Consider the following 72089-nt stretch of genomic DNA (forward strand, 5'->3'; position numbering starts at 1 on the left):
TCAAAACAAAGCATATCGAGATCAATTATCATTTTGTAAGGGAACAAGTGACATCCAAGAGGCTCTTGATTCATTTTGTTCCTAGTGGTCAAGTTGCAGACAAGCTCTTGACCCATTCGCTAAGGCAAGCAAAATTTCACATGTCCATCAGTCACATCCAAAGGTTCATATTAAATTAAAATAATAAAAAATATATATCTTCTAAACCTTACTCCAATCTGATAAAATTCCGACAATCAGCACTTAATATTCCTTGTCTATAGCCAGGGTGTTACTGGTGCCCAAGACAGGCATTCCTATTGCCAATTCTTCAAGAACTCCTTGGCTTCAAGGGGTTGGTTTAGTTGTGTTACAGATGGATTTTACTCCATCAAACAAGATTTTTAAATATTCTTCTTCTATCTTGAATTCACTTAAATTTCAGTTATTCTCTACTTCCCGTTAAAAAAATCGATGCAGAGACACCCCATGTAATTGGGATGACTTAGAGCTTTTTGTTTTTGCTGGATGAAATCCATCCTGCAAATATTTCCCTTTTCTCATCCGTATCCATTAAACAACATCAAAACGGTTTCTGTTTTCCAGATAAGTATTACTTGAATTCAAAAACGAGTTAAGATAAAGCAGGACTTCTGGTCATGTAGTGTGGTGAAGAATCTCAAAAAACTATAGTAAGGTGGACGTAACCAGTAATGCCTAAGTCCACAATGATCCAATCTGCTACATGACATACTGGTGTGCAGGGACTCTCTAAACCTGCTCAACTTCAACTCTTCTCCATCATGTACGGTCCTGTTACTATCTATATCCTTCATGTCAACAATTCAAACTGTATGAAGTACACGGAAGAACCCAAATCAAAAAATTTCAATTGCTTTCATTTTCATCTCATATTCTATCAATGATTGATAGGAGGACAACATAATTTACATTTTACCATGGCAGATTTACAGAAAAGAAAAAACAGATGAATAAATCCCTTGGGTATGACTCTTGATCTATTCGTCTTACTCGAAAAAATGACGAACCAGGAGACCCAGAATATATGAAGGAAATCTAGAGCATTGACTTCTCCCAAAAAATCTCTCACTCAGTACCAAGCATGTTTCTTTCCCACAGAAATAAACCTGAATTCTTCAAATCTTTATAGGATAAATTCAGCGTGTCTAATGACCTCACTCCAAGGGCATTTGAACAAATCACAATAAGAGCTTGACAGGCATGATGCTCCTCCAATTTCTGTAAGTCGGTTAATTCTGATGAGAGGTCCTTCCATGGCTGGTAAAATGTCCTGTACAAGATAATGGATACATAGTACAACTACTGGTTAGCAAGAGAAGTTGAATTATTCAAAAGGGTTCAATTCTCTTCTACAATAAAGTACAAAAAGACTCAATAGTACTGCTGGTGGAATAAAAATCATGGGCTAGATGTATTTCTGCAGCATCAAAGCAGATCTCTTAAATTCAATTAAATAATCCAAAATAAAGCTATGCCTCTGACATTATCAAATAATTTGTATCAACTTGAAAAAAATGTATAACACCTCACTGTTAAGTCAAAAAAAAGGTTTATTTTGCTTCCCACATTTTTTTCTGGAAAGAAAAGGGGGGGGGGGGGTTCAACAGGTCTCTTTTGGGATGGTGGTTTGTGTGAAGTGATATTTCAACAGTAAATAATAAATTTAATAGAGAATAGCTAGGAAATCATATGCTTACCATCTCCATGAAGGTTTAGCTTCAGCAGGGCAACGAATCTGGGAACATAGGGATGCCAAAAGCTCTGTTTCTGTCCCAAACAGAAAATGTAACAGTCAATGTTAATTGGAATGCAACCCTTTTCAGTTGTTTACATTTTCTAAGTTGGGCAACTCAGGTACAGAAAGAAACAACAATTAGAGAGAGAGTGAGAGAGACAAATAAACCAGGATTCTGCCGCAGAAAATGACATAACAAAGTGCCAGGAAAGGAAGAAAAGCTTAAAGAACGTCAGATAAATTCCCAACCTCAGGATGATACTCAATGCTATCCTACTGTTTCTCATAAACAAGAAATGCTAAATCATATAGCATATCTCCATTAGTTGAAACCCCACTTAACATATTTATAGGCACAAAACTGTATGTACTTGGAAATGCACGCAGAGAGTCAACCTTCTAAACAGGAGTTATGTGTTTTTGTGCACAGAAACAAAATACCCCACATGAAAAGGAAAAGAAAGAAAAAAATCCAACAAAAGGATGGCAATGAAGAGGCTTTTTATCAGCTCATGCTTCACAGAATACTGGGTTAGTAGATTGAAGAATATCTTAAAGAAAAATAATCTACTGTATGGGAAAAGGCTTTCCAAGAAAGTAATTATTTAATAGAATATCCGAGCAAATGTTTGTCAATGGGAAAATTAAGACTCATTCCTGTCAAATTTATTATGTTATAAACTATTACCTATTAATGGTAATCGTCAAATGCTTGCTTACCAAAAAAAAAATAGTTAAGTGAAACTACACATAAAAATTACCAATTGAAAGACTAAATGATATACCTGTAGAAGTAGAGGCATCAGAAAGGAGCAAGAGACAAAGTGCTGAGATGACTGAAGGAAGGATTCCGCAGTTCGATCCAAGTAATTGCAGGAGGTACAAAATCATAGCAGCCAATGCCTTGTCATCACTACTGCGGCTTTCTCTAGGTTCGCATTTTCCAATCTTGATGTGGTCCAAAAGGGCTTGTAGGGTGTCTACATTTGTTATTTGTGAAGAAATAGTTTTTGCAACACAAGACTTGGTTGAAACTCTTTCTAGAATTACTGAAGCTGTAATCCACCGCAAAAACTTTGACATTAGGGTGTCTTCACATTGTTCATTCACTGAGAAAATCAGGATTTTGGGCTCAGATTCTTTAAGCAAAGATGTCTGCATGGAGGATGACCATTGAGTAGCACAAATCGCCCAAGTAACAAGCTTTAAGAACTTTTCCCTATCCTGTGAGATTACATTAAAATATCAAATCTCATGAAGACACAATAAGCAAACGAGATTGTTAAATGGCAAAATTGTCCATGAAACACACATCAAGAATTAGCACCTGTTAATCAGCCTTTGAGTCCTAATTGGATAATCCACCTTTTTTTCCCCCTTTTCCTATTTAATTTCTACTTGCAAACATTGTTTATAGGTAAAGTTTTTGCAGATTAGAGACTCCACAGTTCAGCAGCAAAGCTCTCAATCTCAAATTGTGGCTCTCCTCTTCTTCTCTCATCTACACTCTGAATTCACATGGTATCAGAGCTGAAGGGCGCATAACTCTTTGCCCCTCAATTTCAATTCAAACATCGGATTGATTCACACACTATGCTCTGAGAAATATATACCATCTGAAAAGACAAAAAAGCGGAATCTTTGTCTAAAGAAATGCTTTGAGAAACAGCAGATGAATAGAACCTGATTTCAATCTATTCCACCTCTAATCAAGTCTTCGACACCTGGATATGTAGACAGCTTGAAGATCCTTTCAACTGTAATTAAGGGGCAGCAGCAACTTACGCTGCACTTTTCTGGAGAATTTGCTGTGATGAATTAGGAATTTAAACAACTATTTTTGAGGATTTAGGCAACAACTTTGGGTTTTATCGTGAAAAGGTTAGTACCATTTTTTGTTTTCTGAATTTTTTTGGTCTGGCACGAAGAATCTGCCATGGTTATTGCTGTGATTCTTCCTCTCTATTTTTGGAGTTTTCCCCTTGCTGTTTAAAGAAGTCTTTGACCAGAAGGTCTGGTGTTTTCATCTGTGGATTTTCTGCGTCAAGCCTGCATCTTGATCTGAAATTATTCAAACCTATTTGTGATTCTGTTATTGGAGTCTGAGAAGATTATCTCTATTTTCTTGATGTCAGACTAAAGAAAGTTGAAGTTATTTGCTTTCCTTGTACAAGTGGTTTGTCTATTACGGTTGGAAGATTATTTTTCTGCTTTGAGGGCTGAATCTTTTTTTCTTTTTTTTTTTAAAATAAAGATGTGAGGGAACTTTTCATTGTAATCCTTGTACAAGTGGTTTGTCTATTACGGTTGGAAGATTATTTTTCTGCTTTGAGGGCTGAATATTTTTTTCTTTTTTTTTTAAATAAAGATGTGAGGGAACTTTTCATTGTATCCAGGGTTTTCAGGTTTTTTTTTTGTTGGTCTTCTCATTGTTAATCTAGGGGAGAAAATGAATCTGTACCTAATAAGAGCACCATGATTGAAATCATCTCCTCATCCTCACATTGGTTGACTGAAAAGAAGCTGAAGGTTTATCTAACTTTCACCACTCGAAGGCTGTAGTAAAGGTTGTTCTCACTGGACGAGGACAGCTAGATCACTTGACTAAACTAGCCCCTAAAGGTGATTAAAATTGGGTGATTACTGATGCTACTCAGACAGATGTTTAATTCTATGGCAGACCGTATTGTTGATCATGTGACTCACTTGTAGACTTCAAAGGATTTATAGGAATTACCTAACTGTGTTATATTCTAGTAAAAAAAACTCTATCCTGAATTTTTGAGTCATCCCAAGAATTTTATTGGCTTGATAGGAAGGGTAGAATTTCACTCAATGTTTTGCAAACTTCAAAAGAATGTATGAAGAATAAACTCTATTCTTCCTATTTCCTATTATGTAAAAATAATGCAACAACAAAGAGAACAACTAGCTTGGTGAGTTTTATGGGAGCTCTCCAAAAGGAGTTTGATACCATTCGAGCATAAGCTTTGGCAGTGATCATGTTGCTGCGCTAGAGATACCTTCTCCAGAGTCCTTCATGTTGCAAAAGAAAGCACTAGCAATATATAGATAGTTAAGCTCTTGCCACTGTTTCACGTGGTACTTCAAGAGGAGAGAACAGAATTGTGGGACTCACTCTGGAAGGAATTCTGACATTCAAAACTCTTCTGGCAATTTAGGGTAGACCAAAACCTGCCATCACTGTGGATGTGTTGGACACATTCAATGTTTTTGTCGAAAGCTTCACCGAAACCACCACACATTGCTAACGTTGCCACCACTACAGAACTCACTCCTACAACCTCTAAATTACAACCTGGAGGTGAGACTATAAATATGATCGATGAAGACAATATTCCCTTTACCAGTTCTAGGCTACTTAATCGCAACCATCCATCGCCACCCTTGTTCAAAAAGGCAATGCTATTGCCTGCCTTTGTCCACATTTCACACTTGATCATTCAGGAGCATCTGATCATATGATCAAGGACACAGTTTCTTCCTTTCATTCAACTTCTTCCACTGTTACACTACCTAATGGTTCCCAAACCAATGTTAAAGTAATGGGACATTATACAACTTACTGATTCCTCAACCTTATCTCCTTTACATACCTAACTTCCCTTTCAATTTATCGTATGTTCATGAACTCACTTCCATCGATAACTATTGTCTTTTTCCCCTGGTTTTTGTTTTTTTCAAGATCTTACGACAAAGAAGACGCTTGATAAAGCTCGTGAGCCAGAGGGCTACATTTGTTCGAGGACACATCACTTGTTGCTTACTGTAGAATCTGCATTCTGCATCAAATCCATTACCGGCTGGGACATCCCTCTTTAGAAGCTTAAAATTATCACAGAGTTGCTTTCATTCTAATTCTAGTTTAAACTATGAGTTTTGTCAATTTGGGAAGCTTCGCCATGTGAGCTATATGGCTCATGTTAATAAATGGTTTGACCAACCTTTCTCTTTAGTTCAATCTGATGTGTGGGCCTGTGGGGGCCTTAACCATCTACCTTTATTTTTGGATTTTGATTATTTGTAACTTTTGTGGATGACTTTTCCAAAGTTACTTGGTTTATTTAATTAAAAAATGGTCAGTTTATAAATTACATTCTATGACTTTGTTGCTGAAATTCGTAATCAGTTTGGTATTTCTATTCATACTTTCCTTAGTGATAATGCTAAGGAAATACCCTATTCATAAGTTTATGGTTTCTAATGAAATCCTTCATACTTTCCTTAGTGATAATGCTAAGGAAATTTTTTACCCTATTCATAAGTTTATGGTTTCTAATGAAATCCTTCATACTTTCCTTAGTGATAATGCAAAGGAAATTTTTTACCCTATTCATAAGTTTATGGTCTCTAATGAAATCCTTGACCAATCTTCTTGTGCTAGCACTCCTCAACAGAATGGGGTTGCTGAAAGCATGAATTAGACATTTAATGGAGGTCAACCGTTCTCTCTTATTCGAGATGAAGGTGTCCATACCCTTGTGGGTTGATGCCGTTTTAACTGCTTGTTACCTTATCAACCAAATGCCTTCTTCTATTTTACAGGGTGACATTCCATATTCTTTTTATTTCCTTCATTGCTCCTGTTTGCTGTACCTCCCCATGAATTTTCCAGTGCTTGTTTCATTCATGATTATAGTCCTAGGAAGTCCAAGTTAGAACATCGTGCTTTTAAATGTCTGTTTGTTGGACACTCTCATACTCAAAAAGGGTTATCATTGTTATTCCTCTGATTACAAAAATATTTTATTACTGTTGATGTCTCTTTCTATAAACTGACTCCTTATTCTACTAAAACTATTAGTTTAACCAAGCTTACAGGATGACTTGTTACCTTATCAACCAAATCCCTTCTTCTCCAAGTATAGCCAAAACCCATCCCTACCCCTACCCTCTTTCTTCTTCCTCCCTCATCCGTAGCTTTCCCCATTCCCCAAAACTTTAAAAATCATAATCTTAGTTTCCATATGACACTCTTTTCTATTTTCTAGAATTCTACAACTTTTTCTAAGAACAAAAATTCAAGGTCAGATCTACATCAATCTAAACATTAGATCTGTCCCAAACTTTAGAAGTCTCATCCCCCAATCCTAGTGAACTTCCATATTAGTTTCAGCCCAAACGAACCAACCAAATCCTAGTCTAAACCCTAAATTCCCAAACACCCCAGAAATCCTAACCATACTTTCAACCATAAATTTAAAACCCTTAATCCAGAATCTAATTCCTTCTAGGATTGCCTTCCCCAACCCCTACTTGATACTCACCCTAACCCTAACCTAGTCAACCCCTAGAAAACCCTAATTTCCTAAAGCGTAGACTTTGGAATTCAGTTCTGAATTAAAAATACCACAAGGTTACTGACTTGGCACTCTAAACCCTAGCCAAACCTAATCCTACCCCATCCTCAACCCTAGAACCCTCCCTCCACCCTATTGTATAATCGTAGGGTATTCTAAACCCTAGTAGACTGCTGATTCACTTGAAAAGGATCCTGATGGTGGAATTAAACCTAGGGTTATTCTACACCCTAGTAGACTGCTGATTCAAAGGATCCTGATGGTGGACTTAAACCTAGGGTTTGAATCGATTTATTGAACTAGATCCTGGTTCACATCAAACTGACAGGTTGAAAACATACTAACAAGGAAATTTTCAAACAAAGGACCTAGGTAAACTCAAGAATTTCCTAGGTTTTGAAGTTGCTCAGTCAAAGAAAGGCATCGTTTTATCTCAACAGAAAGATGTGATTGATCTACTGTCTGAAACCGGCATGCTAGGGGTCAAAATCCTTAGATACTCCCATGGAGACCAATTTGAAGTTAATGCCAGATGTTGGGACCACCCTTTGACAATCCTAAGAAATATAAATTACTTGTGGGTAAGTTGAATTATCTGACAGTGACTTAACCTAACATTGTCTTTCCAACCAATGTTGTGAGTCAATTTCTAACTGCTCCACAGGCATCTCATTAGGACGTTGCTATCCACATCTTAAGATATCTTAAGAAGCTATTAGGCATGGAATTCTCTAAACTATTCAAGGTTATAGATGAGTTGAGGGTTTTTCTAATGCTAATTGAATGGGTCTCCCGTTGATAGAAGATCAACCACAGGCTATTGCACAAATGTTGGGGGAAATCTTGTGTCATGGAAAAGTAAGAAACAAATAGTGGTGACAAGGTAAAGTGTAGAATTAGAATATCAAGACATGGCACATGTTACTTGTGAGTTGATGTAGGTAAAATAGTTACTCCAGGAACTTGGGATTGTTAATGTTTAGCCTACGAAGTTGTGGTTGGATAACCGTGCTACCATTCACATAGCATCCAACCTGGTCTTTCATGAACGTAACAAGCATATTGAGGTAGACTATCATTTTGTTTGTGAGAAACAACAACATTATGACAAGGTGTGCTATCTCCCAGTCACATCCATATTGGGGAACAACTGGCAGATTTATTTAATAAAGCTTTGGGAGGTGCAAGTGTTGATTGTAAGAAGCTGGGCATAGACAAAATACATGCTCCAGCTTGCGGGGGAGTTTTAGAGGGAAAACTTATCCATAAAATACCCATCCAGAATTAGCACCAGATGCTAGTTCTTGATGGAGCTAAATCAGCCTTTTAAATTCCTAATTGGATTATGATTTGTTTCTTTCCCTATTTTATTACTACTTGTGAACATTGCTTATAAATAAAATCTTCATGGTTAGAGACTTTAGAGTTCAGACTTTAGCAATGAAGTTCTCGACCTTAAATCATGGCCCTCCTTCTCTTCTTCTCTCATTTACACTCTGAAATTCACAAAAATGACAATGGTATGGTTTGAAGAGCAAAAACATTGGCTAGTCATCAATTCAACTCATCCTTCTCACTTGTAGAGAGTTTATCCAAGTAAAGATGTCTAAACACTCATCACAAATTCAAAGGGTTGCACAGGTATCATAAAACATTTGGTCTATATCCTAAACCCTTAAACTGATACACAATGCGAAATTTTGGCATAACATGTCTTTTAGCCACCCAGCAAAACTACCGAAACTGCAAAATTCTGCCGAAATTTTGGAATGTTTCGGTGGAATTTCGTCCCCCAGAGTATTTGGGGTCATTTTGGGCTACCTTTTTGTGTCTAGCCTAATTTGAGGCCAATAAAACATACTAAGAAGTGTTATTTTTACCTATAACCTAACCTAAAGTGGTGTTCTAGAACATGAATTTAAACTAATGTAAATATGGTAATTATGCAAGACCACTAAAACTTTCATCAAAATGCAACAAAACATACAAGTAGAATCCAATATAACAAGTACGTGTCGGGTTGGATCCATCCCCTAGGTCATGGAGGAGTGCTTTGAATATTGGACATAACCATGCCATAACATAGTATGGATAAAGTTATCCACATAGTCTGTAATTGGCATAACTAGTTGTGCTAGTCCTAATGGATATCCAAAGATGGAAAACACAAATAACGCACCTGATCCATATCCATAACCACCTCTATGCCCATATGCAGACATGCTACTACAATCAGTAGATGAACCACCATATGCTCCAGCATATCCATATCCATAACCATAGACATAAGCCCTAATGATAAAAAAACCCTATGAATTTTCAAAATTTCACCATAATTTTCGGGATTTCAGTGAAATTTCCAACCCAAATCTGAGACTTTTCGTCTACGACCCATGTTTCACTTCGCTACTTAGCAACCTAGTTTGCAGAAATGTAGTACCTTGCTGATACATTAACCTTCTCTCCTCCATATGCATGGATTGCTTTCAATGTATAGCATAATATTGAAGTCTGACACATAAGATTTTAAAATGGTGACAGTTCCAATAACAAAGTATCTTGACTGTTGAATAGTAGATACAGTTTGCAATCAAACTTGCAATCCAAAATTTTCACACGTTTAGAGTAGCCCCACACACCTAGCACTATAATTTCAATATCAACATTCACACGTTACAATACAACCTACCATATGTGCATTCGTACTTAGTTTTGTACACATTCCTTTAGAAATCGTCCAAGGACTATAAACGTGTGTAACACAATCATGCTGGGAGCTACAAAGTGAACGGCAACAACTGAGATTTTTCATGTAAACCTTTATATTGCAAGAAAAGCAAGATCACATTGTGGTCCCGATTTGCACCCCTGGTGCAGTATAGGCTGGATTGCTGGACACTATTGTCTACCTGAGGCAAAATTGCTACTCTACATATTGTTTTTGTACTAGAATAAGAGAAGGCAAACATACAAGTAAATTATGCACCATGAATAAGATACAAATGGGAGAAAGTACATGTAACACAAAGTCAAAGGGACCAAATTCACAAGTCCAACAATACAATATCATGTGGTGATACATAAGTTGAACCCCATCAGGCTATCCTAGTGACTAATGCCATTAATTATGACAAGGAGAACTGAGCCCACTCATGGACCAATGGGTTGAAGTCAATTTTACTCCAAATGAAGCCACATAACAGTGTTGGAAGAAAGGCTTGAAGTCCTCCACAGATGACACATCTAAATATTAGAGGTAAAATATCCCAGGCAATTAACTGAAATGACCAAAACTGTGTTGAATCACTGATTCTTGTGGCATTAGTCTGCAGTTTTAGCTAGATTTTGCCAAGTTTTTGAACTATGTTCTACAGTCAGAATGAAGGTTTTGCTGTTTTCCATTTTTTTTCCTTTTTCTAAATATTAAAAGATTGATAACTCTTCTGTTGGGAGGAAGGAAAGATGAGAACCAATGAGGTTGAACCCAAGACCACTTGGTAGGGAGGGCTTTTATGCCCCCACAATTCTACCAACTGCATTTGGCAGTTGATCTCAAGGTTTTGCTAATGTTATGTTGCTGAAAGTTCTAATAACTCGAGATGAAACTAACGTTATGTTGCTAGAAGTCTGAAATTATTCAAGATAAAAGCAAGACTTTCTCTATACCATGTTCTATTCCAAAAAGTATAGTTATTAATTTAAATTTAAGAAAGCCCGAGTGATTAATGGTGGCATAACTGATGCACTCATTATTTATTACGAGGTCTGCAACATGCCAACAACTTTGCCATAGTTGGTGTAACATGTTTTTTGGTTCAAAAAATTATAAAAGATCCAACTTGAGAATGTGGCAGCCACAAACTCACACCCACCCACAAACGCACACACTCAGAGTAAGATTGATACCTTCTGGAACGTAATGATTGGTGGTGTGCTCATAAGTATGGCCTGGAGACCGATCTCAGCTGTGAGGCCAGATTCCATGTCACTGAAGCCATCAGTGATTGCTAGAATTAGTTGAAATAAGCCCTCAAATGATAAAGTAACATGTGGTTGGTAGATTTTTCTTTTTTGAGAAGCCCTGAAGGTTGATACCAGTATCTGTAAAATTAAATTAACCAAAGCAACATTTTGCTTAATCCACTTTATGCCAGCTGCTAGGAGTTTCAGAAGCTTAAATGATAATTCAGCTAGTTGCTCTAGGCCATACTTTTGCAGCCACTCGGTCACATTTCTGAAAGAAACAATGCCCACAGTTACCTGAATTCAAAGCAGCACATAAACAGAAATTAGTGGAAAGAAAAGTTTTAATTAATTCACCTAATTGTCCATGTGATGTACTTCAATCGTAATTCAAGTACCTCAGAATATAGGGTTTTGTTTGGAAGCCTGGGGTACTAAGTTACCATTTCCCAAGTTATTCTTTTCTCTTTCTTTCTTTCCTCTTCTTTTTTTTTTTTTTCAAGAAGAATGCTTACTTCCTAAGTGCATAGACTCTGGGCACTTCAATTCAAAAAAGAAACTTTTAAAAAATTTAAAAATCTTAATAATTTAATTTGCGCAGTTTTAGCAATAGCTATGCTGGGAGCTTTTCCTCTTTTCATGGCTTTTCAAAGCTGCAATCCACATCATGAGTGTAATCATATTTCAAAATTAAAAGGAAAAAACATCAAATTTTATAACTGCCAACAATTTTAGCGATGTTATGGTAGCAGCTTCTCCTTTTTGCACAGTTTTTTCTCTATTCCTTTAATGGTCAATTTTTCATGTATAGCTCTCAGCAAAACCGGAGAGAAAGTGAGCGCTCACCACTCTCTCCTCAAGCAGATATAAGGTTTCAGGCCTCAAACCCTGCCTCTTGGAGGTGGCCTTCTCTAGATGCTCATAGCAAAGTGTGATGGCATGGTAAGCATTCTCTCTGCTACACTCTGATCCATAAGGGTTCTCATGTGTGTTTTCATATTCATGCCTGCCCCACAGATGTATTATAAATGATACCTTGGGACGGATGTAAAGCTAAGCAAATTGCCTCTGCTCCAAGAACAGAGGATTGTGTAGGTTGTAAGAGATGTGAATCCGCCTATCCAACAGATTTCTTGAGTGTTTGGGTTTATTTATGGCATGAGACAACTCGCAGTATGGGTCTAGCTTATTGATATGTTCTAGAAAACTCTATCTAATTGAATCCATTTGATTTCTCTTTACCGACAAAACCCATACTCGAAATATTCTATTTTTTATTATTTCTATTTCAAGTACGGGTTTTTCTGGTCAAAGCATATCTTGTTTATACCACAAATTATTTTCCTTGGTAAACAATAATTGTAGTTTTTCCAATATCAGCAGGTTCTTTAATTTTCTTTCTTCCTCATAGAGGAAACAAGGTGATTCACTGGTATACTTTATGTATATGTTTATTAAAACTCCTTCTAATGACCTATGCATTCTGTTATCATTTCAAATTCGACAATCCATTAATCCAACTCGAGGAGGATTTCACTGGATTCTCCTTGAAGCCCTTCAATCATCCTAGCAACAGCGTATTTTAGAGGTTTCAGTTTGGTCTGCAAATAGTTAAGGCTTCAGTCCCAGCCGCAAGGATTTTCAGATGTGATGTCCTTGGACAAAATTCGGGAACTCTTCTGCAGGTCAATACCAACCCACCAGCTTCCTTTATCCTGAAGTCCCCAGCGATCTCACCCACCTCCCTCACTCCTTTGTTTAAATCCCAAATGATTTGCAGCTAGAACCACTTCCGGATCTGCTGCCTCTCACCTGTCCCCTTGGTTAAACCCAACATTTCCTCCTTTCAGTCTAGCATCACTCCCATCCACCAACAGAAATGTAGAAGCTGTTAACTTTGTGAGGTCTGTAAAACATTCTGCACACATTATGTGATGTGAACCGAGATCTAGGGTTTAATTGATTGATGCAAGCCCTAGATTTAGGTCCACCATCAGGATCCTCTTCAACTGAATTGGCAGTCTACTAGGCTTTAAAATACCCTACTGATTTGGAATTAGGGCTGCAAAGGTTGTGAATAGGGTAGGGTTAGGTTCGACCAGGGAGACACTAGGGTCAGAGTGCCCAGTCAATAACGTTGTTGTAACTTGTAATTTAAATTTCATAACTGAATTTTAGTTCTAGGGTTTTCAAATTTTAAGGTATGATAGGAATTAGGTTTTCTAAGGGGTGGTTAGGGCCAAAGTTATAGTCGACTGTCGAGTAGGGGTAGGGGAAGGGGAAGGTATTCCTAGAAGGAATTAGGTTTTGGATGGAGGGTTTGGAAGTTATGGTTGAAACTATGGTCAGGGTTTCTAGTGTTTCGGGAATTTAGGGCAGCAAAGGAGTTAGGTTTCAAACTAGGGTTTGGTTGACCTGATTGGGCTGAAACTGAGATGGAAGGTCACTGGGGATAGGGGTTCCCTAAAGTTTGGGACAGATCTAACGGTTAGACTGCCGTAGATCTGACCGTGAAATTCGGCTCTCTATAAAAGTCCAAAAATTCCAGAAAAATAGAAAAGAGGGTGATATGGGAAAAAGGAACTAGGGTTATGGTTTTAGGTTGGGGTGTGGGAAGGGGATTGCGGATGGGAGAAGAAGAAGAGGGAAGGCTACGGCTGAGGTAGGGCTGTCATACTTGTGGTAGAAGATGGAAGCTTGAAGACCAGAAATTCTGCAGAAAACTTTCTCAATAGCAGCCGCAAGTTCCCTCCACAGGAACACACGACTCCAAACTCTTAGCTCTTTCAATTCTCAATGTTTATTCATAAACATAATCTCTGAATATTACATTGTAGGGAGGCTTACTTATAGCCTTCAGAAGGAAGTCATGCTACAACTCTTAACTTGGAAAACAAATCAAACTGAAACTCCTATTTGACTAAGGACTGTTTATATCTCACTCTAGAAGAATCCAAATTGAAATCTAAGAATAGAGATGGAGTCCTACAAGAAGTAAAACAAAACTTGAGGACTCCTTTACAACTTAGGAATCCTGACGTAACAAGGACTCTTCAATAACTAAGTCCTAAGTGGACCCAACTGATAAATAGAAAAATGAACAAAATACACCTTTGCTGGCTGAAATCGCCCAGGTTGCAGGGCACTTGTAACCTCCCTGGGCCCTCATTGGGTGGTCCTGGATCTGATTCACAACATTATGTTTCCTCAAAGTAAAATTTTCATTTCAACCAAAATAAATCATTTCCTAATTTTTCTTACTTGACCTCACTTCATTTCCTAATTGTTGTTTCGCCAAGTAGTGAAACATAATGTGCTTCTACCATGAATCTCGCAAGAAGTCTGATTTATTGCAAGATACGGGGCGATATTTTGCACATATAAGCTGAAAACTGAATGAAATTTTGCCCATTTTGGCCGAAAGTTTGATTTTGGCTTTTAGGCCTTCATTCTCTTAATCTTGCTCGATTTTTCCAATTTTTCAATCTTCAACATCTAGGGTTAGTTCTTGTGTGATTCTTGCCAGAAACGCGTGCATCATGTCAATCAAGCGGCATTTCACTCAAATCTTGGAACTCAAAGAAAAATAAAAGAAAATTGGATGGGCGATTCATTCAATGCTTGTCTCCCACATATTGAAGCTATTTACTTAGAGAAACTTCAATCCAAGAACTTCACATCTCATATCTATTTGATATTCATAGGCTTAGGTATTATGTGGGAGTCGCCGCTTGCATGCAGGTTTATAGGCTTGTTCATGAATTCACCTTTATATATAGGCCTCAACAGGACTGTTGGAAAGTGTTGTTCCAGGAAAGAGTGCAGCAGACAAGTAGCAGTTCACGAAGTGAACCAGTTCAGGAGGGATTTGATTTTAGACTGAACTATGTGATGAAGGAGGAACCAACTCAACCTAGTTCAGTAGGAATGAATTTTCATCTCAGAGGTAACCACGCTTCTCCAAACTCGATTTTAACAAAACGCATAATTGAATGTTGTTAAGAAAAGTGGCGAGAAAGAATGTACATAGCTTAGGCCTTGTATCTAGCATGGCCTCAAACAAAACTGATGGGAGGGCAAGAATCCATGCAGCCGACCCCATTTAGTTGGGAAAAGGCTCATTGTTGTTGTTATTGTTGTTGCATGATAGAATGTTGTTGGATGGATGTGGATTCAGTATACATTGAACATCTAAATACCGTGAGCCGCTCTAAGAACACAGTCTCTAAATTTCATTGCACAAAGTGTTTTATTTATTTATTATCCAACGTCAAAAAATCTATTTTCCTACACTAAAAATGCAAAAGATACATATGATATATGCCTTATGTGGGTATGAATTTAATATATGTCGAACTCCATGGGCTAATCTACCGTCTCACATAGTCGAAATATTTTTCCACTTAATAAATATTTATTTTATTTTTCAAAAATTATTAAACTATTAATAAAAATATAAATCATTATCAAAAAAATAGAGAAAAGGTTTTTTTTTTTTTTAAAGTGTTGTCTATATGGTTTCATTGCTGGTTTTGGTGGGAGCAGCCAATCTCCTTACCCAAAAAAATTTAGAAATTCCTTTTATATTTAAAAAAATACATGGGCAAGGGAAAATTACTAAACAAGTACATGATTGTTTCTTTGTCTAGAGAAAATTACTTTTTTGTTGTTTAGTAACTTATACAATCATTTAGTAAGCAACAGTACTCATGTCTGGGAGTGGGAGTTATAGGTGAGGTGGATCACAAGGGCACATGGTTCACAAGCATAGTAGAGGCAGAGGGAGGGTGTAGACCAGCCATAGATGCAGGGGAGGGTGAACAGTAGGGACATGCACAAGGTGGGGCACAAGCACAAAGAGTAGGACCCCGCATGGTAGCAACCGTAGAGGTGGAAAGAAATAAAACCACGATACACTACAATTTAATTTCTGAGGTTTATGTAGGCAGCGTCAACAAGTTTAAACCACATATCACTGGGAGTCCAAAGTGTGTGATCACATGCATGGAGGCTTCAGCGGAGGTAGTGAAGGCAGTGAGGGCATTAGAGAAAGGAAAAGGGCAGAAGAAAGCAAAAAAGAAGAAAGTTGGCAAAGCACTCGATGGGGTGGTGAGGAGGTCTTCGGCATCTACAGTTGATTCACATACTGAGGAGGATGGTGACCCCATTGATGTGCACATAGAGGAGAGGGAGATGAGGCATGTGATGGCAAAGAGCAAGCGTACTAGCAGAAGCAGGAGAGGGCCAAAGCTATAGCTATAGGAGATGGTCCCTCTAGGGTTGCAGAGGTTGGAGCATCTGAATCTGGGGTCGAAGCATCTAGGTGGTGGTATGTTTGGCACGTTCAATTGACCACAAAGTCAAGGGCTGCTCCACCATTAGTAGATGATTATCCACAGCGTTAGGACCCGATACTTGAGCAGGATCCGAATGTTTTCAAGAAGAGGGGGGGCGAAGAACACAAAGATCACAGGTGCATGGAAGAACATGAAGGGGAAGGTCAAAGAAGCAGTGGAAGGTCTTGGATACGCTAGCCCCACCCCTGAGGAGGTTATGACCACCTACCTGACACAACAAAAGGAGGAGTTAGAGGCACATTCGTGATAGGACTGTCCTCTTGAGATCTACATGTTAGATAAGTAAATTTTATACAATTATTCACTTTAAAAATTATTACACTAAGTACTAAATTAAGGTGTTTGTCATATTTAGGACCACCAACAGGCGCACTGCATAGAGCACCATATCATCAAATGATTTCTAGAAATAGGTGGGTTTAGTATTGCAAGCCATGGAGGCCATTATAAAGGTCTTATATATGGCGGACTCCTCAATGAAGGGGCCCACTATGCCCCCCCTATATGCAGCCATTTAGCTTATTAAGATTGTCATACAGAAAGCAAACTCAAGAGGTTGCAGGGTTTTCCCTGACATCATCGATAGATGATGGACCGCACATCTTATGCATCCACTATATAAGGCTGGTAAATAAACATCATGGGTTGTTGCCTTGTTGGTAATTCATTCACTTTTATGTTAACGAAAATCTTAACTCTAAATGTGAGTTTGTGATTGTGCAACCTATTTATCTCAAACCCAAATATCAGTACAACAACCATTTGGGGTTAGACACGGACATGCTTGGGGCAGTGATGCAGATGGTTGCGAAGTTGGAGCCAAACTCAATGCTTCAATCCTTCTGTAACAAAGTTCTGTAACAATGAGGTGAGAGTAGGGAATTAGGAGTTAGGACTTGCATTTGATTTTGTAAAGTACTTAGCTAACCATCATTACACATGATTGTAGATAAAGAGTTTTAAGGACGCATTTGGGTCCTTTGGTTCAGATGTTGATGTGAAGGGATGGGCTAACTCTGATCCAGGTTAGATGCATAATTATTATTACATTTTATATATTAATAAATTATTTGTTAAGTATTAACTTAGTGTTTTTGTCATAATGTAGCTGAATGGTGGGTTCTCTATGGTTTAAATGCATCGAACCTCAAGAGAGTGGCAATCAGGGTCCTCTCCCAGACTTGCTCCGCCTCTAGGTGCGTAAGGAACTGGACTACATTCAACTTGATCCACCTAAAAGAGGAGGAAAAGATTGGGAAGCCAGCGCCTTAATGATCTGGTATTCGTCCACTACAACTTTAGGTTGAAGATGCAACACATCAAGGACCAGGCAAAGGGTAACGAGCAGCAAAAGACCATCGACCTCGCCAATATCTTCAAGGTGGAATCAGATGATGATGATCCCCTCATTGATTGGGTGAGGGACAACCAAACTGGGGTGAGGTGGTGTTGACCAGCTTGGAGGGATACCTGATCCAAAGATTGTCGTCATGTGGGGGTTGATGTCAATGCATTCACAGGACTGTCGATGGGCAGGCACATGCCCAAGAGGCAGCTGGTATTGTAGATGAGGATTGGATGATGGCCCCTGTCAGCAGGACAATGAGTTGGTGCCCTCAACACTCGATCTGGAGGATCCAGATGACACCATCACCCTTAGTCAGACTCATGATGGTGATGGTGATGATGATGGGGATGCCAATGAAACTGCAAGTGATGGGGATTATGATGGTGATGATGATGACGATGGTCATGGTGGTGGAGGACTTCGACAATGTATGCCAGTTCCATTACCAGACACAATGTTGGCCCGCCAAAGATACACCAAGGAGAGTCACTTCACCCATGCCACACAAGATGCAAATCATGGTGGGGAAGCATCTCGTGGTCATCCTGTGACGTATACCAAAGGGGAAGGAGAAGCAACATCAACATAGCTCTAAGGATGATACCTCATCATACGGGTCTTCCTATAGATGTGTGCAAATTGGCAAGCTCGATAGGATCCATAAGTTCGGACGAGTCCAAAGGCTCCACATCTACTCATGGGGCTTACAGTTAAGGACCTTATGGTGTCCCTCCCAGTTATGGACATTATGGCAAGAGTATCCCTTCCGGTGGCAATTACAGTGATTATGATTTATGGGTCAGGCTCGGGAGCAAAGTCAGTTGCAGAGTCCATCATCGGAGGGTCCACCACTGCTACCACCAGTAGAGCCATCTCCTATTCTATATCCGCATTGCACATTCCCTCTATGAGGATCTCTTAGGTATATGGATGACGTGGCCTACAAAGCTACAGTTTCCGACAACATCAACAACGATCAGCAGAATGTGTTATGGGATGTCTACGTACATTTGTTGGATGAGAGGATCACAGTGACAAACTTGTACCCGAGTCAAAGGATGGATCCACTGAGTTACTCATCTTGGTATTGAGATGATAGAGCCACCATAGCACGTCAAGCTGCAACATTGCTTAATTTATTCTTATTTTTTATTCAACATGACTACTTGTGTAGTTGTATACTTGTATATTGAATTTTACTTCTTGTCTTTTTTCTTGCAATTTAATGAAGATCTTTGTGTTCTCTTGTATCATTCGCATATTTACATTGGTTAAAATTTGTGTACCAAACTTCCAGTTTCATCCCACATACAACTAGACATATGTCGTTCAAGAAAACCACTTTAGGTTAGGTTTTCAGCAAAAATAAGACTCCCAGTGTAATTCTTGGCTTCAAATTACGCTAGACACCAATAACCAAGCCATAATGACCCCAAATACCCCGGGGAGCAAACTTGGGGTCAAAATCTAGCCGAAGCATTCTAAAAATTTCGGTATCTGAGTCACCGAAGCTGACGAAATTTTGCACCTTATTTTTAACTAATACAAATATTCTATTGGATCCCCTAGGACTAGGCAAGAGGCTACAACATTAATATTAAGAACTTACGGTTTCTTTTTTTCTTTCTTTCCACTTTCTTAAATCACTCCACTAAAATGTAAGCACATTGTTTATGAGCTTGAAAACAACAAAATAAAGGAGTAATGGAAATATGCCTGTGTAATTGTGAATACCTCCAGAACCACTGTCAACTGCGTCACAAGATGATTTTCCAGATCCCCATGTAACATCTCAATACTGAATGAGATAATAGATGATAACCACGAAATTAGACCACAATATTCAACTAGATAACAGGCTAGCACTTGTGATTTAATAGACTTCTTCACTATCTGCAACGAAAACAACCAGTGTCTTTAATTCAATGAGAACAAGCTTAAGGTACATAACATTACAGCAATTCTGGAAATTAAAAGAACTAAGTCATACATTCAACCATAAAGGAGTATAAGTCATACATTCAACCATAAAGGAGTATACTGAGTATGATGCAATTCTTCTTAATACTAAAAATATGCCTATAAGACATGAAAATAGTTGAACCGACACCATCTCAGTTCAGATCCAGATCCACAAAAGTCAATTCAATATCTACTCTCATCAAAAAAAACTCAATATGATACCATTAAACATCTTTTCCACTTAAACAACAAGGGCAGACCTACATTGCATCTGACCACATGCACTTTTTGGACATACGTGCATCTCCATACTACCAGACAAGTTGTATTTTCTTAATCTAAAAGATCAAGAAAAAGAATGTGCAAATCAAAGTGGCATTAATAGAAAGGTACATAGCCATACCCAAGTGATTGCCTAGCCTATAAGAAAGGAAATAATAAGATGGGTTCAGCTGCCCTTTTTCAGTATTGCCCTGTCAGAACCTACAGGTTTTCATGTACTCGTTACTTAAGACTACTATTATGGGTCAGCTATAGTGGAAAACAAATCCTACATGAAAAAGGGCTTCTTCGAAACAAAAATCACATATCTAATGGTTAAATTGTAACAGTAATCTTACAGTTCAAGTCTGGTACCTTTTTTCTGTCAAGTATCAATTCACAAGTGCTCATGGTATGGGTTCAAGAAGCAACCATAAAGCAGCTCTTTGACATTGACCAAAGCAATGGATAATTTTTTCAGCCCCAGTCAATTACTTCACGGACTTTCTATTGCAATCCTTGTATTTTTTTTTTTTTCAAGGGCTGTTGAAATGGTGTCGCATTTGTTAATAGAGTCAGGTAGAACTGTTAGATGACCTAAACATTATAAATACTAGAAAAGGCACAGTTTAACAGAAAAAAGTAATGAGATTCCAGTGCTTCTCAAAACTGTCACCACTGGGGACATTTGGTGTCAGAAAATGACGGCTTCTGAAAAACAAGCATGAATGACCTAACATGATTTGCATAGGCTTCTGATGTAATTCTAAGAATAAAGGGTAGAATTGTCTCTAGAATATTATTTGCAATAATCCCACATCAGGAACTTCTTTCATTCTTTACTTTCCTATTATTATAAATAAAGGTTGACTGTCTCTCCAACACAAATCAGGAGTTTTCAGACCATTCAACATAGCATCAGAGCCCAAATTCTTCAGAATCTGATGTCCCATGGATCCACTGAATTTCGCAAAAAGCCTAGAATTTCTTAGCAAACCAGCCACCACCACCTTCTTCTGCCAGCCTCCACCAACTTCTTCCAGGCCCTAAGGACCTCAGCTAGCCACCCCAAAATCCCTAGAACCCCCGCCAGTCTCTGCCAGCCCTACAACACCCTGTCGCGAGGTTCCTAGGGCATTGCCTCCCTCTTGTGACCCCTACTAGGGGCCTTGCTACCCTGCCGGCACCCTTTAAATCCTTCTGCCACCTCATTTGAACCTTTTTTAGGCCTCCGCCTTCCTTCCATGCCTCTGTTCCCTTGGTGATGAGCGCTTTTCTCTTACCAAGGATTTGTTATACCATTTCATGGTGTGATTCATTCTAAACGAAGGATCTCTGGTTTTTTTGCATCCACTCTTTATCTGAATCAGCGCAATGTCTACCGAGTATGTTGCCACCACCTCTTCTAGTTGGTCTGCTATGGAGGATGCTCCAATTCTTGACGAGCATGATTTCTCCCTATTCCAAAATGAACTCTACTAAATTCAACAGGACAAATTATCTTAGATGGTCTTGCACTATTGCTCTTACGGTGGATACTTGTGGTCTTCCTGATCATCTTCACGACACATCAATGAAACCTACAATGCCCGGTTCGGCTCAAGAGAAGTGGGACACTAATGAATGTTAATCTTGGGTTTTTTACTCAACACGTCAATGAAACCAACAATGCCCGATTCGGCTCAAGAGAAGTGGGACACTGATGAATGTTAATCTTGGGTTTTTCACTCAATTCTATTGAACCTACTATAACTGAAAGCTATCTTCATCTCCCTAATGTTGTTACTATCTGGAAAGTCGCCAAAATACCTATTCAAAGGTTGGTAATGATGCACAATGTTTTGAGATCAAATAGAATATTCATCAGTTACAACAAAAGGACCTTACCCTCTTCAATATTACTCTCCGAGGGATATTATCAAACATTGAATTTCTATGGAAGATTTACCCCAACCTATGCTACAGATGTTGTTGCTTATCAGAAGTAGGAAGAAAAGCTCAGCGTATGATTTCCTGGCTGCTTTCAATGTAGAATATGAGTAGCTATGTACAATCCTTCACGGGAGCCTTTACTTCCTTGGAACAGGCTATGCTATGGTTGATACTGAGGATAGCCCAATGGATGTCATGGTTCATACTCTTATAGTCAAAAGATCTGCTTTGGTTATTGTATAGGAAGCTCTCAAACTTGTAATATTGACACTGGAAGCTCTTCTCGTACTCCTATCAAGTATGAATATTGCGGGCATGAACCTCACACATGGGAGAAGTGCTAAAAATTCCATAGCCAACCACCCAGTTCACACGGAGGAGGTCGTACTACAGGTCATAGTGGAAATTCACAAGCAGTTGCTAATCTGGGAGAGACTAGTCACCGAAACCTCTCTCCTCGAATGAGCTCAAGCATCTCCATCAGTTGACCAGACTTGAGTTTTCTTCTTCCCAGCCGACATCAGGTGTTAGTGTTGCCTCTGACATGGTTACCCTATCTAAGCCTCCTTCCACCTCAAGTAATTTTCTTAGTTCCCACAGTGTGTCCTCAAGTTCCTCCTTGTGGATAATTGACTCTAGTGCAATTGATCACAGGACTGATCCATCCTTTGTATTTCATTCTTACTCATGTTTCTCCAAATTATACTATTCACATTGCAGATGGGTCACTTTTTCACCAATTTCTGGAAAGGGGTCCATTATTTGTTCCACATCTTTATAGTAATCCTCTATTTTGCATGTTCCCATTTTTCCTACTAATCTTCTATCCATTAGTAGTATTGCTCCAAACCTAAATTGCAAAAACAACTTTTCCCCTTCTCATTGTGTTTTTTAGGACTTAGAAATAGGCAACAGGGTGTACGATTGGCACTAGTAAACAAACCGGGGAACTTGCTAGATTGTTCTCCATTGGTGTTGGCTACGGTCTCCAGTTCCTCTTCTCCTACATTATTCACCTTGCTTCAGTGGCATTGTTGTCTTGGTCAACCTAACTTATCTACTTTAGCTAGACTCTTTCCTAGTTATAGTTAAACATTATAATTTGAATGAGTCTCATTTTAGTGCTTGCATTTCAGCAAAATAGACCCGACATATTTATCCTATTTTTGATAATCACAGTACTACTCCTCGTTCTTTTATTCACTAAGGTGTTTGAGGACCTTCACGTTGTGTGATAGGTTGCTTAACTACATTAGTATTATATCAAATCCTTTGTATTTTAATGAGACTAATTGGTTGTTTATTTGGATTTCTATTATATGGACAGATTAGAGTGTTTGAATATCAAGTTAAAAAAAAGAGTCGTTTAAAACCGGAGCCAGTGTTGTCAAAGCATCTGCCTAAGCAGCAAGGTGGTTGAAAAACCGCCTTTTTTTGAACCGCTTAATTAACGCACTGTTTTTTTATTGCCGCTTTTTTGCCTAAGTGTTACCACTTTGTCACCTTGTGAACATTATTGCAGCCCCGTGCCCATCGGCAACAAAATGTGAAGCATGAGCCATACTCAACATTGAGAATCAATGAATCATTAAATGGACAATGAATTGAAAATCGGAATAATGAGATCTATTAATTTATCGTGTTGGCCCTATTAGTACATAATCATTGTTATGATGCATGATGAGATGAACTTATGTTTGTGTTCTTTTTTTTTTATATAATTTTTCATATTTATGATTCTCGAATGCTTTCTTTTTCGAATGAATGTGACTATCGAATGTTTGTTTAACTTATTATAGTAAGTAGTTGCATTAAGAAGTAGTTTAAAAGTCATTGTATTGAAAAATTTTGACCCAACCATTTTGGTCGCCTTATTGCTGCCTAGGCATCGCTTTGATCGCCTTGCCGCCTTGCCAACCTTAACCGTAGCACCGTAGCACAACATTTTTAAATCAAATCAAAGAACTAGGCCCAAATTAAGATGGAGGATTTGATTATGTCCAAAGCTGGAGATTTGATTTTTCCATATCCGGAGGATTTTCATAAAATGTCTCAATTCAACAAACAAAGATTTTGTTCCCTCTTGCAATCAGACATCTAATGAAGAAGTTGAATTGGAAAGTGACTAAATTAGAAACCATTGCATTGGCAAGAAGGAGAATGAAAACAATCAAATAGGCAAGGAGGAAGAATGGAAACCATTAAATGGGCAAGGAGGAAGAAAGGAAACAACTGAATTAAGAAGAATTGCATTGCTAAAGAGAACAATGAAAATGATTAAATTGGAAATGATGCAAAATGAGTAGGAACCCTCTATAAGAAGGGAGGCATTTCTAGAGAATGAGGACACACCACAACAAGAGGAGGCCATAGTTCTAAGGAAGAGGGCACGATGTTTTCTTATTTCATTCTTTTATTCTTCTTTCCCATGTCTAGCTAATTCTATCTTTCAATCATGATTAAGAGAAGTTTGATTTTCAACAATTGTAAGACTCCAATGGGTAACTAGTTTTCTTTAATTCTCGGGTATTTATACATTTTCCATGTTCATTATGTTATTGGATTAATACTTAGACAAGAGGCCTATTGTTTGATGATTAATTCAATAGTTAGTCAATTCCAATAGTTATTTATTGATTATTCTAATATAAGTGACAAATCCATCCTTAAATGGTTAATCAATGCCCTAGAGAGTTTGCTATAAGGATGTATGTCCTAGTCTAAATAAACAAGGTTTTTCCGGGTTTGTTGGCTAGGGATTGGGTTTTAATATTTGATGCAATTAATAGGCATAACTCAAAAGGACAGATCCAAAGGTTATGTTTATTAATTAAGGTAACTCAAAGGAGGATTTAAAGGTTATCGAGGAAGTAGGGAAAGATTGGTTGTTAGAGGACTGATCCTCAATGACCATAACCAATCTACCCGAAATTAAAGTTTTTGTCTTTGAGTCAAAGATCAATTGAGAGAATCAATATTGAAATTAAATATTGATTGAAAGCTTTTGTTATTCTGATTTTCTTGTTAATTACTGCATCCGTTGTTTGTTTTATTCATTATTTACTTTCTCAATTCAAACCCCCCCCCCCCCAATTTTTATCAAGGAATAAATCTTCACCAATCTCTATGGATTCAACCCTATTCACTGCTATTATAGGTTCAGTTGAAAGAAGAATCAACTTTGGTGGATTCAACACCCATTATTGTGTCTCTTCTTTTGGCTATTGTTGGTCTGCTAATTTTATTGATTGTTGCACTAGGACTACAAGGATCTATTTGCTTTACCAAAATAGTGATGTTTTTCTGTACTTTCAAATTTTTCATTGAGAGGTTCTCACCCAATTTGAGGCATCTGTCAAAATTCTTTTGAATGACAATGGGACTAAATATACTATTGGGGAATTCTAATCGTATTTGGCTAAACATCATATCATACACCAAACTAATTGTGTTGACACCCCACCACAAAATCAAGAGTCTGAACGCAAGAATTGGCGTCTCTTGGAGGATGCTAGGTCATTGATGTTTACTATACATGTTCCACCTCATTTTTGGGACAATGTAGTCCTTGCAGCTGCCTATCTTATCAACTACTGCCCCCTTTAATGTTCTTCTAGGTCTGCCTCATTCAAAGTCCCTCCTAAGGTTTTTTGGTGTGTCGCCTTTGCTCGAAATCATCATGTTCATCGTAAACTTGAACCTTGTGGATTGCGGTGCATTTTTCTTGGCTACTCTACCACTTAAAAAGGGTAAAATATCACCCACCTTCTCGAAGGATATTTGACACCATAGATGTAGTTTTCAAGCTAAACATTCCCTACTTAACCCTAAACCTCTCCAGGGAGTCTAGTGAAGAGGTTCCGGTTCTCCTCCCTCCTATGGGAATCCTTTCTGAAATTTCTGCTGATGATGCCACTTCAAAGATGGAATGATGTGGATCAGAATTCAGCCCTTGGCCGAACCCTTGGAGTGGGCCCCAAGGCCACTCCAAAGTGGTGCACCTAGCGCTGGCCAAACCATCAGTTTGGTCCATCCCAGCCCTAACTAGCTGCTAATTTTAATTTTCAGAATTTTCTTTTTAATTTACAGAAGAGACTTGGTCAGTTGGAAGTCTAGTTTGAGTTAAAGATAAGTTCTTCAGTCTTTGAGATTCTTCTTTAAAGATAGACTCTTATCAGTCTTTATTTACTAGAAGATTTCCTTTAGTATTCGAATCTTCAGGGGGATCTATTTTCAAGGAGATTCAATTAGATCATTAAGTATTTATTTGGACAATTAAGATTATTTGTAAGGGGATCCCAATCTATAAAGGAAACCCACTTAGAATTGAAGTCTTCTTGTTGGAATTTGAAGAAATTGTCGATCAGAACGTTACCTTCATTCATAGGCCCCAATGGGGTAATTATAGTTACAATCTGAGGAAATCATACTCTGAGTAGGATAAGGAAATACAAAGCAAATAGAATAGAAAAACCAATCCTAGATATTAGAAAACCTAGTCTACACAAAATATGAAACCAATATAAAGAATACAAGAAAACAAAAGATATAACTAAAAGAGGAGTCTACTCCAATTAGGAAACCTTAACTATACTTCCAACACTCCCCCTCAAGTTGAGGCATGGATATCACACATGCCCAACTTGGCCAAAATAATATAAAGCATCCATCTAGGCAAACATCTGCAACTTGATTTTCAAACTTCATTAATAGCTTATAGATTACTCTTGGTTGAGTCCTATTAGGAGTTCAATTATGTTAGAGTTTTAGTTTGTGTAATTTTCTATTTCTTGTTACCCAAGTAATGGTATTTATGTAAGTCCTCTTTCCACCTTATTATAAATAGAGGGCTTAAGATCACACTAATCAATTAAGTCATTCTACCATAATTGTTTTTCTCAACATGGCATCAGAGCCAAAAATTGAGTAGAGAAAAAAGGAAAGAAAAGCAAGAAAGGAATGATCAATTTTGCGAGTAGACCTGCTACCGCTGCAACTACACCATCGCTGCCCTTCAACTCTTCGCCATACCAGCAACCATCGATCCTTTTTTTTTTTGGGAACCGCAAGACTCCATCACTTCTTCTTTTGGAATCTCAAGAGTCCATCGCTGCCTTTTCCCATTCCCATCGCCTTCCAACAGCAGGACCCTTTTGTTTCTTCTTTTTCTGGAATCGCAGGAATCAATCACTGCCTTCCAGCAGCAGAATCCACATGCCCAGACCACCTCAATCCTAGTAGAACCATGTCTTGGTTTTTCCCTTTCAAACCTACGGCTCTATTAGCCAAAAAAGGAAGAAAGAAAAAGAAAAAATATATAATGATGTTCCAAGAGTCTATTTTGTAAATCTGAATATTCTCAGGTACTTTTTTTTTCAAATTTGCATATTTTTAGGGATATATTTTTAAATTTGCATATTCTTAGGGACCTATTTGTAATTTTACATATTTCCAAGGACTTATTTGTAATTTTGTATATCTCTAAGGACATGTTTGTGATTTCAAATATCTTCATGGGTCTGTTTGTAATTTCACATATCTTCAAGGGCCTATTTGTGATTTTCCATAACTTCAGGGGGGGAAACAAAAACAAAAATGGTGTTACTTACCCTATGCACCTTTTGAGTCCTATGAGTCCTATAACTCCCTAGATTTGGTTGGTGGTTTCGTTATTCCATTTTGCAACATTTCAGTTGTTTTAAAAGGGTGAAGATTGAGAACTGCAAACTATTTTTTTGGCATAGCAACCACCGATGGTACTACTGCCTCCATTGGCTCCGAACATCATCCCCCTCTTCATCCTCTTTCAGTAAGATTTGATGGAACAAATTATTTGATTTGGTCTCAATCTGCCTACCTAACTATTGCCGAAAGATGACTTGTTGGACACCTTACGGGCACCACTATCAAACCTCCCACCACAAGTATTTCACAGGATAAATGGATCTCGAATGTCTCTCTTATTATGTCATTCATTTTGAATTCCATGACTCCAAATATCGCATGTGGATACCTATTATTTGACACTGCAGCCCAAATCAGGCAGGTTACCACTAAAACATATGGATAGTTGGGGAATGATGCACAAGTTTATGAGCTATGGAAGAAGCTTCATGAGACTACCCAAACGGAACTGACTTTGGCCCAATACTATGTAGAGTTGTAATCTCTTTGGCAGGAGTTGGAGCACTATGGGGATTATCACCCCACTAATCCGGATGATGTGGCCACTTATAGGAAGCATGTTGATAAGATTTGACCATATGACTTCTTAGCGGGTTTGAATGTGAAGTATGATCAGATCAAAGTGCAAGTATTGAGTCATTCTCCCTTTCTTACAATAGAACAGTCCTATGCCCTTGTTCAATGTGAGGAAAGCCGTTGATTAGCCATGCTTCTTATTCCTCTTGTGGAGAAATCAGCCTTACAGTCTATTAGCACAAGATCTAGTTCGGCCAAAAAGATTGTCAAGAGGAAGCATAATCACAAACCATATCATAACAAGACCAATTATTGGAAGCTCCATGGGAAGCCTGCTGATTTTGAGCAGAAAAGGGCACAAAGAAGAGGAAAACCGAAGGCTAATCTTTTTGAGATAGTTTCCACAACACCCTCTGGTAGACATTGGTTTTTCACGGAGGAGTTAGCTACTTTGCAACATATTCTGTAATCTTCTACTGCCGATACAGCCTCTACTACTGCTTCCTCCACTACTCATACCAATTCCTACCTTGCTACTTCAGGTAAAACTTTTACAGGCTTCCATGTTTCTTTAGTTTCTGCTCCTTGAATCATTGATACGGGAGCCACAGATCATATGACAGGTTCATCCTCCTTTTTCTTACATTATTCTCCAACTTCTGCAAAAGATAAAGAACGGAATGTTGATGGCTCATATTCTTCCATTGCTAGAAAAGGGACCATTAAGCATTCTCCATCATTTTATTTATCTAAAGTTTTACATGTTCCCTCTTTTTCTACTAACTTGTTATCTATCAATAGTCTTACACATGACTTGAATTGTAAAGTGACATTTTTCCAGAAGCATGTACTAAGCACCCTATTTCTAACTTCATGTCATATCAATCACTATCCCCAGCCTTTCAAAGCTGTATTTCTTCATTGTCCTCTGCTTCTATTCCTAACACTTGACAAGAAGCAGTAGCTCATTCTCATTGGAAGGAAGCTATGGATGAAGAGATGAGAGCCTTGGAGAAAAAACAATTGTGGGATCTGGTTACCTTATCTACAGGAAATAGGACGATTGACTGTAAGTGGGCGTCTGTTATTAAGCACAAGGCTGATGGTATTGTGGAGATACAAAGCTAAACTGCTGGCCAAGGAATTTACTCAGACCTATGGCATTGATTACTAGGAGACCTTTGCTCCAGTTGCTAAAATGAACACATTACGTGCAGTGCTTTCATGTGCAATGAATCAGGGATGGGATCTTCAGCAACTTGATGCTAAGAATGCCTTCCTTCATGGGAAATTCAAGAGGAAGTGTATATGGATGTACCACCAGGGTATAGTTCTACTAAGACACATGGGAAGGTATGCAGACTTAAACATGCTCCCAATGGGTTCAAGTGTCCTCAAGACTGTCATTTGGAAGATTCATAGAGCTATGGTGTCTATCAGATAAAAACAAAGCAATGTTGATGATACCATGTTTATCCAGAGGACTGACATTGTTATTATAGGCAGCAGTGCCGCAGAAGACTTCGGCCCTAAAGGCATTCTTGGGAGCTGAATATGAAATCAAAGGCATGGGAAAGCTCAGGTATTTTTTCAAGCATTGAACTGGCATATTTTGACAATGGCATCTCACTTTCTCAGAGGAAATATACTCTAGATCAGACAGAGACATGGATGTAGGGGTGCAAGCCAACTGAAAAACCTATTGAGCCTAATTCACACCTGAAGGCCATAGAATGAGAACCCGTGGACAAGACCAACTATCAAAGGCTAGTGGGGAAATTGATTTATCTGTCTCACCTAAGACCACAAGATCAAAAAAACGGGAGAGAGAGGGCTGGGCAGGGGCTGCACCAAGGTCTAGGAGAGAGTGAGGGTGGGGGTTGCTGCCGCAAAGATTAGGAGGGCTGGGAGAGGTGGGGGCTTGCAGTGGCAAGGTTCAAAGGGGAGCAGGAGGTCTTGCAATGGGGTAAGGAAGGGTAGTTGGATTGGGGAAGGAGCTGGGATGCTACTGTTGGGGAATGGTGGCTGCTGAATCAGAGTTGAAGATGGCTGTCACCACACTTGAAGAAAATGAAGTAATAAGCTGGAATTGCAGAAAACTCAATACACTCCTCAACCCAAGTCATGGGCTATGTTTCCCACAACTCCAAGTCTTTGATTTTTACTAGACTTCTACTGAGTTCTTTACAAGGAGGTGGGGGCTTTAAATAACTTTACACTTGGAGGGAAAAGACTTGGACTTAAACAAGGAAACCAAATTTGACTCAACTAAAAAACCCTTTATAGATTAAGATCCCCTTTACAACTCAAAAAAATAAAGACCCACTAAAAAGGAGTCTTCAAGAAAATAACTTGCAAATTAACTACTAATTATCCAAAAGAAATCTCACTTTAAAATTGATTCCTATTGGGACTCCATCTTTGACTAGGACTACTAACTCAAATTTAAAAATAAAAATAAAATAAAATAAAATAAAGTAGGATGGACCCACAAAAATACAAATAAAATTACTGGACTACTTTAGTGTCCAAAAGTAGGAAAAAGACCAATTTATCCCTTGTAGGGTTCAGCAAGCCCACTTGGTGCGCCTATGAGCTTGGTTCTTGGGACCAACTCGCTGGTTCGAGAAGGGGGGGTAGGCTTGCTTACATCACTTCTACATAACTCATTTGTTGTTATAGAAGTTCCAAATTAACAAAAACACAAGAGTATATCCGACAACAAAATATTATTTAAGAGCAGAAACTTTGGCACACAACCCCCATTATATAACCACTCTCTCCCACCGCCACTTTCTCCGTTTTCCTTATCTCTTTCTTCTTCTTCCTATCTCTTTCTCCTTCACCCTCCCATCCGTCTCCTCCTCCCTCCAACTCCACTCCCATCTTGTCCTCTGGTTTCGCCTCATCCTTATTTTTTCTTGAACTCTTTATTTAAGACTATCTTCATTGTAGTTTAATCAGTAACAATTTCAGCATCAGGGAGTACTTTGCCACCTAGGCAACACCTTGACACGACGGTGCCAATGAATAGAAGCCTGTAGATTCTCTCAAGATATCATGTAACAATATAACAGAGAAAAATTGGATTTCACAAGAATAACTTCATGAAGTTGGAATTATCACAAGTAACCAGTTCCAGTTTGACATAAACCAGAAACTGAAATAATACATCTAACGCAAAGGCCAGAATTTAAAGCAAACAAATATCACAAAGTGAACCAAGTGAACTTCAGTTACCTGGAGAATTACTTCTCTTGACTCATAATCTGATAGAGACGAAGCATAAAATCCCATCAAATTCTCAACAATGCATTTTCTCTTAAATATTTGAGCATCATCATCCAAATTCAACCCTACAGACGACAACCGAAGTACCCACATTCTGTCTCCTTTGAAATTAACCGAGCTACTACAGAAGAAACTACGAAATAAAGGTATTGACTGCAGATTCAGAGGGAGAGATGTTAGTAATGGAGACAACCATAATACAGGACAACCAAGGAAATGAGATATAATAATTTCATGGTTGATTGCTTTCCAATTTAAACTGAAGACCAGACAAATAATAAATGAATGTGGTTTAGTGGCCTACAAAATGCTAAAAACTTGAAATCAGAGACTTGATTCAGTTAGTTGACACTGATACCTTCAAGTTCACCCTAGGTGATCTCATCAAATGTTTGCTTATAGCTACATAATGTTCATGTGAGGGATCCAACAATATGAAAGATGCCTCAGCCGCAAAAACACCTATCAGCGAAGGAATTTTTTGCCATGCCTCTTCTATTCCATTTTGCAAATATGTCAACAGAAGTTGGAGACGTAATCCCTCCTTTCTGTTTCTGGAGTTCTGCAACAAAGAGACATGGTCAAAGAAACAACCATGCAATTTCCTACAAAATATGTATACCCCAGGAAATGACAAAAAAGTATAACATGAGTACAAACAAGTGAACAAAACAAAGATACCTCTGATTGAAGTCTTCCTATTATTTCTGTGGGGAGGGGGTGACATAAAAAGAAGATCTAACCGTATGACAAAGTTTGCAAAGATAGATTTATGACAACATAATTATCTTCTTCTCGGATTGAAGGCAAAGGTATAGGCCTAAGGATGCCATCCCCGTTATTATAGTGTTTAGGGTCTTAGGGATACAATGAAAGGGGGGAATATCAAATAGACTCATAGAAAGCTAGTCTGAGACTCTGAGTCATAGATAAAAATTCGAGGGAAACTAAAGTTTTGACCAAGTGAAAATGGAACCTAGATGGAAACCTAGGAAATTTCGAGGAGATCTGGGACTTTTTCATACAAATTTTGACAGGTTTTTGAGAGTATTTTGGGGTGGGACTCTACATTTAAGCTAATTAGAGTATAAATAACACAATGGCACATGCATTTTGCTAAAAAAGTCAATGTAGATTTGTCATTTAATGTACATAACATCAATGTAGAATTGTCCGAGAAGTACACTATAAACTTAACTACTTAAGTACATAACATTCAATATATAACTTCTAAGTTCAAAACATCAAATACAAAGTAATTGACAATAAAAGGGAAATACAACTCAGTGCCAAGAGAAGTGCCTTGGTGGATCCATCCTGTAATAAAGTGCATGTAACATCCTTTCCTTTGACCAACGAACATAAACATCCCATGACATGTTATGCCTATGGTTGTTGAGGTAATTGACAACTGCAGCTCTATAAGTCTGGTCATCAACATGCCTAAGATAACCAGTCTGAGGGAATACACAATTTGGATAGGGAAGTTCTAATGAAGGGGGTATTGGTCATGGTATTTGGGGAACATGAAAGAGAAAAAAAATCAAAAATTTGAGGAAACCACAAAACTTGCATGAAAAAGTAACAGGTTTCCCTCGAATTTTTTCTCATGAACCGGCTGGTTCAGCTGGGTTGAACCAGTTGAGGAAATTTCCCAATTTTGCATGGTTTCGTCTAAATTTCCCAGGTTTCAATCGAAAACTGAGACTTTTTTTTGCTCCCCCATGGTTCCGTTTTGAGGTTCTCAAAGTGTGAAATTTCGATCGAAAATTCAATGGTTTCAATCGAATTTTGTACGATGCTCTGAGTAATGTTCTGCTCAGGAGGTCAATAATGGGTTTAGGAGGTTAGTTCAGCAATTTCAGCCTTCTGGCCCCAAAACACTGATTTTGCAACCTAATGTGGGGTTTTTCATTCGAAGTCCTTTTTGGCCCATTTCTAACATTTCCCAGGGTTCAGAAGCCAAGACAGCGATGGGTCACTTGACCCATGGTAAGTTTTAGAATATATAGGTTTATGGGACTTAAATCATATGAGCTGAAATTAGGTCAAATGTACCACACTTTTGGGCAGTTCGATGGGGATGCAACCCTACGTAATCAGTAAGGTACAGAGACATTCTGTAAATAAGAGAGTGCCACCATCAGTGCAAGTTATGGTTCCATTGTCCAAGTATTTCACTGGGCTTTACCTAGGACCATTCTAAGCTAGGCATGTCAATTTAATACATTTAAAAGTCATTGGCTGCATAGCCTCAGCTCTGTCAATCCATAGTCGCAATGAAAGAAATGGAATTTACAGTGGTATATGTGACTAAGGAATTTCAGACTATGAGCTCCTAATTGCTTTCATGGGCTAGTCAATATCATGCTTCAGAAACACATTTGCAGAAATTCAGAATAGAGGCCTGTTATTCAGTTATAGATGCATATATATAGTTGCTAAAGAACTTAAACTCATACATGAAGCTAGGATCACAGTTTTTACAGATTTGGGTCTATTATCCCTACCAAATTCCTAATTTATAGTCGCCATAATATATGCATGCATATGTCAGGTGTTCAAGCATTTGTGGGGTGAGGGCTTCATTAGAGGATCTAGAGCCTACCAGATGAGATTTCAGAAATTCGAGCAGCAGCTGATATTCTTCCTCCTCTCTCCAGCTCCTCTTTGCTTACCTGATTTCCCTGTGCTCTTTCCTGCTCTTCTTTTCTTCCACTTTCCTCTCTAATCTCCTCCAATTTTCCCTCTAACCCTTCCTAAGCTTTACGTGTTCCCAACCCGTGCCCATGGGCTTACACAATTGGCCATGTGTTTGAAGGGCTATGACATGCCATGACATGCGAGCATGGCTCTTTTATCCAATTAATCACTAAAAACCAAGGGACCAACTGGTTATTTCTCTTTTTCTGTTAAATCCTAATATTAATGACTTCCTGTTTGGGACATTACTATATGATTTATATCTGAGCCTTGGGCTTAGTGGGGATTTGGTATTTCAAGGACAAGCTGGTTCAGCCAAGCTAGCCCAACAGGGTCCCAGATCAATTCCTCATGTTATTATTTTATTTTTAATTATTAAGTAGCATTCAACTATTCACAATTATTTATCTGTTATTCCTAATGTTCAAAATTTTGTCTCGTCTCAGACTCTCGGTGTCTCGATAAGGTTGAGACAGCCAAGAAATCAAGATTTCAGCAGAACTTCGAGGGAAAATACCATGTTTCAGTTTACTTCCAGAGGGCTTTAGGTGGTTTTTTGGTCTGATTTTGGGTGTACAGCCCAATTTGAGGCCAATAAACACAAGGGCAATGTTATATATATATATATATATATAAAACTAAAACGTAAGACAAACTGATTTTTATATTTGCACATGCCTTGTTGTATTTCACAAATGTAAATATGGATATACAAGATAACATTGAAATTTTCATTAAACAAGTAGTCAAATCTCAATTACAAATTACAATTACAACCCCTTGTAATTCTTGAAATTTCATCGTCCAAAATTTCACTGAAATACCAAAATTTTGTCTCGTCAAATTAAGTCAACTGAATCAATTAAGTCTCGGCCCCTATTTTGTCTCGGACAGATTGAGACAACCAAAATTTTGTGAAATTTTGTACATTGGTTATTCCTCAGGTCCAGAATGGGAATCTTTTTAACTACAGGTTGTCTAGGGCTAATGATGCAAATCCAACACTAGACTAGCATATTTCCCTTTGAAATCAACTTAGGGTTGTTAGATATAGGTGTTGGGCCTTTGTATACTAAGTTTACGTGATCACAGGGCTTATCCTATGGGCCCAAAAGTTTAGCATCTAGGCCAAGTGGGGAAATATGTTAGTGTATTAGTTTAATTAGTCTAATTATGTAACTTTGGCCCAAGGGGTAGGCCTCAGCGCAACGGTCAGTGGACTATAGTTGTAGCCTTAGGTCAAGGAATCAAAACAGCTTCTTAGCAAAAAATTGTTGGAGTAAAACTGGTAGAAATATTGCCCCCGGGCTCTGCTTGAGCAGAAGCCTTCAGCACCATGTTCACCCTATGAAATTTTTTCCGAACTTGAGTAATTAGTCCTCGTTGATTAGAATAAACTGCAGCCAGTTAATAGATTATTTTCCCTTTCAAGCATTGAGTGCTTTTCTGTGTGTTACTGCTGAATTTTTTGTTTATGACAAGATTGATCAAAAAATATCCATGAGTTCAGTATTCCGTTGAGGTTTTCAATGAAGTGAAGCCAATTCCTTGCTATGGCTCTATATACAATTTCCAAGAATCCATTCCATTCGATCCAAAGCATGTAGAAGGCTTCCATCCAAGTATTTGACAATCTACACTCCATTTCTCTTCTCTTATCACCCTCTTTTATTTTTCTTGAATTTTCGGACTTTTCAAGATGCCCAAACTTTAATGCCAAGTCTACACCAATCTGACCGTTAAATCCATCCCAACTTTAGGTACATCACATCCCCAACCTGAGTGACCTTAGATCCTACTTTTATTCCATCCTAACCATTCAATTGTAAGTTTTTTCTTTTTTTTCTTTTTTTTTTCTTTCTTTTTTTTTTTTCTTTTTTTTTTTTTTTTTTTTTTGAATTGTCATACTTCATAAAACCTCTAAAAATGAGAAACCACGTATCTTCAAATTCAACCATCCAAGCCCAACCAAACTTTGGGGATCATATCTCTATGTTATTACCTACAATCACTCCAACAACACATTCTGACAACTACCTAGTTTCCCATTTCAAGGAATGTATTCCATATCCCAAGGGATGGGCTAGGTATCCTTAATACCATGAATATCAGTAAGAGCATAAGACATTTAGCAACAGAGCCCTAAAGCCCCTAGCTTAACTCTCTTTCCAAGAACAAAATCTAACCATCTGTGTATGATTACTAAACCATTTTAAACTAACCACATCCATCCTTACTCGCAAAATCATCCACTCACAACCCACAACCAAAATTTCAAGAAACCTTTCTTGGTCCCATATAAGTTGGTTCTCCTATAGATCTTGGAAGAAGTGGCCCTCATTTAGTTGAGTCTGCATCATCTAATCTAGACTAGTTGAGTGCACAGCCATTGTAAATTGTTTAAATATGTTTATTATAAAGTTCATTATTTTAAGAATATGGGTGATGTAGATGCCAAGAATTTCGCAAGAAATATAACAAAAGAACCAAAGAGAATAGGGCGGTTCACTTTTGAACCAACCTCTTGGGCCATGAGGTCAACTGGTCGAATAGCTGGGCTTCTAGAAGAGCCAAAACCCTGCTCACATGAATAATAACGTGAACAGTGTCACCGGCCTTTCTATGGTTCTTAATGACATTCTTTGGATCAGCAAAAATTAATGGGGTGAGGCTGCGTAGGAAATTGCACCCCCGTCCCCCCAGTTTTTATTCTAATATTCAAGCATGTGGTTGATTGATAGCCTAGATTCTAAATTTTTAATTATAGCCTATTTCTGTCGCTGAGAGTCTGAGACTATAACTGCCTCAGCAAAATTTAGTAGTTTCTATATACTATGTAACTTGGAGAGCAAGTGTTTACCACGCTATGAATATGTAATAGAATTTTCTTAGCCCAAAGATTTATGAAATTGATTAATGAAGCTTTGCTTGCATGATTCTCCTGTGAGTCCTGTCTCTTGGTTGAGTGACAAGAGGACTTTGTTGCTGAGAGCTAAATACCAAGGGTGGAGGAACCTAGCCGAGAGAGCTGAACCACTTTTATCCCCTTATTTTATACTTTCATATCTCTTCTCTTCTTCGCTTGTGCAAACTGAACCTGATCTCAAGACCAGCATCTGCCGCTGCTACTATGAAAAAGAACTCGAAAGCTGTTACGAATTCAGAATCGCTCAACTGCTGAGCATATGTTGTTTGATCAGGTCTTGCTGCTAGTTTGAGAGTTAACTACTGGCTGTAGCCAACAATCCAAACCAATCCACCTTCCTTACTACTTTCTGTCCTTAATTCTATTTCTCTGTTTGTGGGTTATTGGGGCTAGGTCATCGTTGACTACATTAATGAGTTTGCTCAATGTAATTGCTTCCTTCTCCATACAAAAGACAACATTTTCAGCCTCTACCAAATCAACAAGTACACCCATGGTGGGAGATCTCGGCCAGATCTCGCGAGATATCTCGGTTTTTTCATAAACCGAGACGAGATCAAGGTCGAGATCTGCGAAATGGGATATCTCACTCGAGATCTCGCCATATCTCGCTATATCTCGCCATATCTCGCCCCAAATCTCGCCATATCTCGCTGGAACTCTCAATTTTTGCCCAATTTTTTGCAGATTTCAGCCAAAGTTTCACTTGCAACTACTCTTAGCACATCTACAACATCAAAGGAAGCTCAATCATCCTCTACTTGTCTTATGAACTTATGCATTAATGACTTATATAGAACTTCTAACGGTTGTATACTTTTGTCATTCTATTCTCGAAAGTCAAGATTGTAATACTAATATGAATGTTATCTTGACGACATTTAAGTTATTTGATGTATTTGATACACTTGATTTTCATTTATATGCCTTAATGGTTTTATATTACATGTTATATAACATTGCATTCTCTAATCCTACAGCATTAATGGTTTTATATTACATGTTATATAACCTTGCATTCTCTAATCCTACAGCATTTTGGTTTCACACTATGGGTAGGCTTATAAATCATACTTATGGCTGTTTTCTCACAAATCCAAGGCGACTAGTGTGTTCAAAATGCCTTAAATAGGCTAACCAAGTTTTAGCCCAACTGTGACCCTAAAACCCACCTTGATGGGCTACCGAGTTGACGCCCAAAAAATGGCATATCTCGACTGAGATCTCGGTTTTTCATGGTAGTGAGATCTCGCTCGAGAGCGAGATCTCCTACCATGCACCCAACTAGTCACCTCCCTCAATCAAATTGATTACATTTAGGTGATTTTTAATGTCCACGTTATCATCTTCTATCCTCTGCGGCAAAGAAGTAAAGAAACATACAATATTCTATTATACGTGAAAAAAAATGAGCAGATTTGATAAATTGGAATATCATATAATGTTCATTGGAAAGCGCTTGGATATTTTCTTTCTCAGAAACCTGGAGATAAAGCAACAGTCAACAAAGAGTTTGCATATTCACACTGAATAGAGTATTAGATCAGATCGCATAAATCAGTTAACTGCTCTTTCTTTTAGTATTTTATTCCACATGGGCCTATAGCCCAACAGTTCCCCTCCTACTTTTACTTTTACATATTCCCCACTGGACAACAGCCCATACCCAGCAATGTGTGTTTTCTTTCCCTTTTTTTTTCTTTTTTTGGCGGGGCCCAGGAGGGGGGGAGCGCAGGTATTACCGAGCACACGATGAGTGTAACACTTTCCTTTTTTTAATATTAAGATGAAAAAGAAGGAGAAGTTGAGCTATCCATTTTGCCTAAATCCTGTGTTTCATGAAAGAAAGAAACAAATCAAAGTAGAGCACCACTATGTTGAGAAAAGCTGCAGCAAGGATTCATTTCTCCTCCTGTTCATACGTACAGGAGAACAATTTGCAGATTTGTCTACAGTCTTTGGGAATGCTAAAGTGAATTATATTCATAACAAGCCGAGCATGATCAATATCTGCTCCAGCTTGAGGGCAAGTATTAGAATATGTTTTACTGTTAGCATTCAACTGTTACTTTTTTAATGTTACAGCTCAAGTCAGAAGTAGTTTTAAGGGTTTCTTGTTTCTTGTTTCCGATGTTACTACATACAGTGAATGAATGGAGTTATGGAGGATTAAACATTACAGTTCCATTGATTTCCACTGTTTCTCTATCTCTTCTTTTCTGTTTCTTTCATTACAAGTTTGATAACATTTTAATTAAAGGAGGTATTGGAAAACTCAAGAGAATCACATTGTCAGTTCCCCGCTATTCCAAGTCAAGTACAATAATGTCTCATAAAAGTTATTAACAGAGAGTATCCACCATCTGAATTGAATATTCAAATATGAGTAATTTCTTAACCACCACACATTTCGCCATTAAGAAACCAGAAACAAAGAATACACCAGCAAATGCATCAAGAACTACAAGTCTACAACATCATACATCAATCAAAAATTTTATAACCAACTTGTGATAAATGACACGTCTTACCTCCAAAGCATTCTTGAATCTTCCAAGGACCTCATAACCCAGTTTCCTCATCCCTTCATCAGGAGAAGATATGCTAACAAATGCTATCCCCAGCAACCCAAGAGCAGCGAATTCCATGGGTTCAATGTAATCCATTGACAGAGCATGGATTGAGAAGCGCAAGATAAAGACAGGATCATATCGTAGTATCCTTTCAACACTTGTGGATGGCATCTGCTGGCAATATCATCAAACGGTTTTACTTTGAGAAATGCATTAAAGGAAAAACTGTGCAAAAACTAATGAATATTATTATACACCTATGGAAAAGAAGGGCGGGCCTGGCGCAATGGTGGAGTCTCTCCATTGTGCGCTGGAGGTCGCGGGTTCGAATCAGCCTCTCTGCAAAGCAGGGGTAAGGCTGCCTAGAAAGTCCCTTTCCCAGACCCCACAGTGTGGGAGCTTCAGCACTGGGTACGCCCTTTTTTTTTTTTTTTTTTGGAAAAGAAAGCTATGGACAATAGAACTTGAAATAATAAATAATAAATAATAAATAATAAATAAATAAACAAAACAAAAATAAAAACCTCAAGTGTGTCCACTAGGTTATCCTTTCGAAATTTCTCTACGTCTGAAGGTCGATCACACGCACTCCTATCAAAGGGAAAATACAGCATGGTCTTTACGCATAATTTAGGGTCAATCGGAAGGTTCTCCCTGAACTGCCTTCGACGGTGTTCTTCAATAGTCTCACAATCAATAACATTATTTGTTGACAGAATTTTTTCAAGAGCCAGTTCACTTCTAACTTTTAAAGCAGAACTTCCCCACAAGTAATCCATTTCAGCAATGTTTCCACAATCCAATCCTTCAATAGACTCAATTTCATTCATAAGATTAAGGATTTCCAAGTCAACTTCCCCAAGAGTGGCTCTGTAACAAGATAAAAGCAAAGAAAGCAGTTCCCTTGACTTCACACCAAAATCTTTTCCAGAATCGATACTATCCTGATGAGTCTCTAGATGATGATACAAAACTCGGAGTAACTTAACAACTGCCAATTTTTTCTGGTATGAAGTAGATGTGTTAACACCACTCTTGCGATCTGCTCCATTTTTATAAGGAAAAGAGAATGATTTCAAAATGCTAGATATGGGTCTCAACAAAGTTCCAGCAGATGAAAGGCCAGAAGAGTCAGAGATTAAGTCAGTCCAAAGAATTGTAGGGACAAATTGAGAATGTCCAAGTAACAACTCAAAAACCATATCAAATGGAAAGTTCCCTCCAGATAGCAAAGTAAGAACACCACAGAGCACATTCATAGTTGCAGGATCCTCAAACCTATGAAGAAGGCATAATCTGGTGAACTGTTCCAAAATGTGAAGAGATTGCAATTGGACAAGAGTACTCTGCATCTTTTCAGTGAACTGAAATATGCTTCTCAAAACAAAAGCTTCTAAGAAATTGACCAACTGTAAACACTTTATACCATTTGACGTTTCAGAATTGCTGGTGATCCTGACAATCCTATGCCAAGTATTAACCAAAACGTTGAGAAACTTTAGTTTCTGTCTCTCTTCTTTCTTAGATACTCTTCCAGAAGTCCCCTCCTTCATATCCCCATCTGCTTTTGTTGGCAAAGTCTGAATCACATTGTCCTCAGGAAATAACAATACCCTTGAAAAAGATATCTTTGCAATTATTCTAGATATTAAGTTCAACAAAGTGTTAATGGAACATGTATGGATCTCACTATTATCACAATCTAGTAAATCATCGTGAGGACCAGAATGCAAATAAGTAGAATCAGTCCTCATTGAGTCCTTATTAAAAGAAAAGTAGTACTGCAACACGGTAATTGCTTTACCAAGTAGACTTCCATTCACAATATTAAGGAGCTCTTCAGCAGAGGAAGGTAATAATTCATCATAGTCTTCAATGAAAACGTGCATAGACACATAGCTCTTCCAATTCAAGAAACCAGACAAGAGAATTCTTGAATAAAATGATATTATATTTTCAAACTGTTTGGGGTGATGCTTCCCAAATTTAGAGAGGCTGGAATTGAAATATGACAAAACAGTAGGTAACAGCATCAGAAATTCCTCATCTGAAAGAGCAGAGTTGTGGCACATCTCGGAGCGACAGTCTGCCACTGACAAATCATTATTCAGAATACCAAAAAATACCTGACCAAAGTGGGATAAATGCAGAGTGCTTACTTCAGTCAGTAGAAACAACAATTTCGCTCTGGTTTTGCTTGTCCTATGAACGCAATGAGAAAGCAGTGATAAAGGACTCCTTGTAACTACTCTCGATAATTCCATAGTTAATGGCAGCATCGAAGAATGAGGTTGCAGGTTTTTCTGTCTATGCACGGCATTTACAGCTTTTAACAAACATAAATCTGCACAGTCTAATCCTCCAGATGTGGCAAATTCAACAACCCTACAGTAAATTTTATCAAGAAGAGTAACATCAAAACTTTGTCGCTCTGCATCCCAAAACTGATGAAATGGTATCACCTTTGTGCTAGGTTGGTACAAGCAACTGGATAGCATGTCAAAGGCACAAGTAGCAATATAAATTCCAACAGAAAGGGCTGAAACCTTGAAAGATTCCCCAACTTTTGGGTCATCCCAATCAGCTTTACTGAGTATCCAGTGCACAAGTTCCAATGACTGAAAAGGAGATATGAAATGACTCATGCTATGAAATATGTAGAAGGTCGGGACAAGCTGTGTCAAAGTTTTAGTACTAAGACACATATCAAACTTTTCCCTAAATCCTAGAAACAACCTTGTAGACAATACTCCAAAGGCCTTGGTGAACAATTTTTTGAAAGCATCACGGACCTCAGGGACAAAATTGAGGCCACTGCATGAAGAAAGATAGTCGCAAACAGTTGTCAAGACATTTAGAATGTGATGGTCCATGGGATGAACCCACTGCTTCGAGAAACTAAGAAAATCCCCCAAACTGTCACCAATGCTTCCACTTCCAAGTTCCTCAGTATAACAGAATGGTCTTGACAGGGACATAACCACAACAGGATGATGGAAAATGATTTCAACTACTTCAGAGATATATGGAGCACTGATAGGACTCGAAAAAGCCATTGACCTATCTGTATCAGGTTTCACAACCAGAAGGCGTTCCAACACATTCTTGATGATAATAAAGCAAGTTTCCAATAGCTGTTCCAGTTTGCCTGATGATTCAGTTCTGAGGGATGACTGTATCTGATAGACCCAGAACAATAAAAGGCGCAGTGACGCAACGGAATCATCACTTGATCCTTCATATATTTTAGCAAGAAGCATGTCTACTACTTTGGTTGGATTTGGCAAATAAGAACTGCCAATGGTAACAACTGCCGGAAATAATGCATAGAAAGATGCCTTCTCCAGAAAGAAACTGAATGCCAATGAAATAGCTTCCGGTGAATCAAAGTCCGGGCTACAAAGCAGTTCTCCAACAGATGAGGAGTGTGTGACATTATTGGAGCTACTCTTCCCTGTCGCCCCAACCATTTCCAAACCAGAAGAAAACAAACGTGGCCACAACATAGCAACATCCACAAGAAGGCACGGTTCAAGGAAAACTTTAGCCAATAAGAACAACAGAGGGGTGCCTAGAAGGTAGTGCGAAACAGTCAAAACTGAAGGAAAATTTTCAACAATCTCATCTGGTGTAGCACAAATTATGGACGCTGAAAAAGCTATTGCATTTTCAACTAATCCCTCACCACTAGCACTTTTAATGATCTTTTTCACTTCATCAAGTGTTCTGACCAAAGAACCACCACCTGTATCCATTTTTCTTTGACCCACTAAAAACATTCTGTTGCAAGCTTGTTTCTGTGAGATACTCTTTGCAAAAAGAAATAATAACTTTAATGGCCTCCATTCACAAGGAAATTTCCTTGAATCACCACTAAGTGAAACAGAACCCTCAAATCTTTCAGTTAAAAGCAATTCAATCACTGCAGATAACAATCCTCCCTCCACCTGGCAAAATTCAGTTTCTGAATCACATTGCATACCAAAAGAGGGCCACCAAAGAAGGTAAAAAAAATGCTTACCTGGGTCTGTAAGAGAAAACCTAAGGTATTGCACACATACAATGAAATCATTGTTTTCTCATACAACTGGAAAGTTTTAGAATCAGCATCCAGCAACCTTAGGCACTTCTGTAAGACACAGATGACGAGGGGACTGAAATCAGGAGATATAACTGCACAGAGAAAGAGGGAGATCAAAATATAGATCATACGTTCCATACTAATGCTAAAAGGTAGGGAAGGTAATAAATTAAGCTCTCAAGTCTCAACTACATAAAATCCCATGACAGGCCTACATCATTAAAGCAAGAAGAAAAACCAAACTATTCCAACACAAACTGGCCCGTTGAACCAGTTCCTAAGGGGCTCCGGTTAGACCAGCTTGAGCCAACCTAGCAGGACCAGATCTAGCCACCCAGCAGAGCTTCTTGAAGACCCAAAAATGCCACACAGGTTTCTTGTTATTGGCAGTTGACCAGTCAACCTCAATTGCTTCTAGTAGTTCCTGATTTGGCTTTCCTTGCATATTTAGGAGGCTAGATTATTAAGCCTTTGATAACTTCTATTTTCAACTAGTTACTATTTTCATTAGTTGTTATTGTTCATTAGTGGCTATTTTTTACTCTAATTTTGTATGTTGGTCTGAGTCATTAAATAGGCAGTTATTGGAAGAGAACGACAATGAGATTTTGACGCTGTTGTGTGCATTCGATTATGGGAAGGACACAGGAATGAGAGAGTCCAACACCCGCCCACCTTTATCTCAACTCTCAAGCTCCTCTTCTTTCCTGTTTCGTGTTCTCCGTTGCTTCTATTTGAAGAATTATTCCAGCAAACTGGTTGCTGCCAAGAACTCTGCTATTGAGTATTACTAAAGAAGGCTCCACCTCTGGTGCAGAAAATCAAGGTTCAAACTGAGCAACCCAATTGAGCCCTCCTTTGGTGTTTTTCTATTTGTAGCTGTGACTCGAATGCTCCTATTTCTCTTTTATGCTAATACTGTTGAAGACATTGACATAGCGAGTCTTTAGTCCATCATCCTCTGTTGTAACCTGGTTTCCTCTGCATGTTGAGAATTGTGCAGCCTTGGTGCGCAAGGATTGTGGCTGCTGCCTTGGTGCTCAAGTTATTTAGTTTCTAATTTAGAGATGGCGACTTGGTTCACAAGTTTTGGAGAATTTGAGTTACATACTTTCCTTTCTTGGAAAAAGGTTCCTTGGTGATCAAGGCATAGGAGAAATAGAAAGCATAGTTTCTATTTGCTGGAATTTGAAGAAATTATTGCTCAGAAGGTTATCTTCATTCATAGGCCCCAATGGGGTATTTATAGTTACAATTTGAGTAAATCCTACTCTGAGTAGGATAAGGAAATACAAAGCAAATATAATAGAAAACCCAATCCTAGATATTAGGAAATCTAGTCTAACAAAAAATATGAAACCAATATCAAGAATATAAAAAAAAAAAAAAAAAGATATAACTAAAAGTGGAGTCTACTCCAATTAGGAAAACTCAATCATAATTCCAACACTATTTTCAGCATAGTTACTATTTTCATCATAGTATCTATTTTCAAGTTTCTTTCTAATTTTATGTACTTTCCTTTTGGGTTCTTTCTATTTTGGACAGATTCATGAGTCCATTAAATGTATTTTTTTTATTTACTTTTTCTAAAGGGCAAAATGGCTTGCTTCTCAAGCTGTAATCTAGACTATTGAGATCCTATAAATAAAAAGCAATGATTCTAGGAGTTCTAAGCTAGAATTGCAGCCCATTGTTGTTGCTTCTTCTTTTCCTTCTTCTTCTTCGTCTTCTTCAGTCTTCTTTTATTATTTTTCTTCTTATTGAATTTCCTTTCAGTCCCTAGGCTGATTATGGTTGCTGAAATTCTAACACTGCATATTCGACTTCTACAGGTATTTTTTTTAAGCTCGACTCACTATAGGATTTTAGGGTTTTATTCACTCTGAAGATGACTGATCGATCCGTACTTGTGTCCTTCTATTTGTTGCTGCTGCTATCTCTGTAATCCTAACATGAGTGGTGACCAGTAAGGACTTGACATTCTCTTGTTCAAGCATTACTCACAGATTTGATTGATCATAATCTTCCATCCAAGCCTGTGTCTGTTCACCTGAGTTCTTGAAGCTTATTTTTGGGAATTGGGACTATTACCTTCAGTTGAGATTATGCAAGTAAATTCTGATAATTATGATAACCACCAATTTATCCAAACAAGATGATTGGCCAACATAAGCTGAAATAAGGGATATCAACAGAAGATCACATTTTCCAAAACATTCATGTTTAAATACCATGGAATTTAGAGCCATATCTTTTTTTCCTCTGCCAAACCAGATACCTCAAGACTAAAACCCTTTCAGTTGTTCTTTTTCCAATCAGATGGAAGGATAAGGACCGAATTCCAGTCCCTATTCATATATATCAACCAAACCATGTTAGGCATTAAGATTCTCCAACCAGTACCATACACATTTCACCATACCTCACTAAAGTTTAGGCTATAGATTGGACAGCTAAAAGTTGAAGGGCCCAACGGCCCATAAATAAAGCATAAACTGGACAGTCTTTTTTCTTCTAGAATGGCATGTATTCCTCCAAATAGGAACTTAAATGTGAACCAAATTATCATAGCTAAAACTATGTAAGTACCATAAAAAGGGATATGAAGTAATGAATTAGTAAGTACCTTCAAAGCCTTTTAAATTGGAGACAAGAGACCGCATAATATCCAAATACTTATACAAGCTATTTCCAATGGTAGAAACAGCATCACATAGAAATGAGACAACTACAGCTGACATGTCCCGAAAAACTTCAACCTCCTTTGTTCCCCAAGTAGATGTACTTCTATTGTAACCTGGTAGAAAGAGGAACCATGCATCAACCTCCCTTTTGGTTCTATCAAAAGCACCAGTGCTTGACATCGCTTCCCGAGCCAGGACAAGTGACTGATCCTTTATGCCTTTGACTGGTGCAAACATCAACAGGTTAATGAATGGCTGTAGATGCTTGTACATCAATTCAGGCATATTGGTAGATACCTCATTCCCAGGTGACCACCCAATGTGTTCAACTAAGAGCTGGAGTAACGATTGCTGAAGGATAATTGGTAAACCTAATGGTTCAACAGGAAGAAGCTTAAAGAAATCAAATGATCTTTCCATAGCAATTGGCATAGTTCGCTGCAAGAGGATGAAACTGTCACCATTAAACAAATATAACTAGTATAATATAAAATGATACCACAAATTTGTTGCCTAGGTATCACAAAATATATAACCACCAGCAAACCCTAAGAAAAAATACGAGCTCACAAGCGAACATGGTTAGTAATATTCGCCACTCCAAAATAGAGAGATCTCGACCGAGATGGCGAGATCTCGGTCGAGATCTACCAAAATTTTGGCGTAATCTCGGTGACCCATCTCGGTGGGTTTTAGGGCCCCGGTTGGGCTGAAATTTGGTATTTAATCTATTTAAGGCCTTTTGAAGACATTGGTGGCCTTAGAATTGTGAGAAAATAACCCTAACTACGTCTTCTAAGTCAACCCTACGTGTAAAACTGAAATGTAGAGATATCAAGTAATTCATGTTATCAACTATAAAGTATTAAATACATTACACATCAAACTATCAAAGAACTTAATGGCTTCAAAATTTTACAACCATAAAAAGTTTTAGACTTTTAGTAAGTCATAAATCAAAATTCATAAGTTCACAATCACAATCACAAGAGTATGTGAGTAATAAGATTACAAGACAAACAAGAGTATCACTCAGCATTCTGCATCAATTGATTCTGAACGGTGGCCACATATGACTCCCAAGTCAACTCATCACTATAGTATGTCACATATAGGTTTAAATGTCACATTAAATTGGTTTCCATTAAAGTTAGATTAAAGCTTGTGGATCAACATATATTTACACTAAACTCACACACCCATTGTAGAATATTCTATTTGAAAAAATTCAAATTTGGGGGAAAATCTTACCTTTGTTGTAGAACTAGTTGAAATAGGCTTGAATGATGATAATTTGATGTTGTAGATGTCTTTAAGATGTTTAGAAGTTGAATCCCCAACAAATTCGGACAAAAAATCAAGTTTCTGGCAATTTTTTATGGTTGCATCGAGATCTTAGTGAGATCTCGGCGAGATATGGCGAGATCTCGGTGAGATGTGGCGAGATCTCGGTGAGATGTGGCGAGATCTCCCATCTCGCAGATCTCGCCCTCTTTCTCGTCTCGCTATGTCAAAATAGCGAGATATCACGCGAGATCTCCCACCATGCTTTTTAGTGCATAGGGAATAGAAGAAAGACAAACTTACTAGGAAGAGAATACTACCAGCAAAGCAAAAGAAGCAGAATAAGAAATATATGAAGTTGACTACCCTAAAGTAGCAAAAAACCAAAACATCCCTTTTAACTAGCAAGTGCTAGAAAGTTCACCAAACTAGGTTTTAATATAATGACACAGATAGCAAAGCACTAAATAACACAAGACAACCCTCTTCAGACAAAGACGTAGTCCATCTGCATGAGACTCATAAGCACTCAAAATTTCACTGTTCCACAAAAAATAATATGTCCAGCCTTTCGATAAGTGATCAAAAATTGTCTTGAGCCATGAGTTCCAGCATATCAGTATAAGAATACACTTGAACACCAAATAGCTATCAATTTTCTATTTTCATCTGTGGCCAAAGTCTCTAGCTTTCAAAGTGGTACAAATCTAAAAACCTTCAACTATCTTGGGATGCCAGTTTTGTTTGGGTCTTCTTTTTTTCTTTTTTCTCCTTTTTTTTGGGGGGGCGGGGGGTGTTTGGTGGGGTGGAGTAGGACTTGAATCCTTGATTAATAGAGATCTTATAGAACACAATTACTCGTGATAGCACAACAAGAAATGGAAACAAAAAACCACCCAAGAAAAGACACTGCCAAACAAAGTTTTCCTCAAAAGAAATGCATCACTCCTACACGGAGATCACTTTCACTTTGTGTATATTGTATGAACCATGTGGAAATAATTGAATCCTTAGATGATCAATGTGACCCCTAAGCTCCTTATTTATAAATAATATAAAATATACAAAGTTACATACTTAGTTACTTACCCTCACTAAACAACTGAATAATAATAACTTGAACCACAACTTATAATTAAACCAACCCACAAATAAACCAAACCAACCAACACTCCCCCTCAAGTTGAGGCATAGATGTTAATCATGCCTAACTTGCTCAAAACAAGGTAGAAGTCTCCTTCCTTCAGTCATTTAGTAAAGATGTCAACTACTTAGATCTCCAGATCTCACAAAAGGCATGCATATCAGCCCTTACTCCAACTTTCCTTTGACAAAAAATCTATCTATCTGAATATGTTTTGTATGATCATGTTGCACTGGATTATTGGTTATATTGATGGCAGCCCTATTGTCACAATACAACAGCGACGGGACTTAACAGAAACCCAATATCTTCTAACAGACCCTTCAGCCATAAAAGTTCACATACTCCTCGAACCATGGATCTACACTCGGCCTCTATAGTAAACAATGACACCACATTTTGCTTCTTACTTCTCCAGGTTACTAGATTTCCCCAACAAATGTACAGCATCCTAATATTGATTTTCTGTCAGGTGAACTACCTCTCAGTATTTGTATAAGCTTCAACTTTCAAATTATCTGAGGGTCACAAAAGTATTCCCTTTCCTAGTGTGGACACTTCAAATATTGAAGTATTCTAGTAACAGTATTCATATGAGTCAAGTATGGGCCATGCAAAAACTGGCTCACTAGGCTTACTAAGAAAGCAATGTCAGGTCTAGTGTGAGACAAATAAATCAGTTTTCCAACCAACCCCTAACATCTCCCTTTATCTACTAGTACTCCCTCTTTCTCTTTAAAGCTTAATACATGCTTCAATTAGGGTATCCATGGCTTTACATCCCAACATTCCCACTTCCGAAAGTAAGTCTAGGATATACTTGCGTTGGGACAAATAAATGCCTTTTTCTAACCTAGCAACCTTAATACCCAGGAAATACCTGAGTTTCCCTAGATCTTTAACCTCAAATTCCTTGACGAGGAAGCTCTTCAGCTTTTGTATTTCTGCCCCATCATTCCCAGTGATGACAATGTCACCTACATAGACTATAAGAAGCATGATGTGAGTTCCTGGCCTTTCCACAAAGAGAGTATGGTCATCATTACTTTGCTTGTAACCTATCGATGTCACGGTCTTTTGGAGGCATCCAAACCAACACCGGAGAGATTGCTTCAACCCATAAATCGACCTCTTCAACCGACAAACCTTCCCTTTTGTTTTGCTATCAGAGAATCCCTTGATGTAAATCCCAATCTTGATTCACAGCCACTGATAACAAGACCCTGACTATATTCAATTTTCCAACAGAAGCAAAGGTCTCTTGATAATTAATTCCATAAGTCTGAGTGAACCCTTTTGCAACCAATCTAGCCTTCAATCCGTTGACTGAACCATTCATGTTTTGTTTTACCACGAACACCCACGTACAACCTACCAATTGTTTCCCTGGAGGAAGAGTAACCAACTCCCAAGTACCATTCTTCTTCATAACATGCATTTCCTCTACCATTCTTGCCTTCCAATTTTTATCAGTATAGGCTTCCTACCAAGTCTATGAACTGATGCAATAGATAAAGAAGATATGAAGGCTTGGTAGGAGTCAGACAAAGAATCATAGGAAACATATTTAGCTATAGGATGCTGAGTACATGATCTGATTCCTTTTTTAACAGCAATAGGAAGGTCAGAAGAAAATACCTCAATGATACTTCCAAGACCTATATCTGGATTAGGAAAGTGGTAACATGTCAACCTTCTTTACCTGTTGTTGCCGACCAATTTTCTTCCTCTAATAGGTATGCATATCCTTGCTTTGGTCAACTTGCCTATGAAAAAACTCAATAGTGTGCCTTACAGGAATGGTCTCCCCTTGGATAGGATCCTCACAAGGTTCAAAGGGGGAAAGGGAAGACTGGGTGTTTACGTGTATGCTGGCCGAATGCTCCCCCTGTTCAAGAATCTCTTCCTAAACCTCTAACTGGGGCTGAATTGGGTTTGGTAGATCTCTACATGTGACAGGAATATCCAAAGTAGGAAAGAACACCTCTACTCTTAGAGTCTCCCCCTGAGAGGTGTATAATAAGGAGTAGACTCATTAAAGATGACATCCCTGGACACTATTGTCCTCCTCAAAAGAAGATGGTAACATTTGTAACCCTTTTGAGTAGCAGAATACCCCAGAAAAATGCAGCAGAAGCCACAAGGTTCCAACTTACTTTTGTGGATCGAAGTTCTGGCATGACACCCACAACCAAATATCCTTGAAGGAACTATAAAGAAAGATGTCCCTTAAAGGACCTCACCGGGGAATTTGAAGTCAAGGATTCTACTGGGCATCCTATTCATGAGGTATGATGCACAAAGCACTGCATTACTCCAATATTGGTTGGGGACATTCATGGCAATTAGAAGAGAACGAGCAATCTCTAAGAATTGTTTGTTCTTCCATTCGGCCACTTCATTTTGGGCTGCAGTATCAAGTATCAACACAACTAGTCTAGTGTATCATGTCAGAATTAGAGAGGTATCTCCAAAATTCTTTTTCACTATACTTGATTCCATTGTCACTACGAAGGACCTTTACAGTGGCATTGAATTGACCTTTACCCATGTTATGAAAATCTTGAAAACATCAAAAAACTTCATTTTTTTGTTTTAAAAGATAAATCCATGTGGATCAAGAATGACAATCAATAAAAGTAACAAAAAAACGATGACCACTAACAAATATACGTCGACAAGGCCCCCCACACATCACTATGAATTAACATAAAAGAAATGAAAATTCTATTATTATTAAAAGACAAATAACTTGAACGAGTCTGTTTAGCAAAAACACAAGCTTCACAAAAAAATATCCCTATGACAGAATGAGACTAAATCGAGAAAAAGTTTTCTTAAAGTTCCTATAAGGAAATGGTCTAGCCCTATGATGCCATTGGTGGAGGGCCAACAAATTAACCTGATGAGGAGTAGCAAGAATAGCAAAAGAAAAGGCTCCATTCGATTCTAACAAGTAGAGTCCATTGTCTAGTTTACCATGTCCAATCTCCTACCCCGTTACTAAATCCTAAAAAACACAGTAGAAAGGGGAAAATGTTACCTTACAATTCAAGTCATTGGTAAGACTACTAATGGAAAGAAGGTTAGTAGAAAAATATGAAACATGTAAAACTAAGGACAAAGAAAGGGACGGTGAATGTTGTATGGTTCCCTTTCCAACAATGGAAGAGTAAGAGTCATCAGTTATACGGACTTTATCTTTCCTTGAGGTAGGTAAATAATTCAAGAAAGGAGAAGTAGAACCTATCATATGGTATGACGCTCCAGTATCAATAATCTATGGAGCAGAAACTGAAAAAGCATGGAAGCCTTTAAATACGGTACCTAAAGTAGCAAGGTAGGAATTCAAATATGCAATTGACGAGGCATTGGAAGAAGCAATGGCAACGGCAGCAGTAGAAGACTGTAGAATGCGCCTCAGAGCAAGCAACTCTTCGTGGAAAAAACCAATATCTGAAGTTGGTGCTGCAAAAACCATTTCTGAATGATGAGCCTTGGGTTCACCCTTCTTTTAAGCCTTTTTTTGTTCAAAATCAGCAAGCTTCCCATGTAATTTCCAATATGTGGCTTTGGTATGATAGGGTTTGTGGCAATGCTCAAACTTAACCACATCTTTGACTGATTCTGTTTTGGACACCATACTCACACTCTGAAGAGCAGATTTTTCCACTAACGGGTTATGTAGCATAGACAGACAATGACTCTCCTCACATTGAACAAGTGCATAGGATTTTTCTAGTGTAGGAAAGGAAGAACACTCAAAACCTTTACCCGAATTTGATCATACTCCACATTTATTCTAGCCAAAAAATCATACACCCAAATTTTGTCAACATATTTCTTATAGGTAACCACATCATTAGGATTAATAGGTTGGTAGTCACCATAATGGTCTAACTCTTGCCAGAGAGACCGTAATTCAGCATAGTACTGGGCAACTGCCAACTCTTTCAATGTGGTCTCATGAAGTTTCTTTCATAACTCATAGATCTACGCATCATTCCAACTGTCCATAGTCTCTTTAGTGACCTTCCAAATTTGGGTTGTTGTATCGAACAATAAATATCCCTGGTGAGATTCGGATGCATTTGAAATCCACTTGACTTGAAGAATGCCAACAGTCAAAGGTTTTAGTGCCCATAATATAAATGACTAGACCACTTCCAGCAATTGTTAAATAGGCACAACGAGACCAAATCAAGTAATTAATTCCATCAAACATAACAGATAGTGATGGAAGGTTGGGATAATTTTCATGACTCGTTGGAACTGCAGAAACCTCCGGTGCTATCATATCTTCAATCCACCCACCAAAAACACCACCAAAAAAAAATATCGAGAAAGTAAAAAAATTGAAGTCGGATTGATCCAAACAAATTTTGATCAAACCTGCTGAAAATTCTGATCAAACCTTCTGAAAATTCTGATCAAATCTGCTGAAAAAAATCTGATCAAACCTGCTATTCTTCAGGCTTCAAACTGTTTTATAAGAATCTCAAATATCGCAAGAGGGTGTAGAATTTCAGAAAATATTTCTCTGATCAGCTATAATTTTCTGATTCAATCTTTTAGTAATTTTCTGATCAATCTTGCATCAAATCTGCTGTTATTCAGTTTTCAAACTGTTTTAGAAGAATTTAAAACATCGCAAGAGGTGTAAAACTTCAAAAAAATTGTTCTTCATTGCAGTAGAGAAGAGAACAACATCAAGGAGGGGCCGATAGTAAGAAAGAACCCCAAAGGACGAAGAAACAAAGGAGAAAAGAGAAGGGGAAGCTGCTGTCGATGGCGGAAACACACACACACACAGATAGAGAGAGAGTCGAGGTGGAAGAAAAAAGAAAAGAAGTCAAGAAAGAGAAGGAAAAAATGTTTTTCGATTCTAATTTTCACTTGGCTCTAATATCATGTTGAAATAATTGAATCCTTTGATGATCAATGTGACCTCTGAGCTTCTCATTTATAATAATATGAAATATACAAAGTTACATAACTACCCTCACTAAACAACTAAATAATAATAACTTGAACCACAACTTATAATTAAACCAACCCACAACTAAACCGAACCAACCAACATACCGAGATATGTTTGAAAAAATAAATCAAAAAATTCAATGATTTTCTTCAGGATCAAATCCTTCTATTATTAATTCCAATTTTCGAAAATAAGTCTTGCAAATTAAAAGCAACCCATAATAGCATCATATGATGTTATCTACACTAGAGTAAAGGTAGGGAAACACCATTGAAGTCACCCAAATAACTAAGGGTCTTAAAATACAATTGAATTCACCTAATTCTTCCGAACCACGGGCTATAGGATGCGATAAGATTACAGCCCACAAGATCTAGTCTATAGACTAGCCCATAAAGTGTATCAAGATAATGCCTTTGTGGTTCTGAAATAACATATTGTTGAAGTGTTATACTTTCCTAAAGCAGGGCCATCCCATATTTAATTTTTCTTAGATGAACAATTTGGCATAGATAGAAGCAGGATTGATTGTACAATTTTAGTGAATACAGTAATACAATAAACTCATTAATAACACAAAGACATTTTCTTCAGTGAGTACAAACATTTAATTTGTCCTACATTTCCATATTATACACAAAGACATTTACTCACTCACATAAAGACCTTTTCTTCAGTGAGTACAAACATTTAATTTGTCCTACATTTCCATATTATTTAGAATTTTCTCACTTTTTTTTGGATGAATAATTTTGATCTACCACATATAAATGCCCATACCACATTACACTATAGACACACTCATCACTGCAACACAAAAGGCACTCATTTGCACCAAACAGTAAGGCCACAGATGCAACATCATGTGACTAAATAGTTTAAGTCATCTAGCATTTTTATATTTTCAAAATTCCAATTGGTGAAATAATGCTGTAGAAATTTTCAAATCAAAATCTTACTAATCAAATCCTCGTAACTAAGAACCCATTTGTCATTAAGTGATAAAATTTATCGTGCTTTAAACTATAAACCTACCCTACTGACTAAAAGAAGAATTTACGATGCCAACAGATCACATAAACAACCAATTATCCCAAGGTTTTTGCTCCTAGTAAGTTTGACAGCAACATGATGGAGGATGATACTGTGGTTGAACCATTAAAAGCAGGAGGATGGACCATGTTTTTACCAAGAGAAAAACTTAATGAAGTTAAACTTACAATATATAATGTCAATGTGTCAAGCAATTTCGAGTGGAAGTATACGTCAACATCATTCTGTTCATCCCCAAGAATTGAGCAATCATTTAATCCCCATATTCCAAATACAACCTTTGAAAAATCCATTTCATGATCCAACTCCTCCACAGTAAAGGAGCCTTTGATTTTTCCAGCCTCACATCGTAAAGCAGTCTCAGATTCGGTGCTTATGCCACTTATAAGGATATCAAAATCCCCATCCACCACATCAGATTTTAACCTCTTCACTTTATCCCTTTGATAAATATCACACAAGTCTGAAGATTTTCTTTCTCTCTTTAAACTTGACTTTGAAGCCTTGGAGTGGCTAGATCCTAAGGAAGAGAGCAACTTCAACAGCACTTGAGGATCAGGCAACAAAACTCTAGCTTCGTCCTGAATTTCTTTCTTGAGAGATAACCACCTCTGCAATGTTTGGTTAGTGGAAGCACAGTCTATGGCAGCAAGTAATCCAGCCAATGATTTCAGTGCCTCCAGAAGAAGCCGTAAAGATCCATGCTTCACCACAGCATCGGAGTGAAGTAAGCCCCTGTTGATAACCATCCGACTGAATGCACGGGGAATTATACATTTCAATGTACACTGTACCTCCAAACTGTCTAGAGTAGGAGGATCTTGGGACTGTGAAGGAAGGGAACTGAAAGGATGACTAGTGACTGCTGAGGAAACCAGGTCAGTTGCCAAGGATATGGCAGCAAGCCTGCAGATGATTAACAAAATGATCCACATTCAGAGAGAAGAAAATAGAGATAAATGGAAAAAAATAAACTTCGAAATAGGAAATTCACCATGTAGCTGATGCGCGAGGTTCAAGACTATATGGGAATTCATCCATGTATGCAGAACCCAATAACGGGCTACCAGTAACAATACCCAGAAGTAACTCCCTGTGACAAGTGATTTCTGTTGCTTTTAGCTTCTTCATGACATCCAATAGTCTCTTAGGGTTGCCCTTTAATGGATTTGCACCCACCTTCGAAACAGGCATCAAACCATTACAAGGATCAGTGCAAACCATAACTAGAACCTTGTGTGCAATATCAGCAGCGGGCCCACCAAACTGATTCCCTGAAATTACAATTAATTGATCCAGAGTAACACTTCCAAAAAGAACACTCCGCAGACCCGGAGGCACCAAGGACTCAGGGGTGAGAACTCTATCCCGCAATATTGAGAGCACATAAACTACAGTGTCATCATCATCACTGCCAAGACCACGTAGAACACCAGAATACATGTCCTTCTGTTGTAAGATCCACCTTAAAAGCCTCGGATTCCCAACCTCGAGAAATGACATTGAAAATTCAATAAATGAACGTCTAGTGGAATGCTTTCCCTTCTTCTCAGCCTTCTTTTGTTGATATTCTGAGAGCTTAGGAAACCCAGGAAGCTTAAAATCGAAACTCCTAGCAACCTCAGTAGCTAAACCCACACCACGCCTAACAACTGCAGCCATTAATGATAATGCTGCATTTTGACGTTTTGCTTCCTTACTTTTAAGTTCTGTGTAAATATCTTCTAGCTTGGTTTCAATAATTGAACGAGCAATCTTGTCCAATCTTCGGCTTATAGTGATTCTTTCAACATCATTGGACTTGTATTTTCCATCAGGATGATCAAAAAGAACTGATATTAGTGAAAGAACATACATCATACCAGGCTTCCCTTGTCGAAGTTTCCAAGCTTCCATGAGCTCTGAGAGTAAAGGTGAAGCCTGTACATATTGATGAAGCACTTCACCACCTGAATCACTTCTCAGTAACCTGATGAATTCTTTTGAAGCTTCGGAGGATATCTTAATTTCAGCTGAGTGTATATTCCGCAAAAGCTCTCTTAATTTTACATCGTAGGATGTCTTAACAACCACCTTCAGGCTTTCTTTTCCCATCTCTTCATTATCCACTGCCTCTACTATATCTGCATCGTCATCTTCTTTTTTATTAAACAAAAAGAAGAAAAACAAAATATCAGCTTTATTCCCTTGTTGAATGATGCAGTTTATCTAGCATAACTACATAAACATAACCCACTTTAAAAACCTAACTAGATAGCCAAACCCAACTTCGACTCTCATTCCCACCCCCACAGCATTGCTGCAGAAACCCTCTCTCATTCCAAACTTGTTTGCGCCAAAACCAGGGGGTGGGTGGAGGGGAAAGAAGAATAAAAGAAAAAAGACAAAGAAAAAATCGTACCTTGGTTCAGAAGATGTGGTTCGAACTCCATCTTCAGCTTGCGTTTCCGCTATTGGCTTGATTCGAGCTCCCCAGAGTCACTTGGAGCACTTCTTCTGTTTTGAAGTCGTAACCTACTTGTTCGAATGAATTGCTTATCTCAGTTTAACTCTTACGCCGGCCGCCGCAGTCAGCAGACCAGTCCTTAAGGAGCCTTGTTATGTTGCAGCAAGCTGCAGAACAGGGGCAGAGCTGCGAGAAAGGGGCAGGGAGACGAAGAAAAATATATGTATTTATATTTAAAATGAAAAGAAAAGAAGAAAGAAAAAAATGTAAGGGTAAATTGTGCGTACGCTAAAAGAATTTTGCTTCAGTCCTGCGCTTTAAATGCCCACGATGGTCAAGCCAACTGTAAGATCTTGCCAGGCAAGATCGTGACCGTTGGCTTGTTTCTAATATTAAAAAAATTCAAAACCTTGTAAAGCAATCGGTTTTGTTATTCGGCCACCCAGATCGATCGGTCCAGTGGTTCGATTCAAAGAACCGTTTATCCGTTTTCCCAAGACCATATCTGATTCAAAAATACGTTTTCAAAAACCATACGTTTATTTCGATTGAAAAACACAAAACCGCCCTCTCTGTCTCATTTCGATCATTTTAAATTTGAAGCAATCTCTGAGCTTCATAAGAAGAAGAAGAAGCTTGAAGAATCATGATTGATTGAAGAAGAAGCTTGAAGTGAGGAATCGATGACGAAGAAAAATCGTTAAGGGACTGCTTGCTCTCATTTCGATTATTTCATATGTGAAGCAAAATCAATTTTGGGGAAGAAGAAGCTCTGATATTGAGGAAGAAGAAGCAGAAGAAGCTCGATTTTAACATTCAGGTAACATTTGAAAAACACTTTATTTAATTCTCTGAGGGTAGCTGCTACTCATCCATGATCATCTCCATTGCTTTTGATAAATTGCAAGGTAGTCCAATATTAATTTCTATTGAATGCTTTTCTTCTGTGGTATGATATCATCTTGTTGAGATTAAGATTCTTTTTATCATTACAGTGCATATCAGTATATAACGTGATTCTTTCCTACATGACTGAAATTTTGTGGCCCTTCAGCTGTCAACTCTGGAAGAAATGTTTAATTGCTCGTCATAGTTCTTTATGCCCTTCAGCAGTGATTCTACTGGCTTGCTTGGTTGTACCCCTATTTTCCCAACTCTATCCCCCACCCCTTGTTTTCCCTTTCCTTCTTGTATTTATCCATGTAGTTTATTGCATTAAGTTTGGATGAGACTGAGCTTGTTCTTCGTTGTTAGGAGAGAGGGGAAAAAATATTGAAGTAATAAGTATGTACATTTGTTGCATATATCCTACTCATGATTGGGAACAACTCCATAAGTAAGTTATGTAGCATTTTTTTCCTCCACTGGGAAAGGTTGAGATCCCAACAGGAACTTATTTTCTGCATTAACCTTTTGGCCATCTTGGCAGCATCTCTGTTTATGGTGACTACCACATTCTGATTTTCTTTTGCTGCAAATTCAAAGTATAATTAGGTTTAATTGTTCTTCGTCTTAATTAAAGAATGAATAGGGTTGATATCATATCTTAGAAGGGCAAGGATATTCAATTCGAGCAATTTGATGTGTAAAAGTTCTCTTATTATTTTTATTTTTTTTTCTTTATTGGGGTTTTTCTTATTGAATACCTTTCCTTTGTGGTTAAATGCAAATGTTTGATTATGTTCAGTATACATTGATGATTCATTGAAGAATTTCCAATATGCAACAATTAGAAGATGTGTTAAAAAAATAGAATTTGCCTCTGTGACAACGAACCTTGCTTTCTGGTTCCATTCTACTTTGTTTGTTGTGCAATAACCTTTCATTCTTTCTGGACTGTTGTTAGAAGAAGCATTGGAAGGTTTTAATTCGGTTTTCATTTTGTTCGTTTGTTTTCCTGCACTTTTAGATTATGGGTATTTTCGGTTATTCGTTTCTCATACTCCGGTTGCTAACTATGACAATTGTTTGTGTGGGATCTTGGTCATCATTAGGCTTTTTTGCCATAATGATTCAAGATGGATGAGTTATTCACTTTTCTATGTAGAAGTTACAAAAGTCTGAAATTTGCACTCATTATATCGATTCAATACGTAGTCAATAGCAATGAAAGTAGAATTGAAGATTTGTCATCTAAAACACAGGTACTTTCTCCGATGAACCTTTGGCTACAATGTACAATTTGTAAAATGAACAAACAACATAACCAACATGTGATAATTTAGTTATGGATAAAGTAATGCTCCTATTATCGATATCGTTATGTAATCAAAGGTTTAATTTTTAGACCAATCTGATTCAAGAACCAATAAATGCTTTGAGCGTTTTTTTAAAAAGGGGGGAAAATCTTCAACTAAGGGACAATTGAGAACACAAGACTTCAACCCCACAAGTGGGAGCCATCCAATTAGGTGGATTCCCAAATTTTACATGTAGGTGCAGCAACGACCCAATCTTTGTAGTAATAACAACCCAAACATCACCTAGGTGGGAGTTATAACTGTCTCAGCTGAGTCAGTCTAGACTTGCATGTACTAGAAACCAGATTTCCCCCCTATAAATATTTCTGACCAAACTAATTAACCCAAAAATCACCATGTCATTCTCCCCACCTGTCAATCAATGAATTAATGTTATAGGTAGTTAGGTACTAAGAAGGGTATGTTTATTGATACCACCAAATTGAAGGGTACCTTTAGGGGTCAAATAGAAGGAATCCTAGGTGTCGAGTTCTTGAGACCAATATTTATTCCCAAAAAAAAAAAAAAAGATCTTGGGACCAACTGGTTGATGGTAATGAAACTAGATTGGAATGTAGGTTAAGGTTATGGAGCAAGTCCCTAGAAGTTAGGGAGGAATCTTTGGTTAGATTGAGAGATATCTGAGTTCTTGAATTGGTTTCTTGAAATTGGATGTCAAGTGGGAGTGTGACTAATAGGTTTTAGTGAAGGGAATTGGCTGCACGTTGGGACAAATGGTGATGTAAACTGTTTCCAAGAGTTTGACAGTGTCACATCCACCCAGCCGGTACCCCATCATGCATACCCGAGTATGTGATCCACAGCCCCAAGGATCAAGTATCAAGCAACCATGCCTCCCACATACACGATAACATAATCATGAACAATAATAATCATGGTAAAAGCATATAATAAAAGAATCATGAATAAGATAAAAACAAGATAATCAAGTGCCAGAATAAAATGATACCAAATATATATAATCCAAAAAGAGAGAGAGTGTGAGCAGAAAGTCACTCCCTTAATGGCAGCGGAAAGTAGATAATTCAAGTTAAGTTACAAGTCCAAAACTTAAAGAGTATATCAATGATAGTTATAATTACATATCCAAGTCTTAAAAGAAGAATTTAAAAGATGGATAACTAAACAAATGTTTCCTCCATCTTATACACTATGTCCTCATAATCATAAATATAAGAAACCCAGCACGGCCGCTCCCACACCAGTACCGGACTAATCCTGGTACGAAGCGTAATCCTTTTTGGTACCCTCAGCGTGATCTTCATAATAGCTACTACCCTGAGGGTAGTATGACTCATCATAGGGTGCCTCGTAGGACGTGCCATCAGTCTCTTCAATACCTGCAGAATAGTCTAACAAAACAATTGCACAAAAAAGAATGAGTTCAAAAGACATTAGCAAGGCAGTTATTTCATAATTCACAAGTCATATGATACAAAACGTAACATGATGTGAAACGATATGAGACAGATGATGCAAATATGATTCTAACTCTACATATGCTAGTCTCTATAGTAGACATGCTTTAAGTCATAGCATCATACTTCTTTGGGTAGGTCTCAATCACTCAAGCCGGAGAATTGGGTCCTGCATCCCTCGGGACAAATCCATGGCTGGGGTTTAAGTCACCGCTCTCTCACACCACCATTTGGTTTAAGTATTGGCACATGTCACGGTAAAGCCTAGCCCAATGCAAGTCATCTACTTAGTCATATCATGTCAGATCCAGATATGTCCATTCCTCGCTCCCGGCGATCCTTTCCGGTATCCTTCTGTAATACCCCTAGATTTTACTAAGGGTATTTTTGTCATTTACCTCATATTATAGCCCTAACTATATTATATAGTAGTATTTTATATTCTTTATAATATAATGTGATCTAAATTATTTGTAGCATTATTATTGCTAGTTTCTAAGAAAATTTATGAATTAAACTAAAAAGAAGAAGAACTTAAAAACAAAATGAATAAAGTAATTTATTGTTATATTTACACTTAATTTTAATAATTATGAAATTTGTTAAATAAGTATAATATGTTAGTATAATGAATTTAATAAATTTTCTTAATTGAAACAAAACTTTAAGAAGAGAAAGATAAGAAAAGCAAAGAATGCAAACCCTAATCCGTTTTATCAAAATAATAAAACATAAGAAGGTTAAATGCATATTATGAAATTAATATCATTAATATACTTTAATATATATTAGTATTACTAAACTTAAAATTTATATTGTTTTATTTATTATTATATTTTTTATATCACATTTTTTGTTAGTATAAATAGAGTTGAGACTTGATCTCACGAGAGGGAGATTTCCAAAGAAAGAGAGAGAGAGAGAGAGAGAGAGAGAGAGAGAGAGAGAGAGAGAGAGAGAGAGAGAGAGAGAGAGAGTGTGTCACATCTACCTAGCCGGTACCCCATTTGGAATACCCGGGATGTGATCCACAGTCCAAGGATCAATGATCTGAGGTCCATGCCTCCCACATACACGGTAACACAATCATGAACAGTAATAATCAATGGTAAAAACAGTTAATACTAAATATCATGAATAAGATAAGACTAAATAAATCAGAGTGCGGAAGGCAATAACATTAAAGCATAATCATAAGGGTGAGAGAAGGTATGATAACCACTCTCTCAGAACAGCGGAAAAGAAGTGTGATAACGTCAAATACATGTCTAAGTGTCAAAAGATAAACTCAAAGATAAGTTAGTTACAAGACCAATGGTTCCACAAATACACCAGGGGAATGGGGCACTATGCTAGGGTTTCTTCTATACTAATAGTAGTCTCCTCAACAGTACGGATGAAGTAAACCCAGCGCTGCCGCTCCCGCTGGCTGTGGGGCTAACCACTGGTGCGAATAATAATCCTCCTCGGCTCCAATATACGAATCCTCACCGACGCCACTACCCGGAGGGTAGTATGTGGAATCATAGTCCGCCTCATAGGAGGTGCCATCGTAATCTTCGGTACCTGGAATGTAATCTAAAACATTTGCACAAAAGGAATGAGTTCGAAGAACTCAGCAAGGAAGTTATTCCATAATTAGAAATCATACACATTCAGAACATATAATAATGCAATATGATATGGAACATATGATGCAGATATGAGCCTAACTCTATGAATGCTGATCTCTAAGGTAGACATGCTTTAAGTCATAGCACCGTACTTCTCTGGGTCGTCAGTCACTCTCCCATTTCCATATCTTGGGAATGCCCGGGGAAGATCGGTAAAGTCATCAAAAACCATGGTAAGGGGAATCGGTCACCGCTCTCTCACATCACCATTTGGTCAAGTACTGGCGCATGTCACAGTAAAGCCTAGCCCAATGCAAGTCATCTACTCAGTCGGTCAAGTCAGATTCAGATACGTCCATTCCTCGCCCCCGGCGATCCTTTCCGGTATCCTTCACACTAGAGTCAGCGAAATCCCGGATTTCGGACTCATCAACCCGATTGGTCATCCACATTTAGTAAACGGGAAGCTCTCTCGTCCTCTCACGGATTGGTTACCGGTCTTGAGCGCCCGTGAGCCCAAGTCTATCCATATGCAACTCTACCAATAAATGGCCCCTTTCAGGTATCCGTAGCATGGTTTATGTCCCCTACCGGATTGGCTACCGGCCTAGAGCGCCCATCCAACCATACACTACCACGGGTTGTTAGGTCTCAATGCCCTTCCGATTCGGGTCTGACACGACAAGGATGAACCTAGCCACACAACTAGACACTCCTATGTATGTCATCCAATAACTCGGGAAAGTGTCGATAGGCACCATCGGAGAACATCCCATACTATTCCCTCCGATGCCCAAGGACAGAAGTGTCAGTAGGACACCCTCCAATCCCAAGACATACGTAAGCAATCACACATCAAATCTCATCATTTCTCATTCATCCAATGCATATTCATAATAGTACTCAAATCATGATATTGAAACGAATCATTATAAACATAAGCAAATCAAAATGATAGAGTAACACAATAAATGTATAAAGATTTAAATATTACTGTTCCAACACATATGTATCAGTATCATAATGATTGAAAGAAATTTAGGGACTTCATTCTTTGAATAAAGCATAGTTCAATATTTGATGACTTATATGTTTATGGATATAACCATCCTTACCTTGGATGAGTTGATGATGAATTGAGAATACCAAGAATAGTCCAATAGAAGTGTTAAGGCCCTAAACAAACATCAATAATAAGTTAGAAAAGAAGTCGGGAAGATCGGATGTCATTCGAGTCAAAATCGACCAAGGTTGCTTGTCGACAACAACTTTGGTCGATGGTTTTGGTCGATGGTATCGACCAAAATGATCGACCAAAATAGTCCTCGGGCAGAATAGTGGATTTTGGGGATTTTGGTCCGAAATGAGTCTTCCGGTGTTCGGATCAATTTGGAACTTGGAGGCATACTTAACAACAGTAGTAGGACACTATAAATCAAGGAATTAACCCAATCCAATGGTCTAATTAAAAAACCCCAATTTGAGCTATCAAGTTCAAGTGATAAACATCATGGCATGAGTTGGAATTGATTGCATTGATGAGGAATAGCATGCAATAGCTAGAGGAACTAATAGAAATTCGATTGGAATCATATGGCAATGTTAAACATGAACATAATACACTTTATAGCTCAGTTTGATATCAAATGGTATGATGTTAATAGGTAAAGCATGGAATACATATGTTAGGAATGAGATATAAGCATTAGCATAAATGAATGGCTAAGGGAATCATGGATTGAGCATGAGTAGGCACTTGGAGTGGTGGTTGCAAGGTTGCAGCACCATTCCAAATGTCCCATCAGCAAGATGACAATAGAAAGGAGTAGAAAATGGTAGGGTAGAGAGTGGAATGAAGAGTCATACCTTAATGTAGAAGATGAAGGCAAGAATCAATGATAAACTAAGTGTCTTTGATGAGATACCCTTCACACTAACCAAGGAGCTGCTTTGGGAAGCTCTCCCCACGTTCCCAGGTGAGAAAAATGATTGCAAAAGGCTCAAGGCTCGAGGTCATATTAAATAGAAAAGGAATATTCAATGGAATCATTAACTTGGCAGACTGGGACATTTTGGTCGATGCTTTTGGTCGATGGTATCGACCAAAATGATTTCAGCAGAAAACTCAGGTTTAGAACAACAACTTCAAGTAGGGATTTGAAAGGCTATACAAGGTCAAATTGAGTGAGGTTTTTTTCCACAATTCAATCAAGAAGTCTAGTTTCGGGGAATACCTTCGGATTGTGCACAGGAGGTCATTTGGTACATCAACCATATTAATCTTCTCCGATGTGCAGACTTTCCTTAAACACTGACAATGCATTTAAGCAAGGGGTATCATTGTCAATGTCCATGGGCTCGGTCTCCGAATTATGATCATCAGTCAGAATGGTCCATAAATCTCTTCTTCCACCGCTTCGGGTCCTCGGACCTGAATACAACAGTGGATCCAGGTCAGGGTCAAGGTTAGAATAGGGCTGGATATTACAAAGAGAGAGAGAGAGAGAGAGAGAGAGAGAGAGAGAGAGAGAGAGAGAGAGAGAGAGAGAGAGAGAGAGAGAGAGAGAGAGAGCTCATTAAAATCAATAGAAATTTTAAGTTTATTTTGATTTTAAACAGAATCCATTTCATTGTAATCGTTAGCTCATTAAAATCAATAGAAATTTTAAGTTTATTTTGATTTTAAACAGAATCCATTTCATTGTAATCGTTTGTATTAATTTGTGTTTTCTTAGACCATTCAAAGCATTGCACTATTGTGATTTTGAACCTATCGTGAAGGCAAGTGATAATCTTGCATTATATCCACTTGTTTGAATAATTTCGTAATTGATCTGTATTGCTAGTGAGAATCCTTCGTGTATATTTTGATTTTATGTTGCAAGTGAAGATCCTATATGTTATCTATAGATTGAACCATTGAATTTCATCTTAATCTTGATTGCTAGTGATAATCATTATCATCTATGAAATTTGAATCATTGTATTCTATCTCTTTTTGTATATTATGACTTGCCGTGATTATTGAATATTTATAAATTTCTATGAATATCAAGATTTGGCATTGCATTGCATATTGCATTATAAGAAGAAGACATAAACTTTTCCATTTATCATGGTCCGATAGAGAATTGGATGGGTTGATAGGGCTGTGTAACGCGCGCAAGCCACGTAACGGCGTGGATCAATTTTCATCTTTTCCTATTGGGAAAACCATGATAACACTGGAGGGATCAATACACATATCAGGGCTGTATAACGCGTGCAGGCCATGTAACGGCATGGGGTATGATGTGTTGAATCCCAAATGGAGCAATACGAATGTCAAGGCTGTATAACGCGTGCAGGCCATATAACGGCATGGGGCATCGTATTGTTTCCAAATAAGATAAATAATTATTTTGTGCATTAGCATTATTGCATTATTTATTTCATTTCATTGTATTTTTTGTATTATTTCGATATATTATTTCAAACATTTCGATATCTTGTCGGATTTGATCTTGCTAAGTTTTTCGAAACTTACTCAATATTTTTCTCCAGATGGTGAATGTGTAGGGCACGACTTTGAAGAATTGGGTCATGATACAGAAGAAGTCCATATTGCTGATGAACCTCATTCATATATTATTTGTTAAAGACATAAAATATGCTTTTGATCTATATTTAAATAATTATGTAATTGGTGTGAAATGTTCTATTTGATAAATGTAATAGTCGAACCCCTTTATTTTGGATAATTTAGAATAATGGAAATGTTTCAGTTTATTACAATAGACTTCTGCTGTTTAAATATTCTAAATTCTTTGAGTTTAATTTCTGGTCTATTTTATCACGATTAGTTCACTACTTAAGGAAAACCAGTTCTTGGGTTAAGTATCGACCTAATTTCCCATATTGGGAATCGGGGCGTTACACCTTCACACTAGAGTCAGCATAGTCCCGGACTATGGACTCATCAACCCTATTGGTCACTCACAAATAGTAAATGGGAATCTCTCACGTCCTCTCACGGGTTGGTTACCGGTCTTGAGCGCCCTTGAGCCCAAGTCTAGCTATTTGCAACCCTACCAATAAATGGCCCCCTTTCAGGTATCCGTAGTATGATTTATGTCCTCTCACAGGTTGGTTATAGTCTTGAGTGCCCATCAAACCACACTACTACCACGGGTTGTTCAGTCTCAATACCCTTCGATTCGGGTCCTGATACGACAAGGACATCCTAGCCATACATCTAGACAAGTCCTATGTATGTCATCCAATAATTCGGGAAAGTGTAGATGGGCACCATCAGAGAACATCCCATACTATTCCCTCCGATGTCCAAGGACAGAAATGTCGGAAGGACATTCCCCAATCCCAAATCATACTTAATCAATCATATGCTCAATTCCATCATATCATATATGATTAACATTTCATATAAAAAGAGATATAATGTAACACGATTGATCACATATGTCATTATCAAAAGAAGTAAGCATGGTAATTCAAAATGATATATAACATGGTACTACTGTTATGAAGTGTATACAGCAGTCACAAGATGTCTCAAATATTACTAGGAAAACAAATCTACCACATTTCAAACATAGCGGCAAGATTCACATAATTCATGTAATTATGACCATAACCGTCCTTACCTTAATTGAATCGGAAATAATACCAATTGTCACTAGAAAAGTCCCCAAATCAGTGCTTGTACCCTAGACAACATATGTGCAACATTAGAGAAGGAAACAATCAAATCGGAGATCAAACGGAGCAAATCGAGCAAAGATAGAGTTGTTGTTCTTAGCTGGTCGACTGGCTGGTTGACTGACTCAATCAACCAAGATGAATAATAATGGACAACATAGAGATTTTGGTTTGAAACTGATCTTCCGGGGTTCGGATCGATCCGAAACTTGGAGGGAATGATTGTAACAATATAAGAACACTATACAACAAGTATTAACATGATCTAATGGTTCAATTAGGAAACCCAAATTGAAACCCTATGTTCTGTTGTATATTTTTTAATATAATAAAATATGTTTCATTTTATTGGATTTGTAAGTGCGGAAAACTTTCCTTAATTTATTTTAGGAAAGTGTTTTATTATATAGTCCCACGTTGGAAACCGAGGTGTTGGAATCCAGGTTAATTAATAGGTACCACCTATAAACTTTAATTTATAATAATGAGACATGCCAGTGCGTGTCTAGCATATGAGTGAGGACGTTATTACCGTCCGAGTGTGCTTGTGCACGCGCAAGCGCGGAGTGGGCTATTTAGGCATTTGTGGCACATGCACTTAGCACTTTGCATCACTTCGAGCGAGATCAGATATGAACCATGTGTTTTGATCAACGGTAGATCTAGGGCAATGGAAGTAGATCTATAAATATAGTTTTGATGGTTCAATATGGACCGTTAGATCGTGCGGCCGAACGATCTGATGGCTCATATTTGAACGTCAACATTCGTATCCCTACAGAGAGGTGCACCCATACCAACAGAGTCATGAACTGTTCAATAGAGGCACCTCAATGCCTATAAAAACCTTCTAGCTTCACAACAGCAAGACATACGAAAATCCCGAAGTCTTCTCTGTTCTTGAGTTTTGCGAGTGCTTAGCAAAACTTGAGAGATTCAACTCGAAGTTGGGCTTCTTTGTATCCTGGGAGACGATTCACAGTATCTCATAGCACCTTGATGTGAGGGTGAATTTCATCTTAAGGAAAGCGACGTTGTAACGCGCCTAGAAGTTCCTACTTCCATTCTGTGATCTCGTGTTCCGTTTCTTTTACATGTTCTAAATGCTAAACATCAAGAATTGAATTGGAATTTGTTGCAATGGCAAGGAATGATGGGGAGCCAGCTAAGGAAGTGATAAGAACTAGATTAGAATCACAAACCAATAATAAATCATACCTAGCATACATCTACACATCAGTTTAGATCATAAGACAAGTTGGAATGAAAAGAATCATAGAAATGCAATGCTAGTGATTGAAATGGAAGCACAACATAGCAAGAATGGAAAGAAACTAATGGAGATGAAAGGGGAAACACATGACCAAGTGTTTGCAAGGTTGCATCACTTTAGTCATGGTCTCAATAGCAAGAAAGAGTAGAGGAATGAGTAGAATAGAGGATGAGAGAGAAATCATAACTTGAGGAAGCAATGGAGATGAAATGCAATGATTAAGACCAAGAATCTTCATAAACTCCAAGAGATAGCCTTGGGAAGCTTACTCCTCGTTCTCTGGAGTCCAAATGATTGGGGTAGGGTTCTATTCACGAGGTCCCAATAAGTAGGCTTAAAATAATCAAGAAATTTGTGATTTTCATATTTAATAATCTGTTGGTCGACTAATTGGTCAACTGGGCCAGTCGACCAAGCCATGACAACAATTTTAGATAGGGAAATGGAAGGCCAGACTGATCCAGATTGAGTTGGGTTTTCTCCTACAAGTCAATCAACAAGTCTAGATTAGAGAAATACCTTCGAAACAAGATCGGGAGTGCATCAAGTACTTCAACTACGCTTCCCCTCTTCTAGGTGCAGTTTCTCATTGAACACTGACAGTGTATCCAAGTAAGGGGCATCACTGTTAATATCCATAGGCTCTTAGTCATACACCAAATCTTCAACTACGAGGGCCCACAAGTCTCTTCTTCCACCACTTCGGGTCTTCGGACTTACAAACATCAATGATCCGGGTTAGGACAGGGCCTAGGGTTACTTCTCCAAACACTAGGACCTCTTTTTCAAACTAGGGATCTTTTGGTAATTTTCCAAATTTGTGGTGTTCTTGGTGTCCCATTGAATATAATTTGTTGTTTGGACATTAGATTTATTTTCATTTTCTCAATTGGATTAGTATTTTGTGAGTTATTGCAGAGTCCTTGTCTAGGTGTGATTCCTAGTTGTGTTGGGATCCCCTGGTTTGAGTCTATTTTTTATTAGGACCTCAATCTAATCTCAGAGTCCTAATTAGATCTCTCTAGAGTAAGTTATGATAAAGTCATTGTTTATGTGAGAAGTTGTTAGTCAAGTCAGAGACATCAATAGAATTAGAAAATCGGTATTATGTTAATTTGATTTTCTAGTTTGAGTCTTATTTTGTTTTTAATTTTGTGGCTCTTGATAACCCTCCAGCTCCGTAAATTGCAGGTTGAATTTATCAACAAAATTTAGGAGGAGAAGAGGAAAAATTGTGGGTTCCTTTGTAGGGCCACGACAGTATTAGAGTGAGTAAGCCATTCTCTTCAAGCTCTAGCATCTTTCAGCAATCATTCAACAATTCCAACAGCAATTCAACAATACCAGCAATATTCTTCCATCTACAAGTACTGCATCCCCAGCCCCATCCTTGGCCTTCCTCTTCTTCCTCCAAACCATTGCATCCTTCTTTGTTATTTTGTTGAACTCTCTTGAATTTTCAGACTTCTCTAAAGATCAAATTTCTAGGACAAATCTACGCCAATCTAATTGTTCTGCCCCAAACTTGAGGAACCACATCTCCCCCCCTACCCTACTGACCTCAGATCCCAATTTGGAATTCAAGTGTAAATTGGTGGTCCAAAGGTGTTGGTCTAGCTTTTAAACTACTACTGACACTTCGATGAATAGATCTATGTAAAGGACTCCACACCATGACATAAAAAAGTGTTTGAAGAACTAAAATGTTTTGTAGGCAACAGTTGAGAAATTATTGACCATTAGATTAGGATAATACACTTGTCATTGATCCAAAGGTGAACTGTATCCAACAGGAGGGTGTCAGAACCGAAGGTGATAAAAATTTGATTATTTATGGGCATTCTGTAATGCAACTGCTTCCTTAGGTTGAATTTGATCCTACAAACAGAAAGATAATGAACTAGCTAGACCAACACCTTAGGGCAAATTTTATCTTCATGTGCTTGGTTAAAACAATCGCTCCCAACTTAGTGAGTGATGGTCTGCCGAGTATGACATTATATGCAGGGAGTTCCCAAACGAATAGGAAGTTTACCCGAATGGTGGTCTCCTTCGGGAAGTTTTCAACTGTCAGATCTAGTTGTAGTGATCCTTCTGCCACTGTTGAAGATCCGGCAAAACTATATATGGAGGTTGGCTTCAGAAAGTCTTCCTCCATCTTTAACTTTTGATATGCTTCATAAGATTAAAGATCTACTGAAGATCCCGTGTCTCCTAACACTTTATGTACCTCTCAATGGTCAATCTTGACCTTGATTATTATCGCATCATCGTGTGGAGTACGTACGCCTCTTTCATGCTCATTTAACACAATGCTTTCTTCAACATTTGGCCTTTTTCTTTTGACGGCTTCTCCCGATCCCACAAACTTTGTTTTTGCTTTCAATTTTCTAAGGGATTTGGGTTCTGATCCCCCAAAGATTGTGAGGATTGGGGACTGACTGGTCCCTGCAATCTCCTTCCCCTTCTTGGATTGGAAGGCTTCGGGCCAGCGGTCTCTACTTCCCAATCGCTCCCTCTTCTTTTCTCTAGTAGTTCTTCTCTCCTGATCGTCATCCCGATGCTTTATATAATTGGTAAGATGTCCTTGGGATATTAATCTTTCAATATCCGCATTCGAGTGTCTACATTCATTGGTGTAGTGCTTATAATCTCTATTGAAATGATAATATTTGTCCATGTTTCTTTCTCTAGGCTTGGCTATCATCTTGGGTGGCCATCTTAAGATTTATGGATCCTTGATTTGCATTAGGATCTCTAACCATCGGGCATTCAATGGAGTATACTTAGCGCGGTCGGGTGAATGTTGTTTCCATCCTAAACATCCTATATTCCCCAATCATTGTTTTACACTCTCGAGCCTTGGCCTTTTTCTGAAGCTTTCTGCTCTTTACTAGCTGCCTTCATCTCTCCTTGTTGAGCATCAAGGATTTCTATTACTTCTGCTTGCTTTTAGTATCTCTAAACAAGTTTGGGGTAGGTGGTTGGCATATTCTGCAATAGCAACTTCAAGAGTCGCCTGGTTGGAAAGGGTCTTAGGCACTGTTCATCAAGATTCTCGATCTCCATGGTAGCCTTTTTGAATCTTTGTAGATAATCTCGAATGGACTCGTTCTTTGCTTGTTTAATGGTGAATAGAGTCTCTTTGGTCTTCTTAGTTTGTATTCCACTTTGGAGCCAACTGATAAACTTTCGGGCTACTTCATTAAAATCAACAATCCTTCCCGAAGGTAGGTTCAAGTTCCACTTTTAAGCTGCTCTCATGAGTGAAGATCCGAACACTCTACACAAGATGTCATTTAAGTTGCCAGAAACTACCATCACCTGTTGGTAGTAACTCATATGGGCTATTGGATCTCCAGATCCATCAAATAAAGAGAAGATTGGAAGCCTGAAGTTGTGGGGGAATTCATATTGGCTATTGCCTCCACGAATGGGGTCTTTCTGATGATCAAGTATAAGTCATCCTTTTGCCCCTCGTGAGTTGTCCCAATTTTTTATTTATGTCCACCAATTCTCGATCGAATTGAACAAACCGAGTGTCCATCGTTTGAAC

The 72089-nt window shown here is 38.1% G+C and overlaps 1 protein-coding gene across 3 annotated transcripts; it reads right to left on the reverse strand.

Moving 5' to 3' along the window:
• Positions 1-440: 440 nt before the first annotated feature.
• On the reverse strand, positions 441-57530 carry EMB2788 (ribosome 60S biogenesis amino-terminal protein). Of its 3 annotated transcripts, none has more exons than XM_089154721.1 (14): positions 57226-57530; positions 55819-56959; positions 54992-55730; positions 46305-46800; positions 43616-43767; positions 40119-43541; positions 39553-39768; positions 31751-31954; positions 31342-31545; positions 19480-19638; positions 10984-11337; positions 2542-2980; positions 1719-1788; positions 441-1291 (listed from the first exon to the last, which is right to left on the reverse strand). In XM_089154721.1, the coding sequence occupies exons 1-14, from the start codon at positions 57254-57256 to the stop codon at positions 1087-1089; spliced, it is 7833 nt and encodes a 2610-aa protein (XP_089010847.1). In that variant the 5' UTR covers positions 57257-57530; the 3' UTR covers positions 441-1086. The 3 variants fall into 3 exon arrangements, with proteins under 3 accessions (XP_089010847.1, XP_089010846.1, XP_089010845.1); XM_089154720.1 differs by having other exon boundaries at positions 39553-39765; positions 55819-56962; XM_089154719.1 differs by having other exon boundaries at positions 55819-56962.
• Positions 57531-72089: the final 14559 nt, after the last annotated feature.

This window comes from Hakea prostrata, chromosome 5, assembly GCF_041222555.1.
Source record: "Hakea prostrata isolate BN-2017 chromosome 5, UWA_Hpros_2, whole genome shotgun sequence".
Taxonomy (NCBI): domain Eukaryota; kingdom Viridiplantae; phylum Streptophyta; class Magnoliopsida; order Proteales; family Proteaceae; genus Hakea; species Hakea prostrata.

What these genes read in the sequence shown, in the direction of transcription:
- EMB2788 (XM_089154719.1), bottom strand. Translation starts at nt 57,256, where the DNA reads ATGGAGTTCGAACCACATCTTCTGAACCAAG. An exon ending in GTTTTCTCTTACAGACCCAG is followed by an intron (nt 43,542 to 43,615) that starts GTAAGCATTTTT and finishes GAATTTTGCCAG; the next exon opens with GTGGAGGGAGGATTGTTATC. An exon ending in ACCTAGTGGACACACTTGAG is followed by an intron (nt 39,769 to 40,118) that starts GTTTTTATTTTT and finishes TGATATTGCCAG; the next exon opens with CAGATGCCATCCACAAGTGT.